This window comes from Ischnura elegans, chromosome 6 (genome assembly GCF_921293095.1).
Source record: "Ischnura elegans chromosome 6, ioIscEleg1.1, whole genome shotgun sequence".
NCBI lineage: Eukaryota > Metazoa > Arthropoda > Insecta > Odonata > Coenagrionidae > Ischnura > Ischnura elegans.
In genome coordinates this window covers 38,769,751-38,841,839 of record NC_060251.1, presented here as the reverse complement: position 1 = coordinate 38,841,839, position 72,089 = coordinate 38,769,751, and the positions used below count along the sequence as shown (strand labels likewise).

General features: G+C 38.5%; 1 protein-coding gene across 2 annotated transcripts; it reads left to right on the top strand.

Annotated features, from left to right (window-relative positions):
• Positions 1-13,170: 13,170 nt before the first annotated feature.
• LOC124160469 (phospholipase B1, membrane-associated-like) lies at positions 13,171-70,864 on the top strand. 2 transcript variants are annotated; one of them, XM_046536323.1, is made up of 8 exons: positions 13,171-13,696; positions 55,835-56,037; positions 61,554-61,764; positions 63,919-64,145; positions 64,906-65,065; positions 66,569-66,723; positions 69,017-69,185; positions 69,869-70,864. In XM_046536323.1, exons 2-8 carry the CDS (start codon positions 55,837-55,839, stop codon positions 70,048-70,050), a joined length of 1,305 nt encoding a protein of 434 aa, XP_046392279.1. In that variant the 5' UTR covers positions 13,171-13,696; positions 55,835-55,836; the 3' UTR covers positions 70,051-70,864. The 2 variants fall into 2 exon arrangements, with proteins under 2 accessions (XP_046392279.1, XP_046392278.1); XM_046536322.1 differs by having other exon boundaries at positions 55,832-56,037.
• The last annotated feature ends 1,225 nt before the right edge of the window (positions 70,865-72,089 follow it).

The window sequence follows — 72,089 nt, the reverse complement described above, 5'->3', positions numbered from 1 at the left end:
ATCGTTGTTACGTTAAAATAAACTATAGCAAACGAACAAAGTATAACTTGAAACTGGGATCGTTTAACCAAAGAGGCGATTGAAATAAAACTTGAAAATAAGAAAGTAAACAGAGACACCGGATTTTCGATCAGCGGCTCTTGGAATAGAACCCTTAAAAGAGTTATGCTTGCCAGAGCTAAGTCTACGCTGGTCCACGGTCTTCCGCGACAACAATCGGATCTCGACCAATCCGGCCCCTCCTAACGCTGGGCTTCAACGGTCACTTCGAATTTTCTATCAGTAGCCGTGAGAATGGGTAGCGAGTCGGTACCCGAAACGTCGGCGCTCTATTATTATCTAACCCGCGCGGTATCCCGAGAAGATTTTTCAAAAGTAAAACTTTTTTCTATCACTATGGGAAGGCTTCGTGAGAATATGCCTCGAATATCTTTTCCCAAGGAAATATTATCGTCAATCACCACGGTTCTTCTGAGCAACTAGCTTATCCGAAAATAACATTTTACAAGTGTAAAATATCCATCCCCCTGCACTCCTACTGGTAATGAATAAGATTACAACCAATAGAAATCTTACGATAGCGGGCCGGTCGCAATAATAGTATGAAAATATGTTCACGACGAGATATCATCACCACGATATGACTATATAAACAGTTTAATATACACATTAGTATGATGAACGATCGGAAAACTTCGACGACAATAAAAAAATTGTTTCATTTTCATGTTATAAATCAGAGGCGATATAAGTAATAGAAATACTTGATTATAAATGTACAATGTTTGAGACTGAGGTCGAAAATAGGGTAGTTTCCTTCATCAAAGAAAACGAAAAGCATTGATTGCGATTCGTTACCCACCGTTAGTGTATTCAAAATATACAAATTATTTCGTTTTAGAAATAGCGGTTCAGACGAATGGCAATGGTCCATTTTTATCCTCATTTGAAAAGGGCCAGATTGGCGCCCATGCGATGCCACTCCACGTGACGTCGCAGGGACCTAGTTTCTATACGAGAAGATAGGAGTTATACATCGTCTGAGGTTACCAATGCATGCATGAGGCAGTGAGCTCAGGGGAACATGTCTTAATAATCACTTATTAAAACTGGCTAAGGTCGGAAAGTTTTCTTCATTTGATAAGGTATTAATAATCCTTATTTAAGACAAGCACTACCAGCCAGCAGGGTACTCAGCTACCCGCTAGCAGCCTGCGTCGTATCAGCGCTCAACTCGCCTCAAGGTCACCTCACAGGGGGGCAGCGGGAACCAGAAATAAGTCTCACGGACAGATTTCCCGGCATTCATACTTACGCGTCGCGTTTTCGCGCGCTTGAAAATTTTCACTTTTCAATCAATCGCGAAAAATAGATATCGTCATTTAAAAATATAAATGCGTGAAATGCGTACTCCAGATGAAATAATCTTTCGATTTAGGCAATAAAAATATAATAGGAAACCACCCTATTGTCAAACCAAGATGGCGGCATTCTGACCACGCTTGAAACTCGACTACAGCGCCTCCAGATATTCACAACCTCCTTGAGTAGGTCACCAAATGTGAATGTTATAGGAGACAATAGAAACAGGTTTGCCTACATTGTGAAGCTAATATTAGCGTACAAACTTCGTCAATTGTAGCCACTTGTATACAATACCAATTGACTTTCCAACTTGTCCATGCTATTGGTACTATCTACTATGCACTATCTTCTCCATGAAAAACCGAAATTTCGATTTTTTCGGACTAACTACCTTTCCCAGGTGGTGAGTTTCCCATTTACTCGTGAGCATGCCTATGAGCTATTCCGATTTAGATGAAGCCCAACAGCAACCAAGACACTTAACTCCGAGTAATGCTCAAGGAAAAATTATCCACCATTAAATGAACTGGAACCACGATTCCTCCGCATCTTCAAGCTGACAAGTACATTAGGGTGGGCCGAAAAAATATTTTTTTTCCTGATCAAATTTGCCCTATGCGGGAAATTACTTTTTTTGGGATTATTTACAACCATATGATGACTTATTTGTTAAAAACTTAAATTCAATCGAAATAAATATCATTTTACCTGCTATTTAGCCCCAAAATTTGTATTTTAGAAACGTAGGAAAAAATGAGTTGTGAAGTGCGTGTGGTCTATACTCGAATTTTGTTGTTAATTCATAAACATTGTTTGAACCATAGATTTTGTCAAATAAACTTCAAATTTCATTTTTATAAACTATAAACATGTTTCCACTCTTTAATATTATCCATTATCCCATATTTTCATAAACTTCGTCTTCATAGCAGTTTGATTCTGAAATCAGCCTGATTTTTCGCAAAATTTTAAACTTTAGAGCGCGGGCGGCAGTGGTTAATATCATCCGATTTGAAAAAAAAATTGTGTGCGAGATCCTTATATCATTTCGCAACTTTCCCGCACAGGGAAAATTTGATCAGGAAAAAAAAACTTTTTTCGGCCCACCCTAAAGTATATTGTATAAGCAAAATGTTTAAAATTAAGAATTAATTGGTCGAGTCCCATAAAAAGAATAAAATAAAAATGACACAGTAGGGACACGTACTAAAGCCGTTACGGATGGCATTTCCGGTGAACAACACGTTCCTTCGAAGTGAATGGATTCTTATTAATTAACATCAGGATTAGGGCCAGCATGTTGTAAACCGACGATGTTTCGTTGGAAGATTTTCCTAACATCGTAAGACCGACGTTTCGTTCATACATAAACAATCTACAACATGCAGACCCTAACCCGGTTGGAAACCCGAGAAGAATTCATTCAAGAGATTCACCGAGAAAAACTAAGACACTTATATATGTATTAATGTGAGAAAAAATTCTCCATATCCGGTAATCGAACCACGGAACTCATAGGCTTTCAGTACGAGCCGATCTCTCCTTTGGATACCACTCGTGATTCCTCAATGAAAATAAAATACTCGTAATATCCAACTTTTGTTATGCAAATGTACGATTTTATTGGCTGCTTCATGTTAAGCGTTATCTGGGTCAAGACCTTCCGCATAATGTGTATCCAATCCTATCCTATTACTCCTTCACTAAGACTCGGAAGCCCGTATTTCTTCCTGCATTCAAGATACATTCCATCCATAGGTAGGATACATTCACACTTATGTGCCGGGAACACCCAGCGACAATCGAAATTATTCCGTATTATATCAAAGATATGCATATTTTCTAATTAATGAGTCGTACCGATATTCATGATCAGTTTTTTCGAATAAATTACACCATCTAATTAGACCTCCTCTCCGAAAGTTGGCATCCAAGAAAGCTCACATATATTTTTATGAGAATTGTAATAAGTTAAATCTGCAAACTAGGAAAGGGAGAGATATAATTATTTGTTGTACTATCTGTCAAAAAAGTACCTCAGAAAAGAGTGGCGCCACATTTTTTAAAATTTGAATTTCTCTATTGCAGAATGCTAAGCATATGAAGATAGATATACAAATACCGCAATATCGGGTATTCACTGAGGTTTAGAGCAGCGCGACCTTTATTTAAAAGTGTCAAATTACGAGGCATATCAGGAAAGCAAGAGTACCGCTGAGCTCTCACGCCGCACGATTTTTTTTTCAATTGTTGGCAACACTGTGATATGCCTCGTTGAGATTACGATTGTCCGAGCGATCGTCCTAACCAAGGTGCGTATAATACATCTACATAATACCCTGCGAGCCACCTCTAGGGTGTTTGGCAGGGGGTGATCAATCACCAGTATGCAGCATGCAATTGGACTCCAACATGCACACCACACCGTCTAAAAAAACGTCCCGTATACTAACAAACTATACTACTATATGCTGTTAGAAATAATAATTGAATTAAGAAACATGCATTAATTTTTACATATGTTAGTAGGCTACACTACAAGTCATGCAATCTATTTACGAGTTCTATTGGTGCGTATAATAGGCAAGGTGCCTATTATACGCACCTTGGTCCTAACGATAGTTGGCCGAACTAGCCGTGCGAATGCATGTCCTGACAATAGTTACTATAGTTCCGAACGTTGCCACTTTACGATGGTTAGGTGCTGGGAGACCGGAAGAGGAAGCGACAGGAGAAAGATGAAAAGTTCGTGAAATTCCCGTCGCTCTACTTTTTCATGAATTTGTACAAGCAAGGTAAAATATGGACGGAAGAAAAATTATTCGTTAATTACACTTTGAACACAGTAATATCTTGACCCTGCATACCTTAACAGCCTTGCTAATCGTCAATTTATCGTTAACTTTAGATATCAGCACTAGTGGGCAGCACAGGTTTTAAACATCGTTGTGTGAATGCACGATAGTTCCAACGGTTGCTGGAACAATAGTAGTCTGAACGAGGCAGTAGTGGGGGTAGTCTCTAATCCCAACGGGCACCGGCGACCTTCATTAGTACCGAAACTCGCCTCGTAGTGACCGTTTCTACGAAATATGTCGATATTAAATCTCGAAAAGTGCGAGGTGCGCGCCGCAATAAGGTTCCTTGTCCCGGATGGATTAACGCCAACTGAAGTTTTTGCATGAATCAAAAATGTTTATGTCGAAGGTGTTATTAACCGACCGAACGTGTTTTATAAAATACCCCAAAAGATGAAGTTCGCCATGGAAAAATTTTTGACTTAGCCGGGATTCGTACCCGGGTCTCCCGATTGCCGGTCAGGCGTGTTAACCAGTTCCACCACCAAGCCATTTTCCCAGAGCGAACTTAGTAGTGATGGGCAAAGTCGATCATTTTAATGATTCAATCATTTTTACTCGGGTAAAATAAATGATTCAATCATTATGATCGAAAAGACTCAAAGGAATCATGATCGAAAAGACTCAATCAATGGATGTAATAAATCTTTGAATAATCGAATAAATACTGCCTCATCTGCGCAGAGCATTGGTAACGCTGATTGCTATCCATATCATCATTTCATATACTATTTTGATTGTGAATTCCTAGATGAGTAAATTAGATTGCAAAAAATGAAGGAAGTAGTGTCATGAAAATATTTGGGAAGGCAAAACTGCCAGTTTCTTAACACTAATAGAATAATTTCTAACTATATATCTCAAAATATAACACAAAATACACCACACGCTATGCATGAATCTGATCTGCAGGATAATTTTATGTACGGCACAATAAAATGTTAACAGCTTTAACTTTTACTTAACGTTCTCCTACAAGAGTCATCTTAATATTTTACTTTTACGTGTATTTGTGTTATTAATACTGATAACTGCTGGAAAACATATAAGAAAAAGATTACACAAGTATTCAGTTCTTTATAACATAGCATTTAATTTTCTCTCGACTATTTCTTCCCTGTCGAAAAGAGATCAAGCAACAATCGTTCCAAATTTTGAAATAAATCGGAAACCGGGATGATTGATATAAAACCGGAAGTCGGAGTGATTGATGATTGATGATCGACTTGTTTAACGAAATGAATCATGAGCCATTTGATTCTCCTAGTGATTCAATCTTTTTGATCGAATCGTTCATGATCGACCCATCACTAGATCTTAGGGATGGGTTTTGCCGAACAAGATGTTGACGTCACAAGTCCACACTGTGGCACATGTGGCGAGGGTCGTGCTTTACTATATGCCACTGTCGGGGTGAAAAACCCTTATTTTGTCGCTGGTATGCGTCGACGAATTTCAAAGCACTGCAGGAACAAGTGACTTTGTACGCAGGCATGCGCACGAGTGCAAAGTCAAAAGTTCATCGTTTGGTGAATTTGACTTTGCACTCGTGCGCGTGCCTGCGTACAAAGTCACTTGTTCCTGCAGTGCCTTGAAATTCGTCGTCGCATACCAGCGACAAAATAAGGGTTTTTCACCCCGACAGTGGCTTAGTAAGCACAACCCTCGCCATATGTGCCACAGTGTGGACTTGTGACGCCGACATCTTCTACGGTAAAACCCATCAAGAAGTTTGCTCTGAGAAAATGGCTCTGTGGTGTAACTGGCTAACACACCTGACCGGCAATCGGGATATCCGAGTTCGAATCCCGACTAAGTCAAATATTTTTTCATGGCGAATGTTTGGTTGTGAATTTCCCAGACTAAGTCGAGCATCGCCACCTGTTGGCGATACCACGAATTGTCGGGTTTTCGTTTTGGTTTTGTTTTGTTTTGTCACTCCGAGAATGGGAGTGAATAGGCAGTCGTCCAGTGAACTTCGCAAGCGTATGAGCAACCCCAGGAGAAGGAGCCATGTCGCGCCCCCGACGGGAACAACAGCAGCGGTGAGTGGCATGCCACCGGCCCGGCTCGACTTTGATTTAAACAGTATACAGTCCACAATTATAATAACGTTCGAAAGTGATCATATGGTCCTTCGGGCCGGATTTGTCGTTGTAGAATCAGTGTTGGTGTTAGAATACTTTTGGTTTTCCCTTTTTTGGTTGGTTTTATTAGGGAACGTTGAAAATGCCAGCGATCGACGATGTAGAGTTTCGTATTGCATCTCTCTTAGCGAAGATGGGTCGTATTGATAATGTCGCTAAAGATTTCGAAAAGAATTCGAGTGATGTAAAAAAGAGGAATTTATTACGAGCTATGACGGACCACGTGGATAGTCTTTTGGAGGAATTCAATGAGGGTATTTTGAAATTAGCCTCGTTGTACGCGAAACAGTCCCCTCCCGTCGAAAAGGACAAGGAATTGCGTAAGTCTACGGAGGAGTTCGAGGCTATGTTTTTTAATACTAAGGCAATTCTTCTGACATATTTCCCAGATATAGAGCCACACTTAAGGTCAATCTTGCGACCGGGGAAAGTAATTCAACTCATACCGTAGCTCTCCCTAAGCTCGATTTAGTCGCATTTAATGGCGATTTAATGCAATGGCAGTCATTTTATGATGTATACCTATCTGCGGTTCATGAAAACCCGTCCTTGAGTGACGTGCAGAAATTTTTGTATCTCAAATCTATTCTTAAGGGGGAAGCTCATTCGTATGTTTCATCTTTACCTGTGTCCTCGGCGAATTACTCGGTCGCGTGGGAGAGTTTGAAAGCGCGCTATATGGACTCAAACAGGTTGACTAATGCCTATCTGGAGGCTTTGTTCGATATAAACCCGATCACCCGGGAAGGTCAAGATATTCGCAAATTTTGCACATTAATTACTGAGTATGTTGGTGCGTTAAGCGCTGTGGGGCATAATGTCGAAAGTTGGTCGGTCCCAATGCTTTTTATGTTGCGCCGCAAACTCAATTCCGTGTTACGGGAGCGGTGGGAAAAGGTAGCGCTCAACGTTGGTGAGCCTTCCCTACAAACATTTTTTGATTTTTTAAGTGAGGAAGCCAAGATTTTGGAAGCAGCCTCATCGTTTCATTCAGATACTGGTCTGAATGAAAGGCCCCATAAGCCAATGCAATCTTTAAGAAAGTCTACTAGTATGGTTGTTAATACTGATAGGCAAAGGGTCCAGAAATCGTGCCCAAATCGTTCGTTGCCGCATTCTTTGGAAAAATGCAGAAGTTTTTGAAATTGTCAGTGGGATCTCGGCTAAGATTAGTTAAGGCTAAAGGGTGTCGTTTAGTTTGTTTCAGCCAAGACCATTATTTAAAGGATTGTGAATTCAAAATGCCATGCCCTAAGTGTAAATTGCCTCACAATGAATTAATTTGTTTTGCCAATCGTGAGGGTTCATGTTCGAAATTATATAAAGATAATACTGCGGTAGAGCAGAAGCAGCAAAACCCTCAATTAGTGAGCGCAGACCCAGATGAGACGAAAGAAAATCCAGTTCGAGAGGTGTCTTCTTTCCAAACGTGCACTCATCGGTTGGGGTCTGTCGTGATGCTTGCGACTGCCAGGGCGATCGTATTGGACATTGATGGCAATGGCCGCGTAATTAAACTCTTGCTTGACACTGCAAGTCAGGGAACCTTTATCACGGAATCTTGCGTTCGAAAGCTACGGTTGAATTCCAATAAAATTAGAACTCCTATTTTTGGGTTCGGAAATAATAATTCCGTGATATCGTCTGGAATTGTCAGTTTGAAAATGAAACCTTTGTCTGAAAGCACGTTGAAATTGGAAGTCAAAGCTATGGTGGTTCCTCATATTGCTCAATGCCCAAAATTATCGGTCTTTAATAGATCATGGCCTCATATAAAGGGGTTGACACTTGCGGACCCGAGCTATTACGATGAGGAAGAAATAGACGTATTATTGGGGGCAGAATGGTTTGCACGCGTGGTAGTTAACGCGCCGATAATTGGTCCTCAAGGGACACCAGATATTTTGCCAACTGTTTTTGGTCATTGCCTAATGGGGAAAATTGAAAATAAAGTAAATCAAATCCGAGTGTTATGCTCAACACTTGGTGATAATATTGAAGGTTTACTGCGAAAGTTCTGGGAGTCTGAGGAACCCCCTAAGAAATATCAGTGTAGTCCAGAAGATGATGCTTGCGAGCAGCATTATAAGAACAATATTTCTCGTGAATTGAAACAGTATGTTGTTCGTTTACCTTTTATCTCATCTACCCTTGAATTGGGGCAAAGCCATGGTTCCGCGCTGCAGAGGTTCTATATGCTAGAACGCAGATTAACCAAAAACTCCGCTTTACGCTCGAAGTATAACGAATTTATGAAGGATTATTTTGAGCAAGGCCATATGATTGTGGCAACGAGTGCCCCATTGAGAACATCTTATTACATTCCGCACCATTGCATTTATCGTTCAAAGGCGGAATTATCGCGATTTAGAGTGGTTTTTGATTGTTCTATGAAAACCACTAATGGTATATCCTTGAATGATGTGTTGCATAAGGGTCCCAAATTACAAGTGGATCTAATCGACATTTTGATGCGCTTTCGATTGCATGAGGTTGTGGTGATCGCTGATATACGCCAGATGTATAGAAATATTAAGCTACACCCGGCCGATTATGATATGCAACGAATATTTTGGAGATTTAGTCCCGAGGAAGAGCTCCAAGAATATTGCTTGACCACTGTGACTTATGGAATGAAATCAGCTCCATTTTTGGCAATTCGGACACTTCATCAGTTGGTATACGATGAAGGCGCAGAATTTCCGCTTGCATCTCGAATAATTCGAGAAAATACTTACATGGACGACATAGTTTCTTCAGTTCGAACCATTGACGAAGCATTGGTATTGCAGAGTCAATTAAAGAAGCTTTTAGATCGTGGAGGATTTGAGTTGCGCAAATGGTTGAGTAACCAGTTGGAACTTAGAGAATGTACCCTCAGAAATTTGCATTCTGAAGCCAGAGTGTTTTACTTTTCAGCATGAAAACCAACCTGCCGCTGAAATTTTGGGTTTGGCATGGAATCCTAGGAAGGATAAATTTTCGTTTAAGTTTGAGGCTGGATTTGGTGTCATCACGAAAAGAACCATATTGTCGGAAGTCGCTCGCTTATTTGATCCACTTGGATTTATTAGCCCTGTCACATTTTATGGAAAATGGCTCATCCAGCACCTTTGGCATTGCGGACTTGAGTGGGATGACACTCCTCCCGAAGAAGTGGTTGTCAAATGGAAACAATTCCGACTTGAGTTACCACTCATTTCGAAATTTGAATTACGTCGTTGCTTGAAAGTAGACTCGGCAATCGACCTTCAGTTGCACGCCTTTGCGGATAGTTCGGAGAGGGGATATGCGGCGGTGGTTTATTTACGAATTGTGAATTCCGACCAGACGGTTGCCACGTCATTACTGATAGCTAAGTCTAAGGTGGCACCGATCAAGCGGATATCATTACCTCGATTAGAATTATTAGGTGTGGTTTTGGCTACTAACCTTATTGATTACGCAAGAGATATATTGCTCCCTCACTGCGTAATTTCTGATGTTGTCGTATGGAGTGATTCAATGGTTGCTCTTCAGTGGATTAAGTCATCTCCTCACCGCTGGAAATCATTTATCGCAAACAGAGTCACTATGGTGCAAGAGAAATTATCTCCGAACAAATTTCGGTATGTTCCATCAGACTCTAACCCTAGTGACATAGCATCGAGAGGAACCCTTCCTCGTCAATTGATCGAGGACGCGGGTGGGGTGACGGGCCCGTTATGGCTAACATTAGTTATATTGAAGGAACCGACCGAATCGTAGCCCATGTAGGTGGAGACTTGGCCGAATAAACCGTTGCTTCTTGGGGACAGATGGCTTGGTTAGGGTTGCTGAGGTTAAAACCGAGCAGGGAGTGTTTAGACGGTCAGTAAAAGATTTGTGTCCATTACCTCTATCGGGTAATTAACGTTTGAGGTCAGGATTTCGTTTTGTTTTTTTGTAATGTTAGGTTTAGTTCTTTAGTTGATGATTTAGTGTTTCGTATTTGTGAACCTTTCCGAGGGCTACCCATTCCTATTAAGTCTCCTTGATGGCCCCCTTGGAGTGAAGAATAAGCAATTCTCTCCTTCTTGTTTTGTCTTTCCCTCTCCTTACCCAAAGTTGAGGTTGGTTTAGTTAAAGTTGGACTATATGATCACATTCGAAAGGTGAAGTAATATATGATTGTTTATCTATTCGATATTAATTTAATTGATAATTCCTTTGTTTTTTTGCTTTGGAACGCTGTTCCAAGGGCGGGGGAATGTTTGGTTGTGAATTTCCCAGACTAAGTCGAGCCTCGCCACCTGTTGGCGATACCACGAATTGTCGGGTTTTCGTTTTGGTTTTGTTTTGTTTTGTCACTCCGAGAATGGGAGTGAATAGGCAGTCGTCCAGTGAACTTCGCAAGCGTATGAGCAACCCCAGGAGAAGGAGCCATGTCGCGCCCCCGACGGGAACAACAGCAGCGGTGAGTGGCATGCCACCGGCCCGGCTCGACTTTGATTTAAACAGTATACAGTCGACAATTATAATAACGTTCGAAAAAGATCAGCGAACTTCATCCTTTGGTGTATTTGACTTTGCACCCTTGCGCGTGACTGCGTACAAAATCACTTGTTTCTGCAGTGCTTCGAACGTGTTTTAATGGTGCTGTGAGTTAAACGCAAGAATAACGAATATTCATGACGAGCAATGATAGGAAGTCCTTCAATTTTGACCGATGAGTTTGAGCAAAAAATCGATGAAAAAAATTCTTGAACACCGCCGATTGACACCGAATAAAATTTCTGAGATGTTTCCACAAATCTTCGGATCTTAAAAGAGACAGAAACAAAAACCCTGGTATTCCGAAAATGGTGCGCAAGATGGGTCCCAAACAACTGAAAGAGCAGCACAATTCGTATCCGCTCGCTAACGCTCGCGAGTTCTTGGAGCGAACTTAAATGGAAGGTTTCATCTTCTAACTTTTGGATCAGAACTACCTAAAACAATAGATAAAGTCAAATTTCGTTTAAAAGCGGAAATGGCGCCACTCAATTTATGGAGATACTTTTTTGACCGATAGTACCTTTTCACCTTTGAACGCTATAGTTTCGGATTTTGAGCGATTATGCCTATTGCTGTTTCGAACCACTTGTAACTCCACAAGATAGGTACGTTCTGAAACGCTTTAATGCTCAAGGTTACCATTGTCGGAGGAAGAGTACCATAAATTCTTTTGTAACTACTGCAAGGCGTTACATTCAATACTTATAAATAAGATATAATAGGATATTAATTGTAATTACACTAACATACCTTCACAACGGGTAAAATACAACGCTCCTATTTGGTCATTAATTCATAATAAAAACTAACGTCTGCAGTCGGCAATTATGGCATTGCACACAATGTAAAAACATTGAATACTGTCAAACTTATGCTACTCCATCTTACGAACATGGATGGAATTTAAAGCCATTCGGAATTGTGAGGGGGCCCTCATCGGCGCACTATCGGTCTAATTTTAGGTTATCTGAAGAGTAACAGAGGGATTTCGCTCCAAGTTTAGTTTTTTCACGCCAAAAAGAGATAGGTTTGAAAAGAAAATCTATAAAATTAAATCTAATGACTTTAACTTTTAATCGTCCAGAAAAGTCCACGTACTAAGAAGCGAATTTTTCCTAACTTAAAATGGAATTCTACAAGATTAAGGCCTCAAAAATTCAGTGCATGAGAAAGTTTTTCATTGCTTTCATCACTAGATATCCTACATTCGCCAATTTGTATCGCATGTTTCCTCATTATATCCCTTTATCACACCTCGCAAAACGAAAAAATAACTGAAACACTCTCTATCTTTGTCTCTGCCAGTGGGGAAAATTGCTTTATGCAACTTAAAATTTAATCGTCCAGTTTTCGTCCTCCAGAAAAGCTGGAGTTGTAGAAAGCAAACTTGTATTTTTCCAAACTCATTGATTTTATTTCCAAGCAATCGTATAATATATTTCCTTTTGACGTGAAATACTTAAACTCGGAGCAAAATCCCTGTTACTCTTAAAATAACTTAAAAGTAGACCAAGACTTCGTCAAAGGGTGCACCCCCGACTTTTCAAATCGCCTTAAATTCCGTCCGTGTTCGTAACGCGGTGTAGCATAAGTTTTTCAATATTTAATGTGCTTACATTTTCTTCAATGCCATCACTACATGTTAAGAGCAACAGAGGGATTTTGCTCCAACTTTGAGTTTTTCACGTAAAAAGAAGATATATTTTACGTATTCTTTCAAATGAATATCTAATAAGTTAGGAAAAATAACAACTTCGCTATCTACAACTTAAAATTATCATCGTCTCCAGTTTTCGTCGTCCAGAAAAGTTCAAGTTGCATAAAGCAAAGTTTCTTATTTTTCCTAGCTTAAAAGGGAATTCTACAAGGTTAAGGCCTCAAAAATTCAGAGCACGAGAAAATATTTTATTGCTGCCATCACTAGATACGCTAAATTAGCCAATTTGTATTGCATGGCCTGCCATTATATCCCTTCATCTCAAAGCCCCACCTCACAAAATGAAAAAAAAAACTGAAACACTTTCTCTAACCTTGTCCTTGCCACTGGGGAAAATTGCGTAACCCACATTCATTCCGCACGCGCTTGAGGAAATCGGGGGCGCGAGGCAAAAAGCTAAAATGATGCATCGCGGTGACCACGTGACCTGTGGCCGCGAATCCAACATCTTCGAACGGGAAGTGTAGCGGAGGTGTGCCCCTCAGAGGAGGAGAGGAGGAAGAAGAATCCGCACGGAGAGGTGGAGTAGGCTGTGGAGGAGGAGGAGGTGGAGGAGGAAACGAAGGTCCCTGAGATACAGAAAACCAGCACTGCCGCGACCATCAGTCGTTGAGGCGGCGATAGCCGAGCAAGAGCGACCAGTCTACCGGCTGTAACCCTTCAGGACGGGGGCGCGAACCTTTGCTGAGGCAAGAGCGACAGGGAAGTTTGGTTGGCGGAAATCCCCGAAAAAAATCACACCAAAACCCCCAATTGGGCGTGCTATTTCGGGCGACTGACGCGTACGAGCGACCTAACTTCCCCGGACGGTGGCCAAGTCCCCAAGTGGGAAAACCACGGCTCCTTGGAGCTTTGCCCAAGCCGTCTTTGCCAAGGATTTGCCCGGCGCCCACCGAAAACCGAGGAGACTGCCGCGTTTTGCCCGCGAATCATAATCTCCGGACTGTTTCCGGAGGAAAGGAGCGGGATATCCTATCGTTCAGCATCTATCTTCGAGGGTGACCAAGGAGGGGACTGTTGGATATAGGGAAGGCGGGAGTCGAACCGGAGACATCAACGCTCGTGATAAGCACCGAAGGGTTTCTCCAACTCAGGTAGGTGAAATAAAATTGAGTGTTGTGATCGACCGTTTCAAAGGTATTTTAGCAGAATATTTGGGATTTCCACACCCCGGCGATGGCATAAAACGATGTGATGAAGTTGCGAAAAAAAACAAAAATATATGGATAAAAATATTCGCTAGCGCAAAGCGACCAAGGACTATGCCCGGAGCTAAAACAAGTTTTTATATCAGTAATAAAAAAATAACTCTCACAATTTAAGAGAATACACAGGAGGTCGCGGGTTCAAATACTAACTGGTTAGGTCTCCCCCCTCCAGGGCATGGATGTTCCTGTACTTTTGTTTGAGAAATTAAAAATCTCGATGTATAAGGTCAATAGTGCTGTTTTCGGCCGCACGGAAATAAATATAAATAAAAAAAATTAAATTAAATCAACACCAAGGCTGGTTTAATGGGACGGCACACCAACGAATTTATTTCAAACGAACGATGGAATAGGCTCACGGAGTTAGTCCCTTCCTTCCCATGGGCGATCAACAATCTTGTATAACGTTCTGGCAGCAACAAAATCTGCGCCACGAGGGTTATTAGTTAACCTGTCAAGAGGCTACACCTAAGTTTGACATTAGGCTTCAGGTCGGTATTATTTTTAAAATAGTAGAATGTGATAGCCGGTAATTTCCTATAATGGAACAACAATGCCATCTACGTAGTAATGGATGGGAGGAGACGTTGGTGCGCTATATGTATGGTTGAAAACATATATGTCGTAGACAATGGTTATATTTAACGATAGAGAGCTATTTCATCAGAAGTAATGTATTCAAAACGCCCTCCTTACAACACCGACATCATCCATAGAATGAGCTCTGCCAAAAGCACGACTATAGTAGTAGTATTAGCATTAGTAATAGTAGTAGTAGTGCTGTGATTTAGGCTCCGTTGACGGCTCGGTCATTTCGCGTCACTACTACATCATTTAACTCGGATATTTCAGGGCACGACTCTAATGCATGCCCTCAAGATGGATGAAGCACTATGAATATCTTAACGACCCGACACCACAGCTGATACTTCCTGAATTCTTATCACTTTCCCTCTTCAAACACGTTAGTTATACTTTCAATTAAAATTACCATTGATGCCAAATAATTAAATTGTGGGATAGTAATGATAGTTAAGGAGTACCTAATTGTTTATCAACTGCTACGTTTCACTGGGTGACAATCCAAATTAGATAAAACCTGATTGGCAGGAAGTTAAATTAAAATTCACTAGATAGGCGTGCTGCCAATATAAGAATTTCATTCGAAAAAATTATTTTACCTACGAACGAAAAATTTTTATTCATGTCGGTATTTTAATTTATAACGATAAATTACGATAAATAATAAAATAAATTTTTAGGTCTTCTTAGATAATGTACTACGAGACAATATAAGTTTAACAACCAACAATTACTTTCAACGACCCATCACAATAAGCATCTTATGGCGATCACGCACAGTGGTAAACGATTGCCCACAAAGCAAATATTGGAAAGACCTTCCACTGGATAATTACATTTTATGCTTCCGCTGCTTGAATAAAAAAATTTCCTCTGTTCAATTCGATTACGAGTGCTTTTTAACACCTTTTTCATCATACTAACTTCTGTAAAACTACATGTGGTCGCACCAACTCGTAATAAAAATTCCATTTTAAGTTCTATCTGACGATTTACCGGGTGAATGTCTCTTGGGATTTCAGCCAGGTCAGGTTTTTCAATCTCCTTCAAATATGCGCCTATAAAAGTGATGAGGGACAAGAACAGCACTATCCATCCGACAAACTCGATAAATTTACAGCCAAATGATCTAACTTTAATTATAATTATCGAGCTGACGTATCGAAATAACGTAACCAATAGGCTGCCATAACCACTGAGGAATTTTATTTGACACGCTTCACAGTGAGAAAAGTTTAGGTACATGGTAAATACCACGAGACTAATTGTATCTACACGACTTTGTGAATTACCATCACTTTAAGTGTTTAATCTTCATAAATTTTAGGGATACGCAGTGCGACTTTTTTCTGACATGACGTAAAACAGTTGCAACCGTTTATATGGGTCACGCTAGCATTAAAGAAGTCAAAGAAAGAACTCCAGAGAATTTAATTTACGACCAAAAAATCTATATATAAAAGATTTATGGTGACAAAATTATCATTGGCAATAACAGCATGCGTTTCCCCCGCTAAACCTAAGTGCTAAATAATATAATGTCACCACTGTTGCGATTTCAATAATGTTATTTTAAAAAACCAAGGAAAGAAGCTAAGTTGGGATTCTCGGGATTTTTTAATAATATCTTCATCACGCTAATTTAAATGTTTTGAATTTGGATGTCCGTGTAAATTTGTAACTACTTCATAAAGTGTCTGCTCCCAAGCCCAAATTATGCACGCCCAACCACTCGACCTTCAACCACCCTCCCCAAGGTCAACTTCTTTACTTACCACTTTCAATGTGCCCAAATCCCTCACAAGACAGTATGCATTGGAAGAATTTTATACCTTGGGAATGAGGAGACAAAATCAAAACCAGTCGGTTACAATTAAGCAGTGAGGAATATTCAAACACCTGTCATTTAACGTGCACTCAAATGTAACGAAGTAATATCACAGTCAGTTGAAGGCCTGAATATTTCCCTCTTTAAGATATCCACGAAACGAAGTAATTGAGGTTTCTTGAAAATTCCACTTCATGCTCATCTATTTGTACCTCATCAATTCAGGGAAAAAAAAACTTTAGGAAACTACATTTTATACAGATTTATTTCGACATTTAGAATATCATCTTTTATTATTATTGTTATAAGAATTATTTTTTGAGTTTTTCAGTGGTTAAGGAACCTCCAAAAGTATCACTCACGCTTGAAATCTTGCATTTTATTCTTTTCCTCGATATATTACTCCTTTGAGACACAAGAAATCCCCTCGAAATTTTCGTAAGAAACAGATTAAATCCATTTGAACATTTGCATAACCCTCAAATTCGAAAATTTACCACAGTGTTTTCTCAGAAGTAAAACATTTACGCATAGGATACAGAAAAAAAATATTTTTAAAAGTTATCTTTATGCACCCTGAAACTTTCGACGCAATAGCTTAAATTTTGAGTCAGTAATATATCGCTAAAAATGAATACATAATACCGTTCGATAAGGTCCTCTTGAGGATCGATCACGTTAGCTAACACAATGGACTGAATTCCGGAATCTATTCGTTTCATCAATACTCATAGGAGTTGAAAGGAAGTAGTTGGCGGCTACCGACCTAGTAAAAGCGTCTGAGGTTCCAGCGCCAATGATACATGCCCTTGAGACAGTTCGCCGGACATTAAACAGAGGTTTATGCGATTAACATCTGCAGTGTCACAGCGAGGGGGGGTTTTGGGGGATAAAAACACCCCCAGAGCTCAGAGAAATTTTTAAGTTTAATCCATTTTACTTAATTGGATTGATATTACTAATACAATAGTGTGAGGATGAATAAAATATCCCTCAGAAAGCCGTAAAACTCACCGTTTTGAACCATTTATCTTTTAAATTCCGCAATTTATTAATCTCGTACCTATCTCCTATCCTGGTGGGTATACCATACCCCCATATATCCCGGTGTTAGTTGCACCTAAACCACCCCCCCCCCCCCCCCCAGCCTGAATTCCTAGCTTCGCCCCTGAACATTTGCACCGGGTAATATTAAAATATGACATTTCCGTCTCTATCTCATTTCTCGATGGAATAAATTCAGGTTCTCTCGCCATTTAACTCAGAAGTAAAACTCGATTGAAAAAAAAATAACATTCAATGCAATCAACATTGTTTCCATCCGCGCTACCTTGACGGTTCTCCGATACGTTCCCGGAAAGACTCTTTTTTCACTATCTAGGATAGACACGAACTGAAACCAGAGAGCAAGCGCGAGTAAATGAAAAAAGCCAAGCCACATACATGCAAACGGTGAGGGTGTACGGTAAAGGTTTCACAGACTACCCACTTCCACTCAAGGTAGCGGTTGGAACCTCGTAACTACTCGTCGACGTAATTTGTTTCTTACTGGTCTCAGAGTTGATCTCTGCACAGAGATAAATAGAATAGGATGAACCAGCAAGAGAAAAATTGAAAAATGAATGAAATATGATTTAAAAATTTTATGCTTGTGAATTCATTAAGTGTGTACTAAAATAAGGACGGGTATTATACTTCAAAGAATGAAGTCAACTTTTTCCATGACAATTCCATATTCTGGAGAGATATCGAGAGATACGAAATGATAAACAAACGCATCGTTCTGCCAAATTAATTTTATTTCACAGCCCCACTATTCGTGTTTCGATTTGCTTGATACATTTGTTCATCATTAAAAGAATGAGCACAGAAAAAAAATAATTTTAACTAGTTTCCTAATCGCTTCAAAAAAGCAAAATCTTTATAAAAGTCAAACACCGTGGGGATCGGGTTTGTGGGGTGGCTTAGAGTATTGAATTCCCACACCGAGGGCTTGGGTTCAAATCCCAGCGGTGGTAGAGAATTTTCAGAGACTGCCCTATCCCTGCTTAAGTGTTGTGTGGAGGACATTTCAAGCGTAACACTCCGTCCGTCGGATGGGACGTTAAGCCGTGGTCCCCTTGGCGCATTTCGTTAAGAGCAGGCTAATGCCGACGCCGGGTTTCTCTCCACCCTTCCTCACCTACCCTTCCCTCATGGCGCAAATGATCTAAGCTGTCGGTCGCCTCCTCCAATTACCATACCATCAAACACCGTAAAAACGTTACAGCTTCATTATTCCATCATTCATGTGTGCCATGGCGTCCCATTCAAGAATTTAAACCAATGCTACTACGTAATGAAGGTAGATATGATATTTGAAAGACACAACCACCGCCAATGTCATTTGTGTCACAGGAATGGGTAGGTGAGGTGGTGGAGGCAAACCCAGAGTCGGCATTAATTTACTCTTGAGGATAGGCGCCAAAGGGTCCTCCGAATAACGTCCCATCCGACGGACGAAGAGCTGTACTTGAAGTGCCTTCCACAAAGCACTCGAGTAGAGTTCAGTTAATCTCTGAACAATCTCCGCCACCGCCGGAATTTAAACCTGGGCCCACGGGAAGACAACACTTTAGCCACTACACCAACCAGAACCCCTACAGAATGGAAGACTTCCACGAAAGAAATAAAGAAAGAAAACATTCCATGAAAATCTAAACCAATACATTCACCAATAATAATACTTAGGTTAGAATTAAGGTCACATATTCCCAACAAATATGCCAGTGGGGATGGGTAATAGCTGACAACAAGCGTATTGCACCCACATACCTTCTTATCCTGGAGGCGGTAGATGTGTTATATGTCATGGGAAAATGAAGTATCCACATCAAAGAACGATCACAAATGCCGCGGATTCAAGAAATAGAAATTCGCCGGAAGCTTCGAACACGGAAGTGAAAAAGGATAGATAAGTATAAATATTATTAAGTTCTTATTATCGAAAATACGCTTTTCACCAATGCCATAAACGCGGAAGGAATGCATGTATTTAGTATCATATTTGACCTTAAAAAGCGAAAGCTTAAGTGAGCTGTCTCTCTCCGGCATGATGATATGGTAAACAAAGAAATTTCTCGTATAGCGAGGACTGGGGCATGTCTAACTCAAGAAAGTTGCCACCAAAAATGAAAAGAATAATGCAGCGCACAGAGGTTGAAACAATTCTGAACAATCTTGTCATGGAAGTGAAGATTTGGTGGGCAGAGTCAAATATTACGACAGCCTTAAGGAGAGGAATATTATTTATCTTTTAAAGAAGCCAGCATGGTCAAATACCTATCCAAATAATAATATTTTCTCAAATTATGATGTTTATCCTCAGGTGGTATCAATGGCATAACTAGGAATATGCTTTGGGGGGATAGGATGGCCAGGGGTGGCGACATCCTCCACCAGGAAACCGGGAAACTTTTTGAAAAATAAAATGCCTAGAAATACATTTTACATCATTTTGTCACTAAAAATTTAGCTTAAGTAGATGCAGTTATTAAATGTGAAAACTTGGGAATAATTTTAAATATTTTTTTTATTTCTCTGAGTCTTTGGGGGGGATCTATCCCCTAATCCCTCCCATAGTTATGCCACTTGGTAGTACATTCAATAGCTGATTTAGCGTCCATACTCCTACTTTAATTGCTGAAGCTTGAAGAAGTTGCTGAAAAACACTGGCCACGGCAATAATTTCACTCGTCATTAAGGAAATTTAAATTCCCCGGTTGAGAATGAAAAAGTCACCATTTATTAATGAGACCTATAATGGCGTAAAGGATAGAAAGGATCTTGAGATGAACCGTTCCCACACATACGATGGTACCAATACATTTTAGTTCTTATAGAATGAGAAAAGGACAAAACTTTGAAACCATTACAATTCAAGCAATCAAGTTTTTAAAATGTCATGTCTTAAGTCTACAGTCTTAAGAGATCAGAATCTTCAGAATCCCATGAGAAAGCGACCAGCATCGGTCGGGAAACGTTGAGGCCACCCCAGAACTGACGCGGCGACATAGCCCAAACGTTTTTATTCAACATGACGAGTACCCGCGAAAGTTTTAACGAAGAAAGTTTTTAAAACTTAATATTATTTATACGTCGACGCTACCTACCACAAAATAGATAGTTCATATAATTGAAAAGAGCATTTATTTACTTTCATTCACACTATTAGACGTAATTCGACCATCAGCATTAATTATTTACAAAAATGTGGTATTCTTACCATAACCAGAAAACTCAATTTTCGAAACTCGCAAAGGAATACAAAATAAAAGGTTTATGTCATTATTAGATAGAATATGTCTCTCAAATACGTTTAATTCATCCGCACACTTGAAGAGACTAATTGTCGCTCAGGAATAAATTTAACGGAATGGCGCACATGATTTATTCGCACGTTCATTTACACCACCAGTCAAAACTCAACGAATTTGAATAGCTATAAATGCCTGCATAAGGGACAGTCTACCTTGATACAATCTCTAAAAGCCTAGTTGCCGCAGGTAAGAAAACTAACGCACTTCCGCGAGGACGCGAGCAGCGCCCCACTGTCGTGATGAGTAGATAAACAACTTTGTTTACGATTTTGGCGCGCAAAAGAGTATCCCGGTGCCACGGAGACGTACATGTGGGAACATCTAAAGTTTGATTGAAAACTGTTTGAAATTAGGTCTGTTCTGACGCTTATACTGAAAATAATAATTTACCTGCGGCAAATATGCTTTTAAAGGTTGCATTGAGATAGAGTGACCCTCATGTAGACAAATATAACAACCCAAATTCGTAGAGTTTTGACTGATTGTGTGATATCAAAATTTTATATGCTGAAAATAATTTAATAAAAAGACAAATTAAAGGAATGGTGCATTTTTCCAAAACCAAAAATATTTGCAATAAAAGATCACACATGGACCATCTTCACTACTATCGAAAACTGATAGGTCACCATGAATTGTATCGACCTTGTTACCATAAATAAACATCGCAAAAAGGTATGCAAAAATTCTAGTCTCTTCTTTTTTGTTAATTTACAATTCATTCGTTTCTTTCTTTGATTTTATTTTCGCAAAAAACATTGTTAAAACACTTGATTTTGCTTATGTATCAAAATGATATACTCAATTTCATTTCTAGCCGTGAAAATTCTTCATTAAAATTTCTTCAAGTCCTATACTCCAAGATAATATTTTAACATTAAATACAGCGGTCAAGAGGAGAAAACAATCATTTTGTGGATATACTATGGAAACTTTCTAAAAAAGGTCATTCGGGATGCAAATATTTGGTTAGCAGCATAAATCCCCATAAAATAATCATTATTTTCATCGCGAAATCGATAATGACGGATCATGAAGCATTTTAGGCGATTTTATCGAATAAATTAGCACGCCGTCCAAACATGTAGTTCAAAATGTTGTAATCATGGCATAATATCTACCGTAAAATAATTAGTGTTATATTTTCATTAATATTTGAAATTAAAGAGACGTGGCATATTAAATAACACGTATGATTGCATTACATTTTTAATGCTTCTCGAACTCAGCCATAAGAGTTCTGTCGGAAGTGAAGAAACTTTTTATTGTTTTCTGTCAATAATTGCCTAAAATTCATTAAGGCTTTCTGTTGCGCACAAATACAGGGTTATCACGAAATAACGATGCGGTTTTGAACATGGTTTAAATGAAAACTGAATTACTTAAATTTTATGTTTTTTATTTTTTTATTTGCTGTTTCAAATATCTATTATTTCCTATAATTAATAAATTTCAATATGTGCGCCCTTAGTCGCTCGAAAAGAGAGAAACTACTCGTCTACTCCAAACGAAAGCGCCATGGGGACCACGGCTTAACGTCCCATCCAACGGATTGAGTGCTGCACTTGGAGTGTCCTCCTTAAGGCACTCAAGCAGGGATCGGACAATATCTGAAAAATCTGTACCACTGTATCCCTACCAACTTTTTATGAATTACTGAAACCGTACCATTCTTTTACGACAACCTTGTATTTTAAATGAATTGGAAGTGCCCTATAAAATGAGATATGCGGAAAAATATAACAGTTCCAATATAATATAACTCCACAGAAGTCAGACATAAGAATACCATTCACACTTCCCACGCCTCACTTAGGCCGTCAAAATAGGAGTGGGGTAGGTAGTGTACCTACTTCTCTGGCGTAGTCCAAACAACATGGATGTCTCCTCCACCGAAAACCTCAACGGTGAGAAAGTCCTGAACTTTTTCGTTCGCGCGATTGCGAAACATATGGAAAGATTTCGCGTCCGACGCCCACGTCCACTCTGGTGAGATAAGCACGAAATCTTAACTGGACAGTAACGGATATTTTTTCGTCGAATCACAGGAATTTTCCCGCTTCGACAGATATACACTCACCGTTAGCTGAGTAAGTGAGCCAAGACGAACCATTCGCACGCAGCACTCAGACGTGTGGAATGTTGTCATGCTTACCCGCAAAAACGTAACGAAAACAACTCGATTTGCATCGCACGACGAACGCCTGGCCTCATTCATAACCTTTGAAGCACGAATTATGAAACGTAATCCAGAGCGTGATTCCCTCATTGAAGGCTACTCACAAGATCATAACAAAGGAGGAGAGAATGTCAGGGCAATCAATTGACGCCTAAGAATTTACAAGATATTTCAGGTAATAAGACAACTGAGAGAAGCGAAAGCAACTTCGCTTCAGCCTCAACGATTTCAATGTGCTGAATTTGTAAGAACTTCGATCATATCGTTCTTGCTGATGCATATTATTTCGGGGTTCGAATTAAAATGACATAATCGTACACCAGGCATTATTCGTCAGGCTTTGCAGTCTCGGTTAGAATTTTAAAAGGTTAGTTATTTATAAAGTTTAGTTGTTTATATTTTATTTTAAAGGTAGGTTAATAGTCATTTACATCATTTAAAATATACGAAATAATAGCACGGAAAAAATATATCATGCAAATTTAATAGGTTGGGCAAATATTCTTAAGAATTTTTGAAAAGTACTTACGTTATACTGCATTGAAAATAAATTTATACCGTCTCCAATGCTACTGTGATGAATTTTGTATGGAGATGGCAACTTCTCCTATACATTGAGGCACTAGCAAAAATGGTATCGAAAGCAGTGAGGAATTCGAATGTAGGTACCTTCTTTGCGTTTCTACAGTCTTATGAGAGTTTATACCGCCAGAGGTATGTATCTGTGAACAAGCGCAGCTTGCGGGATAGTAAATTCTTCTAACGGTGTTCTTCATTACAACGTTTTCAGCCCTGAAGGGGTTGGTGTGGGGCGAGCTCTATCTTTAACCAACCAATCCAATCTCAGAGATAAATCTAAGGGTCTGAGAGGAGGAAAATATCACTGAATTCTATAATCCTACCGCAAAGAAATTTCATGCGCACCCACAGAAAGAGAAAATCTAACGCCTTTGAACATTTTCAAAGAAATTTTATCAAGAGTTTTAATATTGCAGAAATTTTAGCCAATCTTGGTGGCTACACACTATATATACACAAGTTGAATATAACTAAAATGACGAATCTGGACTTAAAATTGCTCAATATAAGTTTTCGTCTTATATCGAAGAATTATATGAATGATTAATTCTCGGGTTTCTAGCCAAGTAAGAAAATTTTTGAATGACGTTTCAATGGAATACTCTTCCATCGTCCTTAGAGCGGAATTGATTCTACAGAATTGATTACTGCTCTGAGAAGGATGAAAGAGTTCCACTGAATCATCAGCCGAAAATTCCCTTATTCGACTAGAAACCCGATAGTTATTTACCAATCACAAAATTTTCTCGTTCACCTTGGCCAAATTTCTTAAGAACGTTTTAATTAAGTACTTCAATCAAACCTAGCTGTTTCAAACAAATGCACTAATCCAAACTGCTCAACCAAGTAATACAACAATGCAAACTTTCACGACCTTAAGAAAGGAAAAAGTTATCCGTGCATATCGGTTTCAAAATTAGTACTTACGTTTCTTCCTCCTTTAATTGCTTATAATAACTGGGATAATGATGACTTGTCAGAAAAAAATCCATATTTAACCGAATTTTTACCCAATAATGATAAGTAGGTACACAGTAAGTGTGTCAAATACATAATGCAAGCAACTTAAGTTTTCAACTCTGTTTGAAACCGAAATATGATCCAAGCCAATTAAAAATGAGCATTTTCACAATTATTTCCAATGAAAAGAAGAAATTGGGACCTGGAAATATAATTGTATAGCGCAATTACTTGTTTGAATGACCAATGGAAGTTATAAAAATGAGAGTAATTTTTATCTTTAATAATAGATTGAAATTCGGAGCGGATAACGCGTTCATGAAATCATGTCATGGCTATCAAGGGAAACTTTACCCTCGGACCTTGCCCCAAAGAGGAATTTAGCTCTAGGGCCTAAACCGCGCGACGAACATCACAAGGATAGTCTAAGAAATGGGATACTGCGTGTCAAAGTTTCAACCTTCACACCGTCAATGGAGTGAGGGGTTTCGATGCAAGATAGATCAAAATAAATCACTGGATATTTACGTTTTTCTGCGTGATTTCGTAGCAAGAGGATTTGCTAACTCATCTTCCTCAGTAACGGAGTGAGTAGAGCCAGAAATAAAACAATTCGAAAGGTGCATTTACACTGAGTAACATATTATATAAAATTACATAAAATATATTTTACGAAAAAGATACAAATCCGTGTAACATATTACATGTAATTTTGTGTTATAAAACAAAAATTCGTGTCATAAAACTAGTTTTTGGTTTCCTACACGAAGCGAGAAACCAAAACTTGTCGTATAACACGATATTTTGTTTATAACAGTGTCACATGTAACACGATACACGGATTTGTAACTTTTTCGTAAAACACGTTATATGTAACTTGTTTAATGTAGCATGTTACACCTGTAAACGCACCTTAAGGATCGCGAGTTCCAGATATTAAATTTTTACACTAACCGGGAATAAATACGTCTCATAAATTGATTGTTTTTGTGAGTTTTTCTTGTAAAATTTTCGCGAAAAATGGTGCAAGCATTTTTGAAAGAAATTATAAATATTTTTTGGTGTTACGAACCGTTACATAAACTCATACCAGTATTTGTTAGATCATCTCCTGACTTTTGATGATCATTATACCCAACTGCGATAGACCTGTTTCCTTAATAAATTTTGGATAATGGGCATTAATTTTAAAATGGGTCTAATGCAGTGAAATGAGGAAAAACCATGGAAAATCGGCAAGAAATACATATTACCACCCTGGCATGCTTCTACTTGAAATGAAAGGTAAATTTAATTCATTCGTATCGGTAAATAGTTAGGTGCATATGCAAATAATTGAAAATTTTAAAGAACTAAAAACCTTAAACAGTCCCGATTTCACTAATTCAGCACCATTCTCATCTCAAGATTCGGCTAATTTGAAAGGCAAAATCGATAACATTAATTTGCTACAATACAAGATATCAGTACCCATTTCGACTTTCTTTTCTTCAAAACAATAAAACGCTTTTGATTAATCTCTTGATTGCTCTCCTCAAAATAGCTCATGGTGCCAGAAATTCCGAGAAATACTACGCATTCCATACAAAATAACGATGAAGGACACCTAGCCTAGGCGCATTGCTAAATACTCAGCCGGGCGCTTCCAGCGTCCAAAAATGATTTGTGACACTCATTATTTAACTTTTTCTTGGAGAATGTGAAACTGGTCAAACTACATATCTGTTGGTGACGCTTTTCACGCGTGACTCATCGAATAGAATTAAGGCCGAATTCGTCAAGAACTCTTGCAACACCAAGTCAGACATTTTCGACGCCGTGAACAAAAAAAAATAGTGGCACCTGTTACCTCATTAGTTGAGTTGTAAACCGAAGTTTGACCCAGAATCCTCCGAGGCAAGTAAACGGAGAATACGCTTCCGCCAATAACTCGCGAGTCGCGACAAGTGTAGTAGATAAATAAACGAATACAAACAGCGCCGCTCTTGTTCTTCGAACGTAAACGCTGCACGCGGAACCGGTTTTATCGGGAGCCTCTGCAGACTTCCTGTTTGACAGAACGGCGAGCGAGTGAGCGCGAAGGTCTGACGTAAAATTGCCAAAGGAGCCAAGCCGCTGCCGGGAACGACCTTGACCCGTGCACGGGAAAATACGAAATGGGCACCCGTTCGACAGGTGAAGCCGAAAAATGCCAGATTACTGGCAACCAAGGAGGTTTTATACATACTGGAGCGGACACCACTGGTTCCGAGCGTTGAGCGCAGTGTGACAGGAATAATAAATATAATATAATAATAAAACATCTTTATTGGGCGAGATTGAGACTAGAAAGTCCTATCTTCCATCTAACCCCTTAATGGGGGTGCTTGGGAAGGATAGCCGCTCCTACTTTGACCAAAACATTGATAATCCCGTAAGAGTCAATAGACGCTAACTGTTTGTTAAAATATTCGGTCATTAACGTTGTTACGTTAAAGTAAACTAGCGCAAACGATTACAGTAAACCTTTTTTTCTATCATTATGGGAATGCTTCGTGGAAATATGCCTCGAATATCTTTTCCTAAGGAAAAATTATCGTCAATCGCCACGGTTCTGCTGTGCAACTAGCATAGCCGAAAATAACATTTTAAAAGTGTGAAATATCCATTCCCCTGCACTCCTACTGGTAATGAATAAGATTACAACCAATAGAAATCTTACGTTAGCGGACCGGTCCCAATAATAGTATAAAAGTATGTTCACGACGATATATGGACAGTTTAATATACACAGTAGTATGACGAACGATCGTAAAACTGTTAGGACAATCAAGAAGTAACTGTTGCATTTTCGTTTTGTAAATCAGAGGCGATATAAGGAATAGAATACTTGATTATATGTGTACACTGTTTAAGACTAACTCCGAAAATGGTCAAACCAAGATGGCGAAATTCTGACCACGCTTAAAACTCGAATACAGCGCCTCCTGTATATTTACAACCTCCTTGCTGGCAACGGAGTTCCCAAACGATATCGTGGACCTCACTCATTAATTCAATCAGTGTCTATCTTTACCAAATCTGTTCGAGGCAACCATTCGTCGAACATACGATATCTCAGAATCGGCCAACTTTTATGGCTTCATAGTTTCATATCATGCTTTTCTTCACTTTTGCAACCTCTAACTACAACATCTTATCCCAAATGTAAATAATATTCTTCAGCTATTAATGGAATTAATACTCGAGAGCCACTCATAATATATTATTTGAATAATTAGTTTTACCTTCATAACCCCGAAAACAGCACATTGAAGGCCTTAACATAGCTAGATAGATGCAGATAGGTAGACAGAGAGATATAGGTAGATTGAGAGATTCCAACAAAAATGACAATTGACGTACACAAACAGCCATGCCCTCGATAGAGGCTACTTACCCACACGGGACTTGAACCCGCGACCATTAATTTCGCGGCATGCGAAGACTTTACCTCATTGCCACCGAGGCCGGCTAAAATTATAGCCGCCCGAGCAGGGGCATAAACCCTGGGTCCTTAGGTTACATCTACATCTACATCTACATCTACAAATTACCCTGCGAGCCACCTCTAGGGTGTTTGGCAGGGGGTGATCAATCACCAGCATGCAGCATGCATTTGGACTCCCACATGCACACCACACCGTCCAAGAAACGTCCCGTATAATAACAAATTATACTACTATATGCTGTTAGAAATAGAATATAGAATAGAAATTCAGAAACATGCAGTAAGTTTTACATAGGTTAGTAGGCTACACTACAAGTCATGCAATCTATTTACGCGCTCCATTGCTGCCGTTATAATCTCTTATTGATCGTGGAAAAAATGACATTCGGAATCTGTCTGTTCTGCAATCTATCTCTCTTATTTTATTTATATGATCTGATCTTCCGTAGTACGTTGGCGTCCGCAAGATATGGTTAACTTCGTCAGAAAAGACACTGCTCTTGAATTTATCTAAAAGGTTTAGTCTATTTTTCAATCTACGGTCCGACAGAGATTCCCATCCGAGTTTATGTAAGAGGTCAGTTACACTAACAAGACTATCGTAACGACCTTTCACATACCTGGCAGCTCTTCTTTGCACGCGTTCTAACTCTGTTATTAAGCCTTTTTCATGAGGGTCCCAAACACTGGCAGCGTATTCCAAATGTGGTCTAACGAGGGAAAAGTAGCTAATTTCTCTCACTTTGTCGTCGCACTTTCCTAATATTCTTTTAACAAAACCCATTTTACGATTAGCTTGACCGGTTATTTCTCGAATATGTTTATTCCACGATAGATCATTATTGAGTCTAACCCCTAGATATTTCACAGATTCAACTGCCTTTAACTGCGCGCCCCGAATGACATAGTTACGCTGTAGGGAGTTATTCTTCTTCCAGAAATTCATTACGACGCATTTTTCCAAATTTAATTCTAACTGCCAAGCATCGCACCAAGCTTGGATAGCAGCAAGGTCATTCGTTAGTTCATCTATATCTTTGCTGGAACGAATTTCTCTGTAAACTACAGCGTCGTCTGCAAATAATCGTAACTTACTCTGCACTACTTCGCCAATGTCGTTTATATAAAGAAGGAATAGGAGTGGGCCAATGACACTACCCTGAGGAACGCCAGAAGTCACTCTAACCTCATTGGAGACTGCACCGTCTAATACTACTCTTTGGACGCGGTCGCTCAAAAATTCTCTAATCCAGGAAATGACATCTTCGTCTAGACCATAAGATTTCAGTTTTAATATTAACTTTCCGTGGGGTACTTTATCAAATGCCTTTTTGAAATCAAGAAAAATCGCGTCTACTGGAATGTTGTCTTCCCCGGAGACTAAAATATCGTGGGCGAAAAGCGCTAACTGAGTTTCGCAAGATCTGCTTTTCCTGAATCCATGTTGATTTCCCATTAATAAGTTTTGCGCGTCAAGGTGTTTCATTACCGAGCTGACTACGATGTGTTCAAGGACTTTGCAAGAGATGGACGTTAAAGATATCGGTCTGTAATTAGATGGCTGTTCCTTGTCTCCACTTTTAAATATAGGCGTTACATTAGCGATTTTCCAGTCATTAGGTACTTCGTGTTGCTTGATGGATTTACTGAATATTAACTGCAAGTAGGGGGCAAGTTCTGAGGCTAGTTCTTTATATACGCGAGAAGGGATTTCGTCTGGACCAGGTGATTTATTTGGACTAAGCGATTTCAATATATTTTCTATTCCGAGCGTACTAATGTCAATAGCTGGCATCTTATGAATACAGGGATTGTCATCGGTCTCGGGTGAGTTTTCGGAAGGCTCCGTGAACACGCTCTTAAAGTAGGAATTTAATAAATTGGCTTTATCGTAACTGCTTGTCAACACATCTCCATTGTCGTTTCTCAGCGAACATACGGTAGATCGTTTACCTTGAACTTCCCTAACATATGACCAAAATGCTTTTGGGTTATCCTGTAACTGCTCTACTAGTGTTTTTCTTTTAAAATTCGTGAACGCATTCCTGAACGCTTCCTTCGTGGCGGCTTTAGTCATCCTATATTTTTTAATTATTAGCTCGCGTTCATTAGCGGATAAATCCGTGCTGACTTTTTTCATTTTAGCATGACACGCTCTCTGTCGCCTCAATGATTTTCTCACTTCCGCGTCGTACCATCTCGGTTCGCTGCCTTCTTTTACTATTTTACTAGGGATGTAGCTATTTATTCCCGAAGTTACGAGCGAAAGAAAAGCTTTCCAAGTATTCTCTACATTTAACTTTAATACTGATTCTTGAAACTCGGGGAAAGCATTTTTCATATGACTCTTAAACCCATCAAAATTAGCTCTTTTAAAAATGAAAACTTTACGCTCTTTTTTAAAGTTTACAGCGGTATTTAGAGAAAACTTTGCAGTTACTACCCTATGGTCACTTATTCCTTCGACAGTGCCAACGTTTATTACCTGATGTGGTATATTTGTCGCTAATAAATCAAGAATATTTTCTCCTCTGTTCGGTGCGGATGCTATTTGAAACAATGAATTAGATGTGAAAGTGTGTAATAAAGCCTCGCAGATCACTTTATCCCTCCCACCAGGAATGAAGCTATAAGTCTCCCAATCTATAGAAGGTACGTTGAAATCTCCACCCACAATCAAGTTTCTTTCAGGATACTTGGATGCTACGCTGTTTATTTGATTTTGAAAATCCAACATTGACGTTATATCTGAGTTAGGTGGTCTGTAATACGAACATAATAAAATAGTTTTGAATTTTGGACATTTAATTAAACACCACACAGATTCAACGCTGGTCTCAGTTACGGTTATCGCTTGGCTGACGATTGAATTCTTTACAGCTATAAAAACTCCGCCCCCAACTCGATTAATTCTATCTTTCCGATAAACAGTGAACGATTTTGGGAAGATCTCATTGTCTGAATCATCATCTGTTAGCCAACTTTCTGTTCCAAAAATGACGTTACACTTCGTACTATGAATTAAATGGTGGAATTCGGGAATCTTATTTCTTAAACTACGGCAATTAACCACAGCCACGATTAAAACTTCGGAACTAGTATTATTGCGATTCGGGAATAATTCTGATTTGCTTTTGTCGAATAGACTATTCACAGGCTCTATACCGCTGATAAATGGAAATGCATGTCTTATTGACACACTATCAAAATGACTTGAGCCTTGACTGCCTTTGAACGTGTTGCTCGACTGACGCTTCTCGTGCTTAAATGTAATACCTGAAACGCTGATTTTTCTCTCTACTTCTCTATTCTCATTTCTGGAAGAATCTTTGTCTGTGAAAAGTTTTGAACTTACCCCTTTATTTTTCAACCCACTAATATATCTACACTCTGCCCTACTCTCTACTCTAAAAAAGACCTACAGTGCTCAAATATGCTACTCGCTACACGACTAGCCGACTCGGCCGTGTAATGGACTCCCGAACGGTTCAGAGGGATCCTACACGATCGGATTGCCGGCCTAAGGTCCACGAAGGAGGCTCCGATGTCCGTGCAGAAACGACGCAGCCTCTGGTTTATGCCTTCCACTCGGCTCCAAACCAGAGAACCACGATCGATCCTCGGGACAAGACTACAAATCGAAAGCTCAAATTTGTTTATATTTAATTGCGTAATTGCTTTACAAGACTAATGATCTACCGACAGAGCTATACGGACTGAATACGGATATTCTCACCAAAACAGAACTTATTCGAGGTATATATTCACACAATACTTCTAAAATGTTACCATGGGATGGATTGGATGAATGTCAAGAGGCATCATGAGCGGCCTCTTGACATTGCCGACGAAGAGGAAGTCAGTCGTAACATACCTGTCTCTCGAACTCCATTTGGCTAACGAGTTTCTGCAGTCCATATGTTCTCGCTCTAGCACTGCAAGCAAAAATGAAGGTGAATTATGAGGGTTCGCTACTTACTTTGGTTCCATATATGACTCGGAGAAAACGTAATTGCTTTACAAAAGCGTTCACACAGCTTCAAGGGCAATCGCTGGGAAGAAAATGAAGGATGTCTTATAAAATAGGTAGAGAAAATAGCAAGAAAGGTGTGAAAGATTATGATGCAGTGAAAGGTTAACGACAAGAACTTCATACAATTCATTCTTAGACTAGTATATATATAGGTCACTTCCAGCAGTTCCATAACGAGAACTTATGCATTTGTGAAGAAAAAAACCGATACTAATTCATACCATAAAAGACGTGAGGATAACTTGCAATCAATATAGTCACATGTCTGGAATGATCTTGGCAGCTCGATCTCTCACGAGGGAAAAAAACAATGGCTGACTAGTTATCGCAGGAAACGGGACTTGATGAACCAGTTACTTCCTCTTTGAATAAAAAAAAAGACAAGACGGAATGATATGGAAATACAGTGGAGTACGGAAGCGCAAAAACTCAGTAATAGCGCTTTTTTCCACTGGTTTTCTTGAAAGTCGACGTCCGACTACGCGTCTGAAGGTCATTCGAGTAGAGAGGAATGTTAGTGAATTGTTTTCCCGAGCCGGCTTCGCATAGATGAATATCGTAGAAGAGTCGCACGATTCAGTCATTAGAGATGCACCTGCAAAGGAATTGCTCCTCCGCTCGCGAGACTATGTTATCTCAAAATTTTCATATTATTTTCTCTCAACTGCTCAACCAGTTGGCTACCTCGGTGCGCAGAAGACCAAGCACGGTAGTAATTCTAACCACGGAGAATAGGTATATACATATGAATGGTGAGCTTAAATAAGGATTACTCCAGGATTAATGTTAAGAATCTAACCAACATAAAAACATGTACAAAAGTAACAACAATTGAACGCTTATCCGAACCTTGAATATGCAGCGAGCGTATGGGATCCGGTGCAGAGAGACTTAATCCGCGAACTGAATAAAATACCAAGGAAATACGCTGCGCGTTTCGTCAAAAACTGCTACGGGCGTACAGACAGCGTTACCCAGATGTTGAACAATTGCGAATGGATATCTTTAGGTGCGACACAGAGAACATAATATTAGAGCCACACTCTATTTCCAGGTGCGATTGAAGCGATAAATTAAGAGAGATGTTTTGCCGAACGGACAGATATGGGAATTCATTTTTCCCCTGAACCATAAAAGACTTTAATAAACGTTAGTCCCAACTTCGTTAGAGCACTTCATTTTTGTGTGTAAACGGCTGGTGTCCTAACAGCACACCTTTTAGGCAGCTTGCGGGGTATTATGTAGATGTAGAAGTATCCTGATACACGACGACCTTTAAAAGGCTTACGGATCATAAGCAGTAATTTCAACAACACAATGTTATTTACGCAAGCTTAAGTTATAAGAGAAAAAAATATAATTGCAAAACCATAGATCTCACATTCCTTCCTAATAAATGCTTCACGTTGTTTCGAGGAACAAATCAAAGAACGAAGATATTCGATTAGCATTGGTCATGCTGCCAAGAATTACCTTCACATTCGTTATACTATTTTGAGTCAAGCTCTGACTAGGTTTCCAAGCGCGAAATAAAGCATTACTAAAAAAAACATTTTATTATCACGTCGACCACGTCGTCGACGAAGAATTCTATTTACATCTAAAGCAATGAGCCAGGGTGTAACTCATCTGATAACATTTAAGACTTTTCAAAGACTCCTCTTTTTTTCTTTGAGAATGCGTATTAAGAAATTCGCTGAATCATGTTATGCAAAGCCTTTGCAACCGCTTTGTTTGGGGGCAAACCCTTAAAAAATAAAAACTGACACGAGCATTCAACGAAAAGAAAAATCACACTCTACACCTGGATATACGTGGCCAAAAGGAACTCTCTTAACTCTTGACTGTTTGCATTGGCACTTATAGAAGGACTTAATTAAGCTTCGCTAATTTTGCCAAGGACACCGACATTTTTTCCTTCGGGGTTGATAAAATGCTCATGGACAGAATGCGACTCATGTTCAAAATACAAGATTAACTCGATTTTTATTTGGTCACCGCCAACAAAATCCCTTTGACGGCAAGAGTCATAGTAACCATGACAATAAGAAATGAAATTTTTGTTCTTTTAACACCCCTGGAGAAATTCACCTTTTTCTATTGTATGTTCCTATCCCTTTAACGGCAAGAGTCATTGTTACCATGACAATAATACGTGACATTTTATTTTTATTTTTTAACAGTGCCATGAGAAATTGTCCTTTTTCCATCATATCTTCCTATCACTTTCTTTCGTTACCTGTGATTTTTTTGTATGTTTGCGCTCAAGGCATCAAGGAATGAACGAAGTAGTGTACCGGTCATATTGGCTTATTTCATGCAAGTTCCCGTCTCTTTCTGCTATTGCGTGAGTGTGTATCTTTTCTTTCATTCTTGTGTCCTTGTCCAATTCTTCTCTTGGTGAGTCGTGAGTTGTCCCAGTGCCATCTACTGGTTACTCTTGTGTGGGACAAAGCAAATGGAGTTTTCTGTGCATAAACCCCCGCCGAAATCATGGTGAATCTAAGCGCCCTGATAGCGCAATTAGTAGAGCACCCGGACGGCATGAGTGGATTTAGAATAGAAATAGAAAGATGTGATGGCTTAAAAATGAGTTACAATATGTTTTTGAAAATATAACAATCAACGCCATTCCCGCAAACAATTTTTAATTTCAAGGTTAAAAAAATCACGCAGCGGAATCCAAATAGGGAAGCTTGCGTTCGTTCGGCCATGATATAAGATTAAGACACAAAAAAACACACACACAAGTCACAAGTCGTCACCTCAACAAACTCAACGAAGAATTTGGCTAGGGCGGAATTATAACTTCCTAAACATTACTTCATTTTCACATTAAAATCAATTAGCTAAACAGACCCTCAAAACAATGTCGAACTTTGTTTGTCATTCTACCTACATACTCGCTGTCGGGTGATTTAACAAACTGCGGCAATAAGGAATCTCTGTTTCACAAAAAAAAGCGGTACGACTGGGGTGTTATTTATACGCCATAAGAAATGCCTTGTAATGCTTCTCCTACAGCCACAGGGGCGAGATAAACAAGTTCTGTCTTTTGTTACATCTCAGATTTACACGGAGTGGCTGAGGTTCTATTCCAGCTAGGATATTCGTAAATTGAAGCTTGCTTCCATGGATTAGGGATTCGAAAGACACTCGCGTTTGTGATTTATTGGAAGGACCAACGAGCGCATATAAGCGGTATACGAACCGATACCAATGAGTCTATGGATCAATTTTATCCATGATGCTTCACCATGAAGCACTGTCCCTATACCAACCAAACGAGCGATACCATTACTTTTTCGTCCAACCAATTAAAAAAATGAAAAAAAACTGTTACGATTGTTCTGATTATTAATTATTACTTTTTGAAGATTTTTGGAAGAAAAAACCAGGCTCAAATTTTCTCTCCTGCGAGAAATACGGACACTAGATTTTCGACAAAGTTTTGCGGGACAAATACCTTTTGATGAGCAGGATCAAAATAAAAAACATTTGATGTCAAGCTAATTGATACACCCAAGCAAACATTTCCTCGTATGAATGGATTCCAAATAATCATTCATATTTCTCAACATTCTGAAGCTCATTTCGTAAATGAAGCACAAATTGTTATGAAACAAAATCTTTTTACGCACAGAATCAGAAGGAATAAATTAAATCAATTAAATTCAGTAAATGAAACGATACATTTTTCTCTCCGTTAATTGGTAACTAAAAGTTTTGTGTGGCCTTCCGAACAAAAGCCTTAATTAGACCAGTGAGGTTAAAGTTCTAAGTGAAAATTATCATTACATATAATTTTATCATTTACTATCACATGTGCACCCGTATTTTTTTAATAACAGTTTTTGATTAACTATGTGAATTCGAAAAGAATGTTATCATTACTTTAATAGCAGAGAATTAAGTCCCCGCCCTCACGTGATAAACCACGTTCCATTACTGAAACATTGAAACAAGCATAAAAATTAACAATAGTATTACTGGTAATTATAATTATTTCTCTATCATTAAATAAAATTTAAATGCGAAAAAAACTTTGGGGGAATGGAATTCGATAAAAACTCTATTTTCACCCAAAAAATTTCAGTCAAACTTTCAAATATCGTCGGCGTTTTAATGGAATGATAATAATGACGACGCAGCTACTTTGTTTCATTCAGTATGACAGGACTGCGACCTTGCGACCAAGAAGAGTCCTTCCACTTTCAAGTCTCAGGAAGAGAAATGGCACCTGCCCCACAAAGTGTTAAGGTCGCCGAACTCTCGTCGCAATGAATACGCGAATGGTTTACCGTCGAGATAGGTGACGTACGCGGAAACGTAAGTAAAGCAACCACCTTGGTGATCTATTACCCTTGCCCACGAGCTGAAAGGCCTCTCCCACACTTCCTTCTGCCGCTCCCCCAACCAAGATTAACCACATGCACAGAGCGGGGAAGGGATTGGTCAGGTAAACCATTGAGTTGTCTGACGTCCTTGACCTAGAAAAAAAGTTAGAATACGCTACTCAGCAATGCGAAACCGGGGAGAGGTCTATTAATCTTTCCGCTATCAAAGTATTCAATACGTGAAATCGTTCGTGGGGGTATTGGCAATGTAAGGATCAAAAATGTGGACAGCTGGAAAAATTGGAGCCTCAAAGACTTGAATCCTTTAGGAAACCTGACGCTGGAGGCGGATACTGAAGGTCATTTAGAGAGAGATAGGGTAATAATTATAATAATATGACTTATTGTTCATGGCCTTGTCTATTAAGAATATGATTTGGTAATATAATACAATAGATCTCGTGATAGATATTATTATTATAGCATTCTGCCGATTAAGGTAGGTTTTCATGGAGTATTCAAGAAGTGAGCTGGGAGCCTCCCTTTCCTTCCAGCACTACCATCTTTAATTCACACTAAGGCCTACTCCCTTTCAATATATCTAAAAATCCTATTCTTTTCCTTCCCCTCCCTCGTTTCCCGAACATTCTACCCTCTAACACCATTTTCAACATCCCCTCACTGCTAAACACTAACTCCATCCATACCTTCTGTCTTCTCCGTCGTGGTAGATAAATAAAAAAATTTATTTGAGGAATTTGGGCGGATATTTATAGTGAAAATAACACGAAAGTCTGAAATAGAAGAAGTAACAAAAGAAGCTATACTCTTTAGAGGGTTTGTAAGAGGCGAAAAAATATTTCATTAAAAACAGACAAAGAGAAGTGATAATGAAGGAAGTTTAGCGAAGAATGAGAAAAAAAAACAGGAAACTGTTGAGCAATATGTACCAAAGAAGGACCGGGAGGGTGATCAACGTAATAATATTCAGTACTAACGAAGGAAAAGTGAAGGAACTAGAAGTAAAGGAACCCAGAGAGAAGGCCAAGATACTTGGGGCAGATCGAGGACACGAGGATGAAGAACCTCACGGAACTAAAAATAACTAGCTTGCCATGTAAGGAATGAATATGGAGGCTGAAGAATAGCAACCTCAAGTTAACAATACTACGACTGAATAAATGAAGTCGTGAAAGGAATGGTAAATCGCAGGCTTCTGTTAAAGATAATCTACAGAAAAAATATACAAGTACTTTATTTACCTCATTTAGAACTCGAGATTTAATTTTTATTTCTAAATATTACTCAAGATACTCTTGCAATCGTGGTAAAAGTTTAATAAAATTGCATTATCACCCAGTTCTGAGCCATCGTAGGGATTTTAGCGATCTAGTTTATCAGGAAGTGTCAAAATTTGAGTTGCAAGATTTTGCCCGGAAGGACAAACAAAAAAGCGAGTATAATTAAACGTGGTAAAAAAAGATTCGTAACACAATAATAGACAAAGATCGAAAAAGACATGATACCCTTGGATGTTCCACCACAACGAAAAATTACTATTAATTGGCTGTCAAGTATTATGCATACACAAACGAGACGACATGTAACGCTTCTTCTATGGTACCAATAAGTACAATGGGTGTAAATAAAGGTAAAAAAAATCTCGTGTGTGCCGGCTTGTTCACGATTATAGCCTTATTAAAACATTCGCAGTGGATGAATGCCATCCAAGGGTAAAAGAAGTCAAGATCGACAACAAAGAACAAACAGAATAATCAGTAAAATATTGATAATGGATCCACAAAATTTTAAAAAATCGAACGATATTGATTCTAAACACACAAATTAATCACTTAAACATCCAAATTCTGACATTGCAATGCTGATGCGTCTTAAACAAAAAGTGGAATAGGAAGTAGCAAAAAACTTGCATGAAAGTAAAACAAAAAAGGCGAACCTCGCTGGTATCAGCTTGATCGTCGAGTGGTAAAAAATGAACTGTGAGGGCCTTCATAACGCTAGGTTCAAGGAGGTAATTGCGGTTCATGGAACTTACCAAGGAAAGGCTATGAAGATTAAGATGAGAGAACACAGAAATGCCAAACGGATAGCTCAAGTAGGTTTCGCCGCAAAGATGCGATCAACACAAACACGAAACACTATCGTTCAATAAAAATACTTCTTTCTTATGTAACTTCCCTAGACTTTAATGTTAAGTCAGGCTATACAATAAGCAGACTAGTCAAAGGATATACTACTCAATTCACCTCGTTACCACAAGATTAGTCAAAGAAAAGACGATTTAGCTACATCTCTTTTAAGTAATTTAACGCTTCTATTCAACTAGATCTATCGTACATAATACCCTCCGAGCCAATGCTAGGGTGTGTTTGGCAGGGGGTGGTAAATCACCAACATGCAAGGGGATTCCCACAAACACACCACAAGGACATAAAAATGTTACGCATATTTACAATACTTCCATATCCATGAAAAGGCAAGACCTGCCCAATACTCATGAAGGAAATCGGCAAATAAATCCAGAACACACTAAACACGCTGTTAGATATACTAAGAAAATTCAGTAGCATGCATTAAGGAATACACAAGTTAGTGGGCTTAGCTACAAGTCAACAAACCTATTTGTTAGTTCTGACGCTGCCGTTATAGGCTCTTATTCATCGTGGAAAAAACGACATTCTGAATCTATCTGTTCCACTGAAAATCCGCAGTATGTTGTCGTTCGTATAATATGGCTAACTTCGTCGGAAAATATACTGCTCTTGAATTTATCTAATAATTTCTGTCTGTTTTCAGTCTACGGGCTGTTAGAGTTCAAAATAATTCAATGCACAGTTTTTGTTTTCTAATAAACAGTTTCAAAATGACATCCATATTCCAGTTGTAGTCTACCTTTTCCAACGAATATGTAAGCATGACAAAAGAGCATATTCTGAGACCTTCGTTTCAAGGTGCACCTCCTTAAAGCCAACTGGAAGTCGGCTGATCTGGGATGTGTAACGCCAGGCCATATCCTACTCCCTTTTTATATATTTAATTTCGTTCGCTACACCTACGTTTTTTTCATTCCTTTAATTAACATGAGAATATATATTTAGCCAGGTTGTTTTAGATTTTATTTTTTGCACGAAATAACATTACTATGTGATGTTGATAAAAAGAAAGGGCTTGTTAAAAAGAAAGTTATGCGAGAAGACGTTCAATAAATAGGGACAGTGCCAAATTGAATAATTTCAAGGATTTTTTTTATTATTTGAGGGATCTCGACGTTACAGAGGTCATAGTCATCCGGGAAGGTAGATCAGCACGCAGTTGGCATTGAGTGAATGTCAATGTCACGTTCGAGGCACCGGCCGGCAATGAGCGCGAAGGGAAAGCGTAGGAATGACGAAGTCCCCAGGGAGAGCCAGCGCAGCAGTGGCTAGGTCACTGAATCTGTATGTTGCCTTCCGCCAAGTCTGGGCGCCAGCACGTGAAGTAGACACACACGGTGTATGGGAAGCGCGTAACGACATGCCTTCAAATAATTATTCATTGCAATTAAAAAATATAAATATAAATAAGAACAGAATACAAAAACTTTTTACCTGCCTTAGCTTTGCACATGTAAAAGCAAAACATTATTTGTGCAAAGCTAAGTTATGTCAAAATATTTTTATTCTGTTCTTATTTATACATATATTTTTAAATTATATTATTGTAAAAAAACTATCGTAACATTTATTTATGTAAAAATATTGTATATCATTGTATTTTATTTAGTTTTCATTTTTTCATTCATAGCCCTGACGATAGTTTAAAATAAACTGAAACGATGGCTACAGCTTTTTTGCATCATATATACTAGACCTATACTCCACGAAATATTTAACCATTAATTAAAGAAGGTCAAGATAAGAGGAAGAAAATAATTATTTTATTTTGAATATATCATAATATCAATAAATGCCAAGAGATGTAAAAAAACTAAGACTTTCACTAATAATAAGACTAATTTTTATACACCTCTCTTCTTCGCTGCGGTACCCCGAAAAACTTTTCATTGATAAAATAAAAATAACCGTAATTTCTCATACACCCCGCGCTGATAAATATTGCTCCCCATCTCTGCTCACTACCTACTCTCCTGGCAATCATGCATAAAAGTATATCCTGAAGGACTTGTACCCCATTCTTCCTAACCACAAATCCACCGCCCAGATTTTCCCTTCTACTCCAAGGATCACCTACAAGATACCACCAAATCTTAGCACCATTTTCAAAGCCACCCGCCCTCTTAAAAAATCGCAGTTAGTCACCACCACCCCACCCTCACCGTGCAACCGTCCCAGATGTAAAACCTGTAAGATATTCTCTCCCCTCCCCCCAGCCTCTTACTTCCCCAAACTGAAATGCTTCCCGACAGTGGCGTAACTATGGGGAGAATGAGGAGGATAGATCCCCCCCAAAGCCTCAGAGAAATAAAAACAGCATTCAAAACTAAATTTAGCTTTGACTTATAATAAATTATAACGTAACCTTTTGATGAAACCCAAATTTTTAAGAGCTAAAATTATGTAAGATGTATTTGCAGGCATGTCATTTTTCCAAAAAATTTCCTAAACATTAAATTAATAAAATTTCAAGGAATTTTTTTATTATTTGAGGGATCTCGACGTTACAGAGGTCATAGTCATCCGGAAAGGTAGATCAGCACGCAGTTGGCATTGAGTGAATGTCAATGTCACGTTCGGGGCACCGGCCGGCAATGGACATTCATGCAAAGGCAAGACCTGACTAATACTCATGAAGGAAATCCGCTAATGAAGCTAGAACACATTAAACACGCTGTTAGAAATACTAAGAAATTTCAAAAATATTCATCAACGGATACTCAAGTTAGTGGGCTAAACTACAAATCCTAAAAGGGGGGGGTGGGAGGTCGCCCTTCCCCATCCCCTCTCATCCCCCCCGCCCCCAAAGCATATTCCTATTTACGCCACTGCCTCCCGATATTTTTTTAAATGCTAGCCAATTAATGCTTAGAAAAAATTGATATTTGATTGTTGATTCGGTGACGGCAAATACTCAAAGCAGAAGAGTGATTAGGAGAATTGCGACATGAAAATGACCTTGAAACGATTAAAGATTATTTAGCAAGTAAAAAAGTGTCGCAACATGGCTTTGTTTTCTTTTATACGCAGCTCTTGGGGAATGATTTAAGCTGCAGCTGCCCAAGTGTTTATCCTAGAATCTTCCGCGTACAGAGGTGTTTATTCAACGCAATTATGAAGCACCTGTCACAGTGACTCGAGCCGAATGATAATGGTAATTAGAGTACTCTAAATACATTGACCTGCCGCTGCCTAAGAGCCTAAAAATCATTTTTAAACACTAGGGTATTACGGTCTGAAGGGAAGTTTAAAATGAGTCAAAATTGATGCATTTTTCAATTACAAGAACTATTATTCCACGTACAAGAACTATTACTATCCCTCAAGAACAATTCCAATTATTCCTATTGAAAGTTAGCAACGTATAATAGACGTTATATCCATTATATAGGTACTAAGGCTCGTTGGTGGCCTAAAAGAATATTATACTGTGAAAATTATTGGGTAAAAATAAAAGCCAGGAATGTGGGTGAAAAGATGCTGATTTAGCCGGCGACCGCTGGTGGTTTTTAACAAAGTTAAGTGACTGCGGGTCATAAGCAACGCCTTCATCCGATGGAGAACAACGATAGGACATAAAAATATACAAACCATAATGTCTGAAGGATTCTTTCGCTTCTAAGAACGATTTTTAGCAAGTTGGCTACCGCTTATTCCGTCCTTACTTATAAGTGCATTCACTTAGAGGAAATAAATTTAAAATACATATATAAGGATAATGGCAGACGACATGCAACTAAAAGAACCTTTCGTCGCACTGGATAAAGAACTTCACTGTCACCGTCACCATGAGTTTGCAGAAAATCGTTTCAAAAACATGATTCATTTTGTTAAACAGACTATACGGAAACATACTCGAAGTTGAGAAATTAGTAAATATACGTTTAAGGTTTCCGCTAAAAATCAAACATTCCTACGAAAATTCGAGAAAATCCACAGAAACCATGATGACCAAGGCTATGCAAAAAATGTGTATTTCTAACGGAATCTAGCCCTTAGAAAAACACTGACCAGCACTAGAGATTCATTTCCATAGAGCTCTCCACGAAAACCTTAGGGACCTAACAAAATCTCTTCAAAGTTAAGCGCGTAGGCACTTCCGTGTCTTCTGTGATCACACGGTAAAGGATCAAAATGAAACTGGCGACCTTCATGACGATGATACCTTAATATATAATATAATATTAACCTCAATTGTTATTCAGCTACCTCACTCCCTGGTAAATTCAGAATGTCTTTCCAAGCCTTCCATTAAAATTTACTTATCAATGTTAGAGACACTTCAAATTTCTACGAGCATTCTCTTGAGAATGGAACTTTCTTCAAGCGATCAAATAATATTAAATGCAATCGGTGTCTTAGAACAAAAAGTCTATTAAGTACGCATTATTTTGCAATTTATTCCGAACACACGGATTACAGATTTTCACTGGCAAGGAAATAACGCGGTTAAGAATGAAACTACAAGCGTTAAAATACAAAAGCAAGAAAAAAAGACGTAAGATATACTTAAAATCATCAAAACGTGCTCTCACTGCAATGAAGTAGATATTTTATACCCATTCAGGCATTAAAATATAAGCAGTTAATGGCATCAAAGATAAATCTATGCATTCCATTCGATTCCATTAAATAATCCTTACGGCCGTTTTACACGGTGCACGTACTTACACAATCCGACGTGTTTAGGAAGGCGCAGTGAAAATTGCGCCGTGTAAAGCGGTGAATTGCTATAACACATGCGGTAATGCGTGGACGTGAGATGGCAAAATAGCCCCTGTTCTAATTTCGTTCATGCATTCGCGCAATTCCTCGCCATTTTAGAAATAAATGCAACTCCAACCTGCGCAATTCCATGCCCAGCGTAAAACGGCCTTTAGATCCATCGTGAAAATTCATGTTTTAGTCATGTTTAGTACTCGATCAATACCAATATCACTACTAGCCGGCACTTTGACAGGAACCTACAAATGGTTTCCAATTTTATTCCTAACTAGTTTCTGCTATTACAAGATCATATCTGTACGTATTGCCCAAAGATCTACGAACCGAACACGAGACACTGAAGAAAGAGCAAACATTTTAGGCATCGAATATTGTGAAATAGTCTCCTTTGACCAGAAGTGGGAAAGACATGAGAATTTCGTAAAATCACCAATAAAACCTACTCCCCAAGTTTCTGTTTCCAATTCGGCTTTTCCGGCATTCTTGTGGTAAGCGTATTTCTCCCTGTAAGAGTACACTTAAAAGGCGTAGAGAGCCTTTGATAAAGCATTTAATGAATTTTCTGTAGCCTAAATATCCTGATACTTGCGGTTACTCGAACAATTACACTCTCTAGAACGAATCTGGAAGGAATACTGTCCTGTAGCGAGCTTATTCATCCGCGATGATAATTTAAAATTTGCTCACAGAGTGCACTGGGTTCTAGCGGTGACGCAACCGCAGAGGAAGAAAGCGGATTTGAAGCGACAAATGACGATCACTGAATCGTGAACTCGATTCCGAGCAAAAAGCATCAGGGCACCAGTAAGAGGCCAGAGGAAGAAGGAAGATGATGCTGCATGGAAGGCCGATGGATATCTCACTAAATCGCCACCGGGGGTTAGCCTGAAAGAAGAAAATTCGTGTTAGTGGTGCTTATCCTATTGAAAATTAGTACGCTTTAAAGCAGAAAAATAACAGTATTGAAAAGTTACTTCTCTTCTACGAATACACGAAAAGGAACGCGTTAAGGTCTGTTGATAATCCACAGTTTCTTACGGTTGACTATTAGTATATTAGCCGATATGCAGAAGGTGCTTTACTGAGTGAAAATTATCACCAATAAAATCGAAAAAATTAACAGTATGAAAAATATGCTTCGCTTCCGCAGACAAATAGAAAGAAACGCATATTGGACAGTTGATAATCCACGTTTTTTGAGGGTTTGATTATTAGTGCGGCAACGAATAGACTGATTGCATTAGGCTCTCAGTTTCGTGTATGGTGAATAGAAATGAAAAATACACCGCAAAGTGAGTGAGTTATCGGAAAATTATGATGTTTAAGTGATAAAGTGCAGCAAAAATTTTGAAAAGGGAAGCCTGCATCGATATTGAGTGATAAAAGTTTTTTCTAAGTGACTCTTGGTGACTTTTGGTAACTGCCACCCCAATGCATACTGTTTACATCACGTGCTCAGAATCATCTAGCGAACGGCTGATATAGGTGAGCAATATCTTTACCACTAAAAAAAATAGCTGAGTTTCAGCATAACCGGAACTAAAAAACGGAAGATATCCATGACAAATTAGCATCCTTAAAACCAGAAAGGGTGATGAATAAAAGTGGTGCTTAAAAGTAATGAGTAAATTTACTCACAATTGCAATGTTTTACGCGAATAATAATAGAATTTCCTTTCCAAACTAAATTTAAATTGAGTTTTGAAAATACCATAACAGTCGTCTAACTAAAAAAATTTGTTATTAGAACAAATTATTGTAGTTATAACACTATTACTAGAAGAAAAAAATAACTATGCCATATTTAAAATATAATGCTGGGAAAATTATTACAGCCCCTCTACCGTACATGCTCTCAATTCCTTCAAGGTTCCCTTGTTCACCTTTACTACCTTACCTCGAATTCTCTCGAACAATGCACACTTCACCATAAGATTTACGAGAGCTCATTACTTTAACAACGGGGAGACGCCCAATTCCCAACGCCATAACTTCCGCAAAACGAAGGGCCCGCTGAATTCCAGACTTCTGGTGGCCTCGCAAATTCAGCGCGGCAAAGCAAGCCCATGCTACCATACAAATTTGCAGTCTTCGTCAGTACCAATGCAAGTAATGTACAGATTACGGTAGGTTTTCAAAATGTTAAAACGTTCTCTTCAATCCTACAATGGAATCAAACCCAGGACGGACGTTACAACTTCATGCTTCCGATCTCGTCTTTAAGTTTGCATGCGCGCTGTCTCTTCCATATATTTTGAATAAGTAGACGGACTGTTGCGTCATGAACGGGAAGGAGGGACGGTTCATGAACTTTGCGGCATATTTCGAAGATTTTATGAACAGCGAGCAAGTTTATTGCAGCGAGAGTAGCGTAAAATAACACGGGTCACTTGGTTTACGATTTCCCAACTCTGACAGGAAAGCAACAAGAATAATTAATAGGGCGCATGTTGATTTTAGTTGTTACCTCAACTTCAGCATTTAAAAGCCATATCTAATATTTCTTATCCACGATCTCTCCATTCTATCAATTAAACCTATTATTGCTCTTATTTCAACAAGCTCAGCTGTATTCCTTTCATTCAAAACTTCAACAACACCTTGCCTCCCAACGCCTTCTCCAAAGATCAAGAAAGTATGTAGAGTGTAAAAACTCTTCTCGGGATACCGCGCGGGTAAGATTGTATGAGAGCGCCGACGTTTGGGGCACCGACTCGCTACCCATTCTCACGGCTACCGGACAGAAAATTTGAAGTGACCGTTGAAGCTCAGCATTAGGAGGGGCCGGATTGGTCGAGTCCCGATTGTTGTCGCGGAGGACCGTGGACCAGCGTAGACTTAGCTCTGGCAAGCATAACTCTTTTAGGGGTTCTATTCCAAGAGCTGCTGATCGAAAATCCGGTGTCTCTGTTTACATTCTTATTCTCAAGTCTTATTTCAATAGCCTATTTGGTTAAACGATCCCAGAATTGATTTGATCGCCATAAAACTCTGGTGTCATCCCACCGTATTTTATGGCCCTCATCCAGGCTATGCTCGACTTGGCCGATTTTTCCGGTTGACCAAGTCGGAAATGCCTTTGATGTTCTTTGAGACGAGTAGATATTGTTCGCCCAGTCTCCCCCACGTAGACATTACCACACTCACAGTGGATTTTATAAACTCCAGGAGTCATAAGGCCAATTGGATCTTTTACACAGACGAGGTGTGGTCTCTTAAACTTGTCATTGGTCGATGGATGGTTTCGATATTATACCTCCTCAAAACCCTAGAAATTTTTCCCGATATCCTGGAAATATAGGGTAAAAAGGCCCTGGCTGTCGGTTTAGGTTGGCCTTCCTTCATAACCGAGCCCTTTGCAGTTACGAGAATCTGCAAATCTTACATAAGTATGCAGAGATTTGATTCGAAAAGAGCTCGGGTAACGCGCGGATTGCGTATACTAATATTTTGTATTCAATTCGAACTCATCGTAAAAACCGTACATGTTTCATTAAATCATCTATAATCTATTAATATAAAAGAGAATATCTGTTTGTCTGTCCGCTATGCGTTTCCATACGGTTGGACGAATTGCGACCAAAGTTAGTACCTATGTGTATCTCATGCTATCGAACCCTTTAGTGCTACTTTTGGTTGCGTCGGATGCGTTCTTTGCGTCGTTCTCTCATTAGCGTTTGTTCCGTCACTTCATACAACTTTTGTGGTTGCACATCCTGCAGGGTAGGTACACATCTTCACTCGGTCAACGTGAAAACATAATTCAAAGATATAAAAGTTTGTGGAATAGTACTGGGTTTTGTTTCACCATGAACATTTCATCGTTCCACACGGAAAAAAAAGATTTGATTAAAACTATCGAACTGGTGTGATAGGGAGTATTTTTGTTAAATATACTTAAACTTTGATGCAAATTATTAAGCACTTGATTTATTTTACCAAACGCTAGCGTGAGCTCTTGATATATTTCATCAAACATTTTGGTATTGCATTATTTGGTCAATTGTACGGAAGAGTTTCGTAAAAATAACCGAATTAAATCAATACGATTCTGAGTTTGGTAACTTTTATCGAAGTTATGATTAATTTTACGAAGGTGATTGCTTGTTTGGTAAAAATTATCAAACTCTACATTGCTATGCAAATTTGGTTTGATAGAATTTACCAAGTGTTTCGTAATCTATCGAACGGTCGATCGTTCCTCTTATGTTTATACCAATACACATTTGCAGTTGAAAGATTCTTAAGCAGGCCTTACATAAAAGATAGTTTGGTAGAAATGATTTTGTTTTCATTATTTGTGATGGCGATAACGTTTTAATTTTGTTTACGTTCATTTTTCTGTTTTTTCCTGCTTTAAATTGCAATACTACCCGTTAGCTGGTGCATCAAAGACATTGATTGAATAGCATATTATCATAGATATTTAAGCTGTAAGGAGATGTTTGTGTGTTTCGACACATTAAAACTTTAATTAGAGGTATGCCTGAGGTATAATTATTCGCGATCATGTTTAATAACATGTGATAAAAGCCGTGATACTAGACCCAATCCATGCTAAGGATATCACCCAGCACGTTAAAGCTATCTCTATATCAATGTAAAAAGCCTGCAAATAAAGTTTTCTTGCGCATCTGCACTAGATATTCATAAGGAGTAACTACGTAATGCAATTGTGTGCATCAAGTATTCCTCTTGAGCATACAAAAGGAAACTGTAGTCACACCTTATTCACATTTCAAAACAAAGGTTAAATACTTACAATGATAATATATTATAGCGTTCAAATAAATATTTATTATGGCAACCGATTTAGTCTAGTTGTTAGAGTACGTTGCTACCACGCGGGGGGCCCACGTTCAATGCTTCATGCAGGCTTGTTATTTTTCCACTTTTTTTGTATTTCTTTAACAGAAACTTACGTCAAACTCCTAATTTTATGATTTTCAATCAGAATAGTGTTTTCTGGGTTGAAAATCTTTCACATGAGCACGCTACGTCGGTTTTATTACCCTTTCGATTTTGATAGTATTTATCGAACTGCTGTAGCCATTTCGGTAACAATTACCTAATCAGTTTGATAGAATTTATCAAACTGGTTTGGTAATAATTACTGAATTTTTCAATGTGCCATATGAACCCAAAAGTTTGATAAATTTTATCAGAATTCGATAGTTCTAACTAAACTTTTTTTTCCGTGCACCAAGTAACGCCCAAATCGGTTGATTTTATAACTCAAAGAATTATACACTTAGCTATTAATCCTCTAGGTGCAAATCTTTCTGCTCGGGTATGAGTTCGCACGCAGGGATGCCGACTTACAAAAAATATTTGGGGGGCCCAAACCGGAGATCTTGCCCCGAAAACTTTATAAAGTTTATATTTATATTTTTATTTTATAAATTTTAAGTAGTGATTTTTAATTTTTTTAAGCATTATAGAAGAGTCATATGATCAACATTAGAACCCTGATAACTCGAATCTCGATATCTGTACACTCAGGGGAAAATCGAAAAGTCTTTGACATTTTTTCCTCACACCCATAACGAATTTTTGAGGGGGCTCGGGCCCCTCAGGTCCCACGAAGTCGGCGCCACTGTTCGCACGACGTTTTTGCTCTACGCACGCACGGACATACATAAATTCCAATGCTGTGGAGCGGGGTGTAAGCTGATCTCATGTGTGGTACACGGAAATCGTTTCCTCCCTCGTCTGCTGTTTCATATGTATACCATCACACGGAAAAAAAAGTTTGATTAGAACTATCGATTTCTGATTAAATTTATCAAACTTTTGGGTTCATATGGCACATTGAAAAATTCAGTAATTATTACCAAACCAGTTTGATAAATTCTATCAAACTGATTTGGTAATTGTTACCGAAATGGCTACAGCAGTTCGATAAAAACTATCAAAATCGAAAGGGCAATAAAATCGACGTAGCGTGCACATGTGAAAGATTTTCAACCCAGAAAACACTATTATGATTGAATATAATAAAATTAGGAGTTTGGCTTAAGTTTCTGCAAAAAAAAAATACAAAAAAAAGTGGAAAAATAACAAGCCTGCATGAAGCATTGAACGTGGGCCCTCCGCGTGGTAGCAACCGTCTCTAACAACTAGTCTAAATCGGTCGTTATAATAATTGTTAACTTAAAAGCTCTAATATATTATTATTGTAAGTATTTAACCTTTGTTTTGAAATGTGAATAAGGTGTGGCTACAGTTTCCCTTTGTATGCTTAAGAGGAATACTTGATGCACACAATTGCATTACGTAGTTACTCCATATGAATATCTAGTACAGATGCGCAAGAAAACTTTATTTGCAGGCTTATTACATCGATATAGAGATGGCTTTAACGTGCTGGGTGATATCCTTAGCATGGATTGGGTGTAGTATCACGGCTTTTATCACGTTATTAAACATGATCGCGAATGATTATACCTCAGGAATACCTATAATTAAAGTTTTAATGTGTCGAAATACACAAACATCTGCTTACAGCTTTAATATCTATGATAATAAGCGATTCAATCAATATCTTTGATGCACCAGCTAACGGGTAGTATTGCAATTTAAAGCAGGAAAAAAACAGAAAAATGAACGTAAACAAAATTAAAACGTTATCGCCATCACAAATAATGAAATCAAAAGCATTTCTACCAACTTATCTTTTATGTAAGGCCTGTTTAAGAATCTTTCAACTGCAAATGTGTATTGGTATAAACATAAGAGGAACGATAGACCGTTCGATAGATTACGAAATACTTGGTAAATTCTATCAAACCAAATTTGCATAGCAATGTAGAGCTTGATAATTTTTACCAAGCAAGCAATCACCTTCGTAAAATTAATCATAACTTCGATAAAAGTTATCAAACTCAGAATCGTATTGAATTAATTCGGTTATTTTTACGAACCTCTTCCGTACAATTGACCAAATTATGCAATACCAAAATGTTTGATGAAATATATCAAGAGCTCACGCTAGCGTTTGGTAAAATAAATCAAGTGCTTAGTAATTTGCATCAAAGTTTAAGTATATTTAACAAAAATACTCCCTATCACACCAGTTCGATAGTTTTAATCAAATCTTTTTTTTCCGTGCATCATACCAGCTATGTTCATTTACCTAAACCTCCTGCCATTTGACCATCAACTCCAAGTTCCAAATTTTCCACTTCTCTTGGTACTATCCTTCCCGAGCAACGCCGGGTGGCCTGCTAGTGCTATATATTTCCGCCATGTTTCTGACCTTCAAGTTCCTCAAGCCCGCACCAATATATTTAAAATCTTTTCATTCAACTGCGTCTAGATTCTGGAACTCCCTTCCGCCAAGTATAAAGACGTCACAATCACTTCAGTCGTTTAAAAGAAGGCTGTACTCGTATTTGAAGTCTGGGGCTTAATTCAGTCTCCTCATTAGAGTTATCATCTTAAAGTCGTGATGTTATCAAAACTCTCTACATAAATGTGTATACGTATGTGTTGTTCATTACTGTCAAAGTTAAAACGTATATTTTTGTGCTATTAATATTGAATATTTTACATTTTTTGTATAAATATCTACTACTTGTTAGCCTAGCAATAATCTCCATAGTTTCTCCAGGGTTTTCTTCCGCGTCAGGTTGTTGGTTGATTGACAACAGTTTCGCTGGCTGTCCTGCCAGCGTCTTCAGGTCGAAGGTGTCGGCTGTTGGTTTCTGCCTCGCTTATATACTGTAGGCTGGATGGGAGCTGCACTGTGATTGGCTGTCTGACTGGGTGCTTCTCTCTGATTGGCTCTCTTTTTGATGACTCTTTTCCAGGCGCTGTGAAGGAAGTATCCATCTTCTCTATTGAAATTCAAAGGTGTTTTTTGAATTTCTATCGCTTCCCTGATTTGTCTAGGGAAGTATCGGCACTCCTTAACTAAAAGTTTCTTCTCCTCAAATTTTATGTCGTGGCCAGGTTCCGACCATGCATGTTCGGCGATGGCAAAGAGCTGAAACTGCTTGTTATTGGTCGCCCTTTGATGTTCTTTAATCCTCACATGCATGGAGCGGCAAGTTTCCCCTATGTAGGATTTCCCGCAGGAGCAGGGCACCTTGTATACCCCCTCATACAGTTCTTGGGGAATGATATCCTTGGGCCCGGGGAGGAAGTCTCTTATGCCCTTAAATACTTATGTCTTTCTTAAGGAAGAAAACCCTGGAGAAATGCAGAGATCAGACCATCGCCGCGGAAACCTACGCTCTAACAATCTCCATAGTGCCTTATTTTTGTCAAAATACCTTTTATTAAGAGTAGAACATTTCCTGTATTTTCTATTTTTTGCTTTCATAGGTTTTACCTTCTTTTTTTTCCTCTTTCCTTGGCGCTACAGCTTTTTGTCAGCTTTGGCCTTCAATACAATCTTCCTCCATTCCTCCCTCTTAATGGCCTTATTTCTCCATCCTCTTATCCCCAAAGTAGCCAGGTCTGCTTCCACTCCATCTTGCCATTTTAGGCGTGGACGTCCTCTTCTTTTTACGCTAAATAATTTTCCCTCCCAAACTCTTTTGGCCACTCTCTCCTCTGACATTCTTATCAAATGTCCCATCCATCTGAGCCCCTGTGACTTGACAAATCTCACAATGTCTTAGCCCCCTATGAGGTCGTCAAGTTCTTCATTCCATCGTCTTCAAAAAACTCCATTTTCTTTTATGGGTCCATAAATTTTCCTTAGGATCCTTCTCTCGAAACATCTAAGTGCCTGCGCCTCTGCTGTTGATAACGTCCTGCATTCACATCCATAAGTGACAACAGGTCTTATTAAATTTTAATATGTTTTATACTTAGTATTTCTTCTTATCAGTCTACTTTTCAACAATTTATGATTTGCGAAGTACGCTCTGTTACCAGCGGTGATTCTGTCTTTTATGCAAGCACTTATTGAGTTATCCGATGTCACCAATGCCCCAAGATATTTAAAGGATGAGATACCCTCAAATTTATCTCCGTCGATATCTAATGTCTGAGGTCGTCTACGAGTTTCAGATGTGGACATATACATGTATTTCGTTTTGCCACAGTTAACTTTCAGTCCATTTCGTCCTGCGCTTTCCTTTAGTGAGCCAAATATTTCTTTCAACTTCATTGCAGACAATGACTATATCATCTGCATACGCCAGTATTTGACTGCTCCGATAGAATATTGTTCCACCAGTGTCAACTCCCCTTACTGCCCAGTGCAAGGCCAATATGAACAATGTTGCAGACAAGCCATCTCCTTGCTTTACTCCCATATTAAATGGAAAAGCACTACCCGTTTTATTGCCGACTTTGACCTTAGCTATGGTTTCCTGCATTGTCATTCTTACCAGTCTGATTAACTACTTAGGCAAGCCTAATTCGTTTAGTGCTGCATACAGTGTGCTTCTCTTCACACTATCAAACGCTTGCTTAAAATCTACAAACAGTAAGTGTAAATCTTGGTTGTGCTCGAAGTGCTTCTCCATTATTTGACGCAAAGTAAATATTTGGTCTGTTGTGCCCCTATCTCGTCGAAATCCACCCTGATATTCGATAATGATGCTTTCAGCTCTTTTGCTAACTCTCATTTGTATAATTCCTAAGAGCACTTTATTTGCAATGCTCAACAGCGTAATTCCTCTGTAATTGTTGCAGAGCGTTTTGTTGCCTTTCTTGTGTATGGGACATATAATGCCAGTTCTCCATTTTACAGGCATTATTTCCTGTCTCCAAATGTATCTGATCAATTCATGCATGCATCTCATGAGTGTATTTCCGCCTTTCTTAATAAGTTCCGGGGCTATTTCATCTTCACCAGGTGACCGATTATTTTTTAATTTCCCGACAACCGCTTCCACTTCCTCCATCGTTAGGTTTTACCTAGAGCACAATAAAAATATTCTATTCTATTCTATATTTCGTTTGGATAATACTGAAAGTGTAAACCATCCTTGTTTCTGGGCAGATATTGCGAAATGTCGTAAATTGAAGCAAGTGTCCTGGGGCTTGTTGTCTTGAGAGCGGGAAGGAGGGACTGAAGACCCCTGTCCCAATTGGCAAAGAGCCTGCCAACCACCTAATCGGTCCCAATTATCTCTTGCTCAAGTTTTCTCTCTTTTCTGGTTACGTCTCACAATCAGCCACGGGCCTGAACCATATCTCACGGGCCAGAAAATCCTCGTCAGGCTACTTCTCTGCCCATCGCACCTTTTCCATTCAACCCGCAACTTCGTATCAGACTACCTTTTCTCAATACATTCACAATTATTCCGAAAAGTGAATGTTCTTACCCACGGTTCTGCATCATCACAGGCCACACACTATTATAGAATAGAATATTTTTATTATGCTCTAGGTAAAACCTATGAGAGCAAAAAAATGGAAAATACAGGAAATGTTCTAAATCTTATCAAAGGCATTTTGACAAGTAGTTGATATTTATACAAAAGATGTAAAATATTCAATGCTAATAACACAGAAGTATATGTTTTAACTTAGACAGTAATAAACACACACATACATATGCATATTTATGTAGAAATTTTTGTTAACATTACAACTTTAAGATAATAACTCTAATGAGTTTAGGAGACTGAATTAAGCCCAGACTTCAAATACGAGTACAGCTTTCTTTTAAACGACTGAGGTGATTGTGACGACTTTATATTTGGCGGAAGAGAGTTCCAGAATCTAGACGCAGTTGGATGAAAAGATTTGAAATATATATTGGTGCGGGCTTGGGGAATTTGAAGGTCAGAAACACGGCGGGTGGAAATTCCATTAACTTTTTTGCGGGGGATGAATAATTCGTACAGGTATACAGGAGTCTGTTTTTGGAATGAGGAGAACAGAAAAGATCCCAGGATATAATCCCTTCGGCTGCGAAGAGGTAACCAATTCAGATCAGTGTAGAATTTGAACAAATGTTCATCTCTACGTAAATCAAATATAAATCTTACACAGGAGTTAATTAACCGTTGCAAACACATTTCATATACAATAGGTAAGTCATTATAGACTAGTATACAGTAATCAATAATGGGGAAGATAACACATGTGACAAGCATAATTCTCGTGGAAATAGGGAGATTTTTCTTTTGTAGTTTCAATAAATAAAAAGCCTTATTCCTTTTATTACATACTTCAAGCACATGCTGATCCCATGATAGATTGCAGGTGAGCGTGAGTCCAAGATATCTTACAGTCTTGGTAACCGGCACAGGGCTCTTTATACGTATACAATAAACGCGAATGGCACAGCAATAAGGAGTAAAGTAGTTAATTTTCGAGAAATATTCTTTCATAAAAAATCGATTCTGAGTTCTATGATGATTTATGCACAAAAGAGGAGCAAAGAAAATGAAAAAAAATCATACGCGGGTCCCTAACGACAGATCTGTTGTCCTCCAAACCGGCTTCAAAATGTGTCATTTAAATTCAAAATTTGTTCTCAACTTTTTAGAGTGACAAGAAAATTGTAAACAAGGTGGAAATAAGAAGGTTAGAATAATCATACGTTTAGTGACACGATAGAAACGAACAATGGAAGAACTATGAAAAAAACATGTGTTACATTAAAAGCGAGTCAAGGACATACCATTACGATATCATTATGAAAATGAGAGTGCTTACCTTTATGATGAGGAAATAGCCTAGTTTTAAACCGATTTATTCAACTCCGTCGATTTCACATTTCTATTCTCATAAATTTCAATAGTAAAATACAACTTTCCAATCGTACATATTTCACCGGATGAATATCTAAGTTCTAAGCCTTAACGTGAATACAGAAAAGTAAATAAAAAACAAAGCATTAACTTTTTCTGTGCCAATTCAAGCAGAGTCAACCAAGCAAAGGAAAAGGCTGAAAAGAAAGAAATGTATAAAATCGAGGCAATTGGAAACCGCTATGAAATGTGAAAATTCCGCATTAGTTTTAAATAGTCATTATATAAGCCTCTTTAGTAGTATCAGTCATGTGTGGCAGTTATGTATGAAAGTCCTGGGATTCCTAACCAAAAAATATTAATTTAAGAAAATAAAACTTAAATACAGAAACGACTGCTTCCCAAATTGAATAATACACCACAACAGTAGAGAAATATCCAATCAGTTTATATTGGGATATGAAATATTGTCAATTATTTGAAGCAAAAGCAAATTTATAAATTAAGTCAGTTTACTAAAAATCTTTCGTTCTCAGTAAGTTTCCTGGATATCAGACAATTACTCATACCACTTATTTTTTATCAGAGCGCGACCCGGGTTTCAATGAGTTATCATCATCTTCAGGCGCAAATTAATTAAATTATTTTTAATTTGCGCCTGAAGATGATGATAATCTCGGGGGGATCGGGTTGGTGTGGTGGCTAGAGTGTTGGCTTCCCACCCGTCGGACCCGGGTTCAAATCCCGGTGGTAGCAGAGAATTTTCAAAGACTGCCCGATCCCTGCTTAAATGTGGTGTGGAGGACACTTCAAGCGCAACACTCCGTCCATCGGATGGGACGTTAAGCCGTGGTCCCCTAGACGCCTTTCGTTAAGAGCAGGCTAATGCCGACGCCGGGTTTCTCTCCACCCTTCCTTCCATACCCTTCCCTCATGGCGCAAATGACCTCAGCTGTCGGTCGCCTCCTCCTAATACCATACCATACCATGATGATAATTCATTGAAACCCTGGTCACGCTCTGATAAAAAATAAGTGGAATAGGTAGTCATCTGATATCCAGGAAAATTATAATGGAATACTACAAAGTGAAGCAAGAGTTAGTGAATTTTCTTTCGTTCTCATCTGCTTTCAGAAGCCATGGCCCGTGGGAGGGGATGGATGACGACAGCGTGGTGCCTGTTGCTGCTCTGCACGGCCGTGAATCCCCAATCGAGGCGGAAGGACTCGAGCCTGCTCACGTTCCTGGTCGGGGAATCCGTGATGGCAGTGGACTCACTCACGAAAATGATCACAAACGCATTCACCAGTGGAGAGAGCAGGAGTACGCGAGCGATAATGGTAAGACACAGATAATAAGGACATTGATAATGATTACGACTATTAAACATTTTCCTCTTAAGTCTTTGAGGTTTGGACGACTCGCAAACGCTTAATTGTATTTAAAAAAACTTAAGCAGGGCTGATCAATCAAAAAATAACAAAAAAGTATAGATATACGACACAACAACATACCTCAAGCATACCACAAACCATAGTTTATAATATCATACAAAATATCCAATAAAAACTAATAACATTGGCTCACTAATAAAAGATTACTGGCGGGAACATATTCTTTTCTTTTTTAAAATTTTACTACAGTAACATTGGAAACAAAAAATATGCATTAAAATTGAAAAAGAATGTAACTTCCCATTAGGTTTGTTAACAGTGAGCCTATTGCCGGTGTGTTTCCATTGGATCTTATACAAGAAATTAAAAACTAACAATTTGAGTGATATGCTGCTGCGTTGTATTTCTCTACTTGTTCCTTGGTTTGTTTTACTGGCTTTTGATTTATCAGCCCTGATGGAGTGTTAAAAATAAAAGAGTAGGCAAGGCAAGTTTATTAAACTTTGACCAAAACCTAAAAAACTAAAAAGGAAGTTGAATAAAGAAGTGACCATCAACAATAAAACATTTAAAAGTAAATGCGATAGTAATTATTATTAAAGGTACTTAATCTACCATTTGATTGAAGTTTACTGGGAAATCATAAGAATAGCTCCGGATTGTTCCCCCTACCATACTGAATTTACAATATTCAGTTCACAATATGGTCTTTTTCCTTTTATACTAATTATTGACCCTACTCTCCTACCCTCTCCCCCGCTAACCGAACATTCTTCCTTCAAATACTCCCAACAAATCCATTTTATTCTTCCTTTATTGATTTCCCTGACCTGGGAACCCAGTCAAATACATGAATTGCAGTTCCAGCGGCACTTCCCTAATGTACATAATGAAAACTATGCACACTTGAAAATGCATCCTATGGACAAGGGACATTGAGTCTAGACTCATACAAAAGGTTGTGAATAAAATATCTCAAAACGTTCATTTTTGAAGGGGAAGCTAACTTATGTGAGTCCATGAACCCGATGGAATTTAAGAGTTAACAAGATATGCTTTAATTATCTAATCATCATATATTACATTCAGAAGAATTATCTTCCTAACCTTGAGCTAAACCGGGGACGGCTCTTCTTCCTTATATTGTTCCCGCGCACTCCATCGACGGCTTCCGACACTTTAGCTTGGGATCAACCTTCCTTCGGGACCCCTATGATAAGGATATGAAAAATGCTCCCACACGACATCTAATCATCCACGGAAGCCAATATGAGACCAATTTGACGTATGGACAACGACTCAGGAAGCGAAAGTTGTTTTACCAATCATTATAGTCGCCAATTCTGCTTCGGCGTTTGGCGCCATGCATCATGGCTGGTAGCATTCGACGCGATGTATGATTTGAATCCGGTGAGATACATTTTATGCCGCATTTCTTCTACAATAACCGGCGTGGTGTGGAACATGAAATGATTCAGTAGATGGCTGAAGGAGGTTCTTTATTTGATAAATTATCAACTCTACGGTGTTTTTTCATCATCTAAAACTTGTCCCTTGCATTAATAATCTTGGATCCTAATTTAATGTTGAACATGTCTCTCATAATCAGTTTACTTTATGGTTATTCATCCATACAAACCTGTTGCCATACAATAAAGCAGTAAACTATCGTCGAAAGCTGTCTGAACTAAAGCATCGTGCCAACTGTACAGGCTTAAATGATAACTTGTTGAACACGAGATGCATTCAAGGCAAAAACGAGACCGTGTTTGAATAAGAGGAACTTGTTACAGATCGTCACATATGCAGTAATAATAAATATTTCTCTCAGAGTAAACCACCTTCAGTTGCCTTATGCAGAGCTGAAGCATCTATAATTGTTTCGCGCCACGCTAGTAACTTAAGAGGGATTGCGGAACAAACTGTGACATTAAAATACAAGTTTCGTGCTCATTAGCCTTGATGGAATTGCCGTAAAGAGAAGCGTTGTCACGACTCCCAACGATAGTAGGTACCAGAATAGTGTACTTTGATGCCGCGCAGCAGTATTCTATCCCTGTTACCGTTTATTAATCACCAAAATCCCACCTTCGCTATTCTGGTGTACATCCTTTCCAAATTAACGTGCCAAGAACCTAAGCCAAGCATATCTACAATACTACCAGACTTCAAACTAAAGAGCGTAATAGTAGTTACCTTAATTTTGCCCGAGACTTGTTATCAAGAGTTGAAGAAAATCTAATGAGTCATAATCGTTTGCCTTGGCTGAGGAAAATGGTTAAGATTCCATGAAATGAATCTTACCAGAGCTAATTAATATACAATGTAATAGGTGGCTGACGTTTTCATTGGAATAAAAACTTATTTTTGTATTTGAATGATCTTAGTATTCAATTCAACTTGTTTTGCAACAGTTCGACGGATCACTAGAAGTTGCATTATTTCTCGTTATTAGGAAAACACGAAAAGGAATATACTTTATATTATTATTCACAATATGTCCCTGATAAAACTCACCCCATTTATCCTCAAAGGTATTAATATAACTTAAGGAAATTTTATGTACACCTAAATCATGAGACGTAACTTGCATTGCAGAAAATAGCAAAACTCTCCATTCGATTTGAATTGCCTCCATTTATATCGAGGACAAAAAAAAACCTCCCATTAAGCCGTAACGCAAGCCATCAGGCGTGTTCACAACACAAGAAATTACGATAATATCATGTGGAGCTTTTCCACTCATGAAACGGACGAAAATCAACTTTGTTGCATCACCGCAAAACGATTTTATTATTATTTTTTTTTCCTTTTCTTGACCTTGTTTAATATATAATATAGTATTTCTTGGAGTTTAGGTCATTTATAAAATGAGTTTCAGCCAACGTTTCGATTTATTTTTTAAATCATCTTCAGGGCTATGTAAGAAAAAGTGTCGAAACGTTGGCTGAAACTTATTTTATAAGTGACCTAAACTCCAAGAAAAAAGATTTTATTCAAAAAAGATTATTTTCTTTTTATAGTCACGACTGAGAACAAGAATTGTGAGCACGAAAACCCTACTGTTAATTTTTAGGAGAATTTTATTCACTCCACAGATATGCTTGGACTTGCATCCACTTGCGACGATGTCAGTATCACTCGAATGAAGTTATTACATGGTAAAATCAACAATCAACGAATTATTTTAATACGCCAGAATTTTTTAAACTTCTAGTAAAAAAACAATGGATATCAAACGTAACCTCACGTCAAAACTAACGATAATGGCATGATTCAAAAATAACAATATTTGCATTTATAAGGATTGGCGAGGTTAGTGAACAAATGAAATTCATCTCTCTGGATTTGGCTACCACGACGAAAGCAAATTACAGTAAAAATCAAGCAAGGTGAGACGAGAAAATATTATCAGAGATAAATTTTTGTCAACACCATTAATGCTACCTTTCAAGCTAAAGTGACAAGATTACGAGATTTAATAAATATTTATTTTGCATGAGATATCAATGAAAATTATGATTTAAATACGAAGAGGAAGAGACAAAAATAGTCTCATTAAAATGATAAAATCAGAGCAAGGCCAATTCACGAACAGTAAGTGAAGAATGACGCATTTCGGCAATTATGTCTGGAGCGAAACGGATTTGGTGAGCTGGTAGGGGTAAAATGAGTCAGGTATCGCCCAAGGTGGACTGGTTCCTGAATCGCTTGCAGATGAGATGGTGGTATTTCAGTCAACCGACGAACGCCTAAAAATATTTTCTACCCAATGCAATACGGAAGACAGCATCCACTTTTAGCGCGCACATTTTCCGGTTTTTTAGAAAGGCAATTCTCCTTCACAACATTTTCCCCAACCGGATAGTTCAGTTGTAAGATCTCAATAGTACAACTTATTGACGCCGACTGCCCAAAAAAAATATAACACAATTAGCCGTCTGAGTTGGCATTGCAGCAGAAAATATTCCATTGTTCCAATGCTTTTCTAAGCCTCAATAGGCCTTTTAACATAGGAAAATTCCTAGAAAATCGAACCTCATCTACAATAAAAGAGGGGGCCCAATGGAAATTATATCATTAAAGTTGCTGGAGCTTTTCCAAAAAGAGGCGACCTTTACGCAGTAAAGGATTTTTTTAAGAAACTAAGTTACAGGGAAAATATTCCCTAAAGTGAAAGGGAATTTAATTTAAAAAAATTTCAACAACTTCACTATGCTCTTCTTAAGGTCGATGGTATAATTATACGGAAATTTCTACCACAGTTGAAGACGACAGGAGAGTTATTCTTTTAAACTTAGACAACAGGTTCTATATGAAGCTAGAGAGAAAGCCATTGCAATCGTTTGCCGGTAAACCATCATATTCTCCACAAATCTACCTAATCCATAATTACTCATTCATAGTACTGCAATATAAAAACTTCTATACTGCAGCAATCCATTTTTTTAGCCCCAAGGGACTAAATTCTGTTTCCCGATGTTTTTCTTTTTGCTTTTACCCCAAGTATTAGTACTTCTTGGGGGGTATTTTGCTACGATATTTTCGTACGTCTTATTTCTCACGCTATCGCGATTTCTAATAACATGGCCTAGCCACCAGGTTAGGCCATGTTATTAGAAATTTATTTTATATAAATTATTAGAAGGCTCTAGCGTATGTCAGCTGTACGTATATATTGCCGACTTCAGTAGCAGTAGGGAATAGTCCTTACTTGCCAGACTCGCCAGGGAAGGTGGTCCCTATTCAGGTTACGAATGTTTGCAACTGCCAATTGTTATAAGTTAAAAATAACCTCCGATGTAAACGCTTTCTCTGAGCTGTTTTCGGGGGTAATGGCTATAAATAAATTTAAGTATGATGCTGTACTTCCCCTTCCCCTTTTCCGAGACGGCTAAAAAAATCAGACCAAACATCTGGTGTTGCACGTTTCAAGGACTTTGTCCTACGATTATTGAAAGTGGGCGAAAAAAATTCCGACGTTAGCGCCACAAGGAAAGCATAGAAAATTTTCAAATAACCAGAAAAAAAATCAAATAAAAAAAGCAACCATACCAAAAATTCAACTAATAAATCTAGTTTCCATCACTGGAATATTAATTTTTTAAGCAATTTGAAGACATCGAATTGAACTAAAATATTTTAGTGCTATAAGGCTCTCACGTTAATTCAATTCGATATATCTCGTAAATATTTAGAGTTTTTGGATTCATCCCGATGATGTTTTTAACTTTCATCTACCATAACCCTACCACAACCATCTACACCTTATATGGTCTGGTCTGTGAATTTGTATCAATCAGTCAGGTAGTCAATTCTTCCTATTTTTTCACAAAAGCTTCTAGTTCTCATCCCATCCGTCTCTTTGGTATCTTCAGCGCTCTTCACCAGCTCTAAGTCCAGAAAGCTTCCTACTGCCGACTCTTTTCTTGATTAAAAAAATATTATTTTCGATTCCACAGGGTCAGCACCAGATGTCAAATAGAGAGCGGTTCATGTGTGACACCAAGGGTTACAGGTCCATGACGCCCCCGACGAGTGTCCATCGTCTAATGCCCGGGGACATAGACGTTGTGGCAGCTATGGGGGACTCCCTCACCGCAGGGAACGGCGCTTTCGCCACCAACTTGGCGCAACTTTTCCTCAACGACCGCGGGATATCCTGGTCCATCGGTGAGTAGCACACTAGCACACCAACTGGCGTCCATTAGAACAGAAAATTGGAGACGTTGTGAATGAAAAGTCAGTAAAGAAATCTTGAACTCTATACAGCATTATCCGGAGACATCACTCCTACTTGACCACTTGTTTTAAACGACGCATCACAGTTAAAAACTATGATCTTGGATAGCTTGAATCAGGGTCATGGATAAGGATCAATTGCACAGTCTACGGTCAAAAATGGCCAATTGACGCTGCTAATACATGCCAACGCGTTGACACAATTTTATGCTATAGCGCACACTATTTCTCTACTTGACAAAACGATAAAATTCTCGAAAAGAAAAATTACCCTTTTTTCCCAAAGAGAAGGTTTTCGTGCAAGGACCATTAAAAAAATGAACCTTGAACAGAATGTAGTATTATCCGATTAAGAGGACGCATCGCTTCCACTTGACCATTCTTCTTACGACGCATCACAGTTTAAAACTTAAACTTGGATAAGGGTCATGGATCAGGTTAAATTTCATTTGATCAAGTCAAAATCCGCTAACTTATAAATGCCAACGCTTTAAAATGCAGATTTTTATGTTATAACGCAAAATATTTCCATTTTTGTCAAAACCATAAAATTTAAATAAAGAAAAATTAACTTTATAGACGAAAAGAGAAAATTTTCGCACAAAAACACATCTAGAAAAAACGACAAATATTTGGTAGGAAAAAATAATTTTTTAAACAATGAAACATTAAATCTATAGTAGGTACCTATTAAAGACACATCATGCCACTAGACAACATATGGCATTTAAAAAGTGATTATAAAAAGGTATAATGTCGATGGAGAGCAAGCGAAGAAAACAAAGAAATGGCAGGGCTATTAAAATTACAATCCACTTGATCAGCCTTAAGAGTGTTAAGATGAGCAGGTTTAAGGTTTAGCGTGGCCATGATGATAGCCAACCTTACAGTGGGTGATGAAGACAAGAAGTATCACCAAACAGGCTTTCATACAAGGGTCTCCGAGGGTGGTAGTCTTCCGGGCTTGAGTCCGAGTGGGTCAAACTCAGTGACCTGAAGAAGGCGAGAGTAACCCCGTCGAAACTGTCCGAATCCGAATAAATAGACCAACACGGAATCAAGCGTGGAAGACCTTTATATTAAAGAGGCGCACTTAAACATTCGATTTTCAGTGTAATTCACTAAATACTGGAAAGACATGAGAAATTTATATTGCGGAATCTCTTGATAGATTTGCAATCACAATTGGTCTACAACGAGCCAAAGTAATATACCATACAAACAGGGACGCCGACTTACAAAAAATATTGAGGGGGCCCAAACCGGGGATCTTTCCCCGGGAAATTTTATAAGTAGTGAGTTTTAAGTTTTTTAAGAATTTTAGAGGAGTCATATGATCAACATTAGAACCCTTATAACTACTATCTCGATACCTGGACACTCAGGGGAAAATCGAAAAGACTGACACATTTTTTCCTCAACCCATAGCGAATTTTTGAGGGGGCTCGGGCCCCCTCAAGCCCCATGGAGTCGGCGCCACTGCTGATACAAATATCCTGAAAATGGAACCATATCGTTATTACCCATCATGCATCACCTTTTAACGGTAACTAAATTCACAGTGAAATCAAATAGAATCCATCTGTTTTGGTTAATAGCACATTCACACGATTCCGAGATAGTCACCGATTGCTAAGTACTCTTCCTTTCAAAGATTCCTTTCTTTTCTATCCTATTTTTTACGAATATAATATATGGTTCCTTTAATTCCTCGTGCATCAACTATAACTATAAAAATGAAAGGAGATAGTGGAGTATCGAGGAGTTTCTCAGTGATGATTTTTCTGCATAACGTTATCTAAGCAGTCGCATACACTAATCAAACCAACATAGCCGACACAAAAACGACTAGATGAAAGAAGATATTAATAACTTAACGTTCAATTCGACGCCTAATTCGAACGAATTCAAATCTTTTAAGGGCCTTTCGTCGGCCGACTCTCGGACTATAAAATTTTAAGGTATTTGCTCTGAGCAACTGAGTTAACGGACGGCTGATCACGTCTTCCGTCGAGGGTTTGTGAAGTGGAGTATCAACTTGGGAAGCAATTAACTTCATTAAATCAATTTGTTTTCTTCTTTCAGGTGGCCAAGGTGACTGGCGGTCTTATCTTACACTGCCGAATATCTTAAAGGAGTTCAATCCTCGCCTTACCGGATATTCCCTCGGGAAGGCATATTCATATTCCAAGATGGCGAGGCTGAATGTCGCAGTAGCTGGCGCAATAGATGATGATATTCTCTATCAGGCTCAAGTTTTGGTGAAGCGCATGCGAAATGATCCAGCAGTGGACATGAAGAATCATTGGAAGGTAAAGATTCACAACTGTTGTGACAATCGATTTTTATCAATAGCGGCCATTATCAGTTAAATTTATTAATAAATTAATTTAATGGTGTGATTTCATAACTTATTTTTATAATAAGCTTCAGGTTCTCCAAAAAAATGGTCTACACTAATACTTCTAAGAGGGGCTTGAATCAATTTCATTCATGGTATTTTTTCTATAATGTTCTCTGATATGTTGAGATTTGTATGATTAGAAACCCTAATTTTATTTTTAATTAGAATAGCATTAATTTTACCCACAAAATTTCACAACTTTCCCATCAAAGCTCACACCAAACGACAGCTTCTGATAGGTACTAAACAAATGCAAAATATATTTTAAAATGCCCAGAACTTTCAAATATTAAAGCAGTTTATTTAAAGGGTTAAAACGAGTAAAACCTTTTAATCAATTGATTAAAAATATCGTTTTTAAGGTAATATTTACTAATTTACTTTTTTCACAATGGTTGAATAAATAGCCTACTCTTCCTACGGCTGGAAAATATAGGTGCTGCGCGTAACGATCAATAACATGGAGATAATTTTAGTTTTCATAAATTTCTCTTTAAATTTTAACCGCTTCTTCATGAGGATAGTAGGAGAGACAAACATAGGTTAACTTAACCTTTGGTCAGGAGTCTAGTTGTAAAGCGAATTATTTTAATTCCAATATAAAAAATTTCTTTATAAACGCACAGACAATAAACGCAAATAATATTCTTGTTAATTTTTTTTCGCAGGTCATAACCATGCTGATCGGAGCCAATGACATTTGCATCTTCTTATGCACAGATCCAGTGCGCCACCACAGTGACATGCATCTGAAGCAAATTCGAGCTGCTCTCGACTACCTGCAGCAAAATGTCCCGAGGACTTTGGTAAACTTAGTGTTGGTTCCAGGTAAGAAATGATTCCCACAATAGAAATTAACACAAGTTTGACACCTTCTTGAGATATACTTTTGAAGACAGGTTTCCATGTTTGATTAATCATATTTTAACGATTCAAATATCACATAAATTTCTGAGCACAATTCCATTCTGGTATCAATGAAATCTACATTAATTACCACCAAACGAATAAATGCCCACCGCTATTGAAAACAATTCTGTTCTAAAATTTTACCTGTAGAGTATATTTTAGCAGTGTTAGTACTATGACAGAAAAAAGCTATACTTCCATTCTTTTGAAAAACTAATGGGACTTATTTATAAGCAATACATCAAAACTAAGCATTGGAGAAAGCAGAGAGGAACTTGGAGCAATCCCATTTATTATATGAAGATAGATAGATTGAATTCAACACGGGATTTTTAAGTGTGATCTATTCATAAATTATTATTTAAGTGTCCTACCGATTAAGGTAGGTTTCCATGGAGCTTCACGAAGCATTCCAGCAGTCTCCTCTTCCCTCATGGACCCTCCCTCTTCAATTCGCAATATGGCCTACTCCCTTTCATTATATCTAAAAATCCTATTTTCTTCCTTCATCTCCCTCGTTCACCCAACATTACACCCTATCACACTGTTTTCAATATCCCCTCTCCGCTAAGTACCACCTCCATCTATAACTTCTGCCTTCGTATCTCCTCTAGAAGCTGCCTCTAATCAACCACCATGTCCACCAGTTTTTCATTCCTCCCCTTCCGGGTACCGGGACCCTCCGATCGGTAGCCCATTCAGATGAAATAGTGACTAAAGATAAAAATGGATCCAAGGACCTATATTATTATCATTATCAGTAAAGTATTCTACCAATTAAGGTAGGTTTACAAGGAGTACTTAAGAAGCATTCTGGCAGCCTCCCGTTCCTTGTTCCCGTTCCTATCTAAAAATTCTATTCCCTTCCTTCATCTCCCTCTTTTACCTAACATTCTACACTCTATCACTGTTTCCACACCCCTCACCGCTAAGTACTCCCTCCATCCATACCTTCAGTCTCCTCCGTATCTCATCAAGATGCTGCCTCTCCTCACCCACCATGTCCAGCACTTCGTCGTTCCTCTTCCTTTTCGTCCACTTCACCTACTCCATTCTACTCCTCACCCACATCTCGAACGCCTCCGGTCTTCTCTCGTCCTCCTTCCTAAGTGTCCACGTTTCCGCACCGTAGAGCGCTACACTCCAGATCAAACACTTCACTTACCTTTTCTTTAAACTCTTACATGACGATTCTTTCATAAACTATTTCCTGTTCAAGGACGACTCCTAAAGCAACTATATTCCTAATGCCCATACTGCTGTATCCGTTTTGCTCTAATGTGCTGCTCAAATAGTTTAATTGCTCTACCTATAATTAAAGGCAAAAAAAAACAACTCACCATCATCATCAAAGGTTAATATTATCAACATGTGACTTATCGCATACATAAAAATTCAATCCTGACCTTCTTTTGGTTATAGATATCATGTCATTGGGGCACATGCGGAATAAACCTCAAGTCTGCGAAATAATGCACGCCCTCGAATGTCCATGTCTGTTCGGAGCGAATGCAGCATCAAAGGCTCAACTTGTCAACGCCACCATCCACGGATACAGAAAGGTCGAAAGGGAACTGGTAAGGAATCAGAAACGTTGCTCATTAGTTGAGGCTAAGAGTATATTTATTAGCATAGCTTAGGATACTATGGAATGCAGGACTTTTGCGTAATATTCCCAGGAAATGTAATAAAGGAACGCTGTAATCCAATCCTGTAAGTATTGAGCGATTAATAAGTGTAATACGCCTATATATGCTCTTCTGTTTCCAGAGAAGGCAATAAAACGGACAATATACGGCAGGATAAAAGCTTGGCAATTCAACTTACTGTATTTTCTTTGAATTTTTCTTTTTTTTTAGTGTAATGTGTTGTGAAGAATTAACATATTTCCAAAATAACTACACTATTAAAATGAAAATCACAGATTATTACAAATAATTGCACAAATAATCCAAAAAATTACAGATAATTGCACAGAGGATATTATATGCGCCTTGGCTATTAAAAGAATCATAAAGTAAATATTTTCTTATTTCAGGATAAAATGGCTGTGATAATAATAAATGAAGCGATTCAATTTCAATGCATGTTCCATCAAATATTTACATACACTTCCCAAGCAATCAGGAAACTTTAAAAATGCTTCAAGATATTGGCCACGCTATCACTGAATTCTGTTTACGAATCCATGAAATTATCGAAATGGATCAGATATGCAACTTCAAAACAAAGCAATTTAGAGCGGTGAATTCTTCTCGGGTTTCCATCCGAATGAGCTCCATCTCCATCGCTGCCGACGTTTCGATAGAATCCTTTTCTATCGTCATCAGGGCCGATGATGCCAGTAGGAAAGTGACAGGTTTATATATCCTCGGTCGTTATGTTGGGTCGTTCTGATTGGCGGTGAAAGAGTGCGCTTTTCCCGCCACTTTCAAAATCGGGTTCCATGCCTTACTCGCCTTACTGAAAAGCGCACTCTTTCACCGCCAATCAGAACGACCCAACATAACGACCGAGGATATATAAACCTGGCACTTTCCTACTGGCATCATCGGTCCTGATGACGATAGAAAAGGATTCTATCGAAACGTCGGCAGCGATGGAGATGGAGCTCACCCGGATGGAAACCCGAGAAGAATTCACCGCCATCATACACCGGGAAAAAGTGAAATCTTACATAAGCAATTTAGAAATACGCCTGAATTACGCCAGCCGAATAGCATTTGAAGCCAAAATAAAAAAACCTACCGTCTTCAAATTTTCTCATCAAACTTATTCATCATCATCATCGGTCAACAATCCTAAGATTGGATTGACGCAGCTCTCCACTCCTCTCGGCTAATTTTTTTCACGCCTACGTAATCCTCATGATTTACATCCTTCTTTACCTGTTCCACATATTTCATTCGAGGTATTACTTTCCTGTTCTTGGCATCTCCTTGTCCCTCGATGATTGTCTTCATTAGGCCATCATGTCTGAAGATATTGCCTATAAGGTTCTTTTGTCTTCTTATTAAGGATGTCATGAGGCTCCTCTTATCTCCTACTCTTCTTAGGACTTCATGGGTCGATCCATTTGATCCTCATCATTCTTCTGCAGCACCACATTTCGAAGGCCTCCATCCTTGCTTTTTCCGCTGCTGTCATCGTCCATGCCTCATTTGCGTATAGAAGCATACTCCATATCAATGGCTTAGTTCTAACACCACGTATATCAAAAATAGAAACTTTTCAGGAGAGCAGAAAAACGATTAATTTGCTTTACTTGTACACTGAAATTACAAACCAGAAGTTCATAAAACTGAAAAAGAAGCATTCATTGGCAAACAAATAGTTGATTTTTGCTTGTATTTTATTTTTTTAAATGTCACAACACATTGTTTAAGATACCTGTCCCAAACCGGTCCAAATTGAGATACGTGTTGTTAGAACTTGTTGCCATCGATATGTAGGTTCTTATAAATTGTTTCTTAGCCTCCATGTTTAACTTTTTCGCTGTAAGCAGGTCTCTATTTTGGTGGAATGCTTTCTTCGCTCGGTCCATTCTACTGATAGTTGCTTTCTAGCTTCTCCCTTCGCTATTTATCCTGCTTCCGAAGTAACAGAATTCATCCACCTCGACCAATTTTAGCTTTGAAACATTTTCTTTTTGCGAAGAAAAATTCTTAACGAGGTGCAATCGGTAGGAACTCCACCTTTGGATGACCCTAAAAACGAGCCTTCTCCTTGTGAAGTCTTCTTTTCAAGGTTTTCAAGAGACTTCCCTTCTCCAATAACTTCTATAATAACTTATTACTTTTGGAAATATAAGGAATAAAAAAACTCGCGAAATAAAAGCTGTAAGTTCCCATTTCCTCTTCTCCTAATCAGATCGAAAGCGGTCGGTATGACACCCGAGACGACTTCACCGTGGTTCTGCAGGAGTACACGGAAATAGCAGTGACGGACGACATGAAGGACAGCAATGGATACGCGACCATGGACTTGAGCTTGTTCTCCGTCGACTGCTTCCATCTCAGCCAAAGGGGCAACGCCTACGGTGAGTAGAAGGCACTGACTATGCTACGGGACCCGAATATAAATTCTCGTTTTCAATAGATTCAAGTCAGGATTTTGCAAGCCAGTTTTACGAAATCGGTTCCTCACTTGATAATTTAAATTAAAAATGTTCACACGTTGCCCACTTTCGATACTTCACAAAGTCATCATAAATCCCTTAACGTTGGCCGCGTGGCGTCTATCAGACGCCAAGCCATTTTCTTTTCTTTTCCAGGTTCTTGAAATAAATATTTCCCCATCGATTCATTATATATCTGGCAGCGTTAACAACGGAAAGTGAGATAATAGTGTTAAAATTTATATTTCGGGCGGTTATTTCAATGCCAAAACAATAATTCTTTCTTGTAACTTCACCTTAACTAGAAACTATTTAGCTCCGGAGGATAAAATAGGATACAAGAGGAAATAAAAAATGTATCCTCGATTAGGTAAAAATAAAACCCAAATAGTGTAAATCACGAAGTAGAACACTAGCTAACTTCAATGAATTTTGGGTGAGACCACCTCTTACCCGGAAGTAGGAATGATATAGAACTAAACTAGAAACCCATTTGGTACAATATCATTCCTATTTCCGATTCTTTTTTAGTTGTAGTTTAATTCTAGCTAAGTTTGCTAGCTTCAAACATGATAGATAATTGGACATTTTGGATTATTTTTCAGCTGCCAATGCGCTGTGGAACAACATGCTGGAACCAGTGGGATTCAAGGCAAAACATTGGGCTCCCGAGTTCCAGACAGTGAAATGTCCCACAGCGGATTCACCCTACATTTTCACGAATAAGAACAGCAGGGATTACTTGTCAAGAGGAACCGACACCAGGTGGACACTGGGTTCCGGATAACTTCTCGTCTAGATAGGCGTGAATAACACAACAGGTTTCCCATTCATTTTCCATCGTTGCTTCCTCTTCAAGAAGCTTCCATCTGTACAAAAACATCGTTCATCGTGTTTATGAACTCGGCGTTGCACCTTTAACGCAAGACTCTTTGCGCGACGGATGAGCTGAAAACGTGCCATACTATAGCGAACCAAAGTCTTCACAAATATATTTTAATAACCTATTTATCTATGCACTCTACAAATCCAATGATCTCTTATTGTAATGGAACTACCAATGAGGAGTGTCTTCTCGTTTTTCCTCATGGAATACTGACTAGTATCTCACGCATGACGCCGAGGTGACAAATGCCAGGTGTCAGACGATGCCTCCGACGAAGTGTGAACTATCATTAATTTGAAACGGAGGCGGCTGGCAGCCAGGAAAGTGTTACTGACGAAATGACATTGAGAGAGAGTAAAGGATTCCTGCTGTTGCGAGGAACCAGACTGAAGAGCCAGTGATCCGCTCGTCCAAATGAGTCGCGAGTTTCCATGAATAGATAAGAGCAATTTTATGGTCTTTCAAAGTGAATAACTGCGTCACTGATTATCTGATGCGCAGTATACATGTATTCGAGCATGTAGTAAACAGAACACAAGGTACAGGATTGTGTAATACATACATGAAGTTTGTGACAGTGGATTTTACATTATTTAATTTAACCATGTAAATATGTTTAAACATAAAATACTACAAACCTGTTTCACAGAGAATTGTTGGGTCAAAAATAAAGTTCAATGAAATAATGGAAAGTAAATACATTGAAATTGTAAAAGAATAATGAACTTTCGACTTTAATACGTAAGTTTATAATGAGTAATAAAAAAATAATAAAGAAAATATTGCAAGAAAAATGATTTAATGACAAATTTAAATGTAATCCGATAATTACCGAGTATTCTATAGTATAAATACGAGGCAAAAAAATTAATTTCTACTCGTTAGTGCTAGAGAGAGGCTGCAGATAATTTTGCCAAAAATTCCAACATTTGGCAGCAATTAAGTATACAGGCTTTGTAAAAGGAGGTCCACAAATAATAGCAGGATAGCCAAAACCAAACTTTTGATTGGAGTCGTAATAACGAATCAAAAGCCTGAGATATTCCACTGTGACTTCACTATAGACACCATATCTCTATGGCTGTAAGGCAAGAAAATCTGAAAGACCAACCTTTGAAACTATACAAAATACATGGTGTTGAGGATATTTTTATGTCAAAGCTTAATATAACTGAGTTTTTAAGACGATAATCAATTTTCAACCATATGGAATAATTTGATGCATTACCGGCGAATTATGAGGGTAAAATTCTCTCGGGGTTCCACCGGGTCAAAAACTAGAATTCTGTCGACGTTTCGAGCTCCGAGTCGGGGCTCATCCTCAGGGCTACTGAAATTAATTTCAAAGAAGTTATGCGTATAGCTAAATATATATTTGTGAAAATTTGCAGAAAAATAAATTATCGAACCATAATTTTTAAAAATTAAGAATAGTAACTTCGGTATTAAAATCAATGTCACCCAAATGAACCTTTTAAACCACGAAGGATCAGTAATGAAAGTAAACTTAGAGCGTTAGAGCTAATCATAAGATTAACTTAGGACAGCAATGGCTGCAATAGTTCGGCATGCAAATTTGGTGAAAAAATTTAATTTTTCCGGTAATTAATAGGTACCAAGCTGAGTTAATACGCGAATATTAATTCAAAAGGAAGACGGAATGAGAGAAATCAGACAATGGCACTCGCTATCTCAAATGAAAGCTACCCGTCAGTTACCAAGCATCAATCATTCATTGCTAGTCACAGTCAGGGTTAATACACAAGCTCTCATGAGAAGAATCAGATTAGTTGGACCGCATTGACGAGAGAGAATTTTATTTCAACTATAAATATTTTTTTATATAGGGAGAAAAACAGAATTAAGAGCTCATCAATAATCGTCGATATATGCACAGGGATGAAGTGAACCGCAGTGCGAAGTAATTATGAAAACGCTCA

Coding starts and splice junctions, on each gene's coding strand:
- LOC124160469 (XM_046536323.1), top strand. CDS start 55,837: ATGGCCCGTGGGAGGGGATGGATGACGACAGCGTGGTGCCTGTTGCTG. Junction 56,038..61,553: donor GGAGTACGCGAGCGATAATG/GTAAGACACAGA, acceptor TCGATTCCACAG/GGTCAGCACCAGATGTCAAA. Junction 61,765..63,918: donor CGGGATATCCTGGTCCATCG/GTGAGTAGCACA, acceptor TTCTTCTTTCAG/GTGGCCAAGGTGACTGGCGG.